The following is a 72089-nucleotide window of genomic DNA, read 5'->3' on the forward strand; positions in this document are numbered from 1 at the left end:
TCTAAATGTTTGAATTTAATCGGCATTCAATTTTGCAAGCTGTGCAGAAAATGAATTGCAGACTTTCGTTGACGCACCTGCCTGTAGGACAGAAGGACCCTTACCATTGCTACTCACAGAGAGGCAATTCAGATTATTCTCCCAAGACTCTCTGGCATTGCCTGGGGACCTTGAGGTCTGGATTGGGTCACTGGGTCTCTGCTGTACTCCCTGGTATCAGCACACAGCAATGACGCACATCTTGTTCCTCGCATGTGTTGAATATATTCCCCTTTTTTCTCTACCTCTCTGGATTGTTGTAAAACTTAAAGGAAGTAACAGAATAATAACTAGCATATAGAGCTTTATAGAATTGAAGGTGTTTTCATATATAAATGGGAGGGAGCCTAGAAATTTTAAATCTGTTGTTAACAGTAATAATAGTAAATAAATGTTTTATTCAGTTTTTCTTTTGTTTCTGGGTGGTCAGCTCTTCTGAAATACTGGCACACCCCAGATGTTGATGAGTCCCCCATTAGTCCTTTAAGCTCAAAAGATTTCAATTTCCTGACCATGACCCAGCCGTCTACATAGAACCTCTTTTCATCATTTGGATTGACTTGCACTCATTGATACTCCACTGCAACCACAGATCATCTCCAAGTTTCCTATTCTGCTTAATAGCTACATTGCCATTCTTTTGAGTTGGCAGAGAGCTCAAGTTACCCTCGTACAGCAAATGGCTTATGAAGTAATATTGGTCCTGATGTCTGATCTTAAACCCAAAGTCAGTGCTATTTAGTTTTATCCTTTATGGATTCGGTCCACAAGGAGAATTACAGCAGACCAAGCAGGTCTCGCTGAAACAGTCACCGCTTTAGGAGCATAGCCTTTAATTTGAAGGTACTTTCCCCAGTTGAAAGCTGTAATAGTGCTTCATTCCATTTGGCAGCAAAACAAAGAACTAGAGGATTTATAAACTGACAGATCCTCTAATAATTGTGAGTGAGAGATCAAATTTTCGCATTCTTTTATGCGACTGGGTGACACATTTCATCACCTATTCTGACTTTGGGCCTTATTAATAGCCAATTTGCACACAAGCAATTGGCATGATGACCCAAATCAATCAGAACCATGATGGAAAATGCTTCATGAGACAATGACAAAATCCAGTGGCATCCAGGTTGTACAGACACGGCAAGCTGTGAAGGTAAGCTACCTGAACATGCCACCTCCTGATTTCTGAAGGTTGATTCAGCTCCTCTGACAAACCAGAGGTTGTGCCCTTCCTCACTGCTCTACAAACATCCTTAAATGGTCAATGAAGGGAATGACATTCCCAAATGGAGATTGACAGGAGACAAGAGCCAGGGGGGTTTCTGGATTGTTTGAAAGTATTCATGGAAAGGCCACAATGGTAAAATAAGTTTCAAAAGGAATGTGTTTTGTGCCCATTAGAACATGTGGCTTATAGACATGGACTGTTTGTGGTCTGTAGACATGGACTTAATCCTTGTGTTGACATGTAGAGAGACATCCACTAGAATAATCCTCCTGGTCTCATGGGCTACCCCTTACTCACAAACAGTCCATAGATGGAAGGTGAAAACTACTGGTCCACACTTCTAAGTTATGAGAAAACCATGAGCCTTGAGAATTTGGTCTATTTTACTCTCCTCTCTCTTGGACCAGAGTAATGCTTCAATCCTAGATAAGTAAATCTGCTTTAAAAATACCAATTTTGCTTTAAGTGGGCAATCCTAGGCTCTAGACTGGAGGTGGGAGATGAGGAGAGCAGAGCACACTAGCAGGCCCATTTGGTTGCATATCTAGGTAATGGCTAATGTTAAGCATTTTGTTTCCATCAGACCGGCTCTTGTGATGATCTTTCATTTGGCTCTGAATTCAGGCAAAGAAGAGAGGGGTTTTATTAATGGGCTCCCTCAAATTCCAACATCTTCATTGGGTAGCCGTAAGACTTAAGGTAATATTAGCTGATATAATATACTAACCCCAACATTTTGCTGTCTTGAAACAGGAAAATCATGTAGCAGTTCAATTTAGCATTCCTGCTTGAGTAGAGATCCTCCAAGGAGTGAATCAAGGGCCAGGCTCCTTGCATGTTTAGTTCTGCTATCTTCAACATGTGGCTTCCAAAGGTACCATAAAAGTCAATGTCACTCTAGGCAGCCAGAGGAGAAGGGAGTTTGGAAGATGCACGTCGGAGGATTTTTACGGGCCAGGGCTGGAAGTGGTGCATGCCACTTATCCTCACATTCCTCTCGCTGGAACACAGTTACATGGCCACAAAAGGGAGGCTGGGTAATTTATTTGAGCTGTATGCTTAGGAAGAAGAGGAAATGGGTTTGGTGAGCATCCAGTAGTTTCTGCTACAGTGGCATTCTAGAAAAAACAAAAGCCAATTGATTAGGTTTCAGATCATTATCAGCACAGTTACATTAGGATAGAGATGCCTCAAAAATGATGGGCTTGAGAATTTCCCAAATAATCTCCTCTTTATAGCAAACACTGTTGTTAGACAACCCATCAAATGGTATAAAGATTTGTTATAGATAAACCTTGGGATTTCCATTGTTTACTGCAATCATGTACTTTAAGCCTGCTAACCTCTTCTGTGCTATGCCACCAGCACTGAGTGTGCACAAGATCCTGGCACCCTGCCTTCTTCTGGACCCTGAGCATTTTCTCACCTTGCATTTCACTTCCCACCTCAATCTTGACTGCCCAGCTCTCGACCTCTTACTTCGTCCCTGTCTGTGGGATGGACACCTCTGAGTCTCCCCTTGACCCTGGCCCTCATATTGTCGTTTCCGTCCGTTGTCTTACCCTGATGATTGATACTAACTTCTCTAGCCACTGAAGCTGACAACTCAGTCAATTTCTGGTCTGAATCACAGGACCTAGCCTCAGCACCAGCCCTCAGACCTACAGAGGTTTTCCCACTCTCTGGTAACAAGGAATAGGAGATGCATGCTTTAGGAAAACGTGTTATACCTGACCTACAAAATTCCCCACCCAGCCAGATTTTTAATTTTAGTTGCCAAAAAGCATTCTACATACATTATCTGATTTTCATCTGACCTAAACCATCCAAAGATGTTGGTACCATTATCGTCCCATTTTAAAGATGAGGGAAATGAGACTCAGTGAAGCACAGCATCTTGGGAACATCACACTGAAGGGCTTCTACTTGAAGTCACTTATTCCTGACTCCCAAGTTTAAGCTCTGGAAAAAAGAACCCTGTATAATTAGCAGCGATCAAGGTTTAGATGAGACAGGAGCACACTAAGGTAGTAGCTGGTTTCTAGATGTTGGTCTGGTCCTTGACTGTACAGGTCTCTCCCAAAAAAGACAACTATTAAAGAGCAGTATTATAGGTCAATCCATTCAAGTGGAATCCTAGGCCTCATCACTTTCGAGTAACCACGATCACAGTTCCAGACGGTTCTGATTGGCTTCACTGTCCCTGACCCTTATGGGGATACGGTTGTTACCTCTTTGTGCAAATTCTGTTTGTCAGTCATGACCTGATTTTTCTGACAATGTGAGGAAATCTTCTCAGCCCCAAATGTCTGCCAATGATTTGCGGAAGGCAGGTAAGCATATTAGCAGGCTATATTTAACACAATTTGAAATTTCATTGTCTTTCAGTAAAAGGCAGCTGTTTCCAGATGTCATGAATCAACCTTTATGTCTGGCTGACGTGGTGTTTGCAGGAAACATCTTGCAATACCGTCGTGGGTTACTGGGAGCTTCTTGGACAAGATTATTTGCAAGTCAGAAGCTGCTGCTTTCCAGTGAATTGTTATTTGGATTGCTTCAGTAACCTCCTGTGCAGATACGAATAGGGTGACAACTCCGTGGTTCATCTGCCCCGTTTGGTTTTCTCACTCACAACCACAATGCCACAGCCCTTCGGTATTAGGAACTTCACAGACATTTGCCAACAATTCCATCACACATCATATTTGAGGAACACATTCAGTGAGAGCTAATTGGTGCTATTGTCAAGCCCAAGAACATTTTATTTGGTTTTCCTGGAATTACTTATCTTAGTTTTTCAAATTCTGAATTTCTTTCTATTTCTGCAATGTTTTGAGTACTGTGTTAATTTTTGTGTGCATTTGTCAATTATTCCCATCAACTTATCTTCACCTAAGTCGTTCAATGTAAGATACTAATTAGCTGAGCAATTTTATTTAGTCTGTCAGATCCTTGGTTATTTTTATACGACATAAGTCTTCCCAGGCTTTCGGTGAGTCTGCCAAATTTCTGTCCTTTTGTTTTACTACTTTTCACCCCATTCACCCAGTTACTGCTATGATATGGATTAATATAAGTCATTTTTCCTACTGCTGTAACAATGCAATAGTAAAGGCTTCATGCATATTATTTTAGACCAGACAGACATGTCATTTGGCTATTGAGATAATGCATAATAGCCTAATTATTGCAGTGTAGGAACTTTGGGAAATTTTGGCCCCTTTTATTAGGTCAGAATACAAAAGAAATTCAAAGTCACAATGAATGTAATTTTGGCAAACAATCATTGAGTGCAAACTAGCTTTCGAAAACTAGCAGAATTCAGTTCAATATTTATACCTTTGCTTCCTTTTTCCAAGCAGTACAATGCCCTCTATCCTTGTTCAAATTTCCATTCATTGCTCCCAGATCTGAGCTCTCACATCTGATGGTGTATCTGTTTCTGATTCAGTAACTAGGCTTCTCTTTACCACTATTAGTTTCAGATTTACCACATTTTACTCACTTAGCCTGGCTGTCAGTTCAAGATATTTGGTAATAAAATGTGGCTACCTCGCAGGTCTGCACACTGTCACCTCAATTCCCAGTAGAGAGGTCTCCAATAACTGTGCGTTTCCTGGGTCTTCCTTTAATGCTCTCTCAGCAATCCGGCTTGAGTGGATGACTGATTCTGTCAGCCAGAACACTTCGGACAGTCACAGCTCACTGGGCTTGGGTGCACCTTAAATCTCTGGTTCCAGACCATCAGGCCCAGCCGGCTACTTGCAACTATTTCCAGTGTGTAAGGCCATTCCTGAGTGAAAAGACCATCAGTCTCCCTATGGACTCACCTCTAATTCTCCTTTCCCTGACAGAGTGACTACTCTGGCCCCATGATGAGCTACTAAAACCTTTATGGGGTATCAGAGCCCTGTGAAGCGACTGTGGCACAGCTTGCCTCTCATGCACAAGGACACTGAGCTGGTTTTTGAGAGGCTTGTAATTAGTATAATTACTTTATTTTGATTGCTCAGGTTAACAACATGGGCAATGCCCAAGTATATTATCATCATCAATTGATGAGTTGGAGTTTTAAAAATCTGATTATATGACATGTGTTCAGCCATATCATCCTCTGCGTTGCTGCCGGGGAATAACTAATGCCTTGTTCTTTAAGATGCTTAAATAATTCTGCCCATGATACTGCGCCAGGTGTGAGTAAACTTAAAGAAATGAGCTCCTCGTATACTTTACTGTGTGGGTGTGTTTGTGCTTGCATGAGTGCCATTTTAAAATGGCATCCAAGAGAGCAATAAGCTCATCATCCAGTTGATCAGGAGAATGCCAGCAGAGTTCCAAATTTCTTTGTGACACAGACAGCTCTTCCCTATGTTAATCTCCAGAGGGAGCAAATGGTCCTCAAGTGAGGTCATATGGCAAGATCAAATTTTGGCAAAATTTTGATAAACATTTTGGTTGTCACAACTGGGGGTTGGAGGGAGTATGCTACCGGTACCTAGTGGATAGAGTCCAGGGATGCTGCTAAACTTCCTACAACACATGGCATAGCCCCCCATAATGAAGAGTTGTTTGGTTCAAGATGGCAATAGTAGCAAGGTTGAGAACCCTTGGGTTAAACCAAAGAAGAAGACTTAAAAAGAGTTAAGAGAAGAGGAAAGGATTTTCCAAAAATAACAAGCTCAAACAGTTCACCCATACAAAATTATTCAACAAAGACTACAAAAATTTTGAAACAGTGAGCTTCATCTGTTGGAGTATCCTAAAAATTGGAAGACCTCAGCTTGCCTTTTCAAAGTTAAACCTTTCAGGCATGTTGAAAACTCCCTGAAAGTAGGACTTGAGATTCACACGAACAATCTGCCTTTCTTCCAGTTCCAAAGGCACCTTCCCATATAAGGAAAGATAGGATGATGGCTCCCCCCGCCCCTCACCCCAGTCATTCCACACTTGTACCAGGATTCCCTCATGAACTCATGCTGTGTGTGAGAGAGCCAACACACAGAATTTTATTTAAAGATGAGCTTTACCCAAGGTTATAAAACACAGTCCCTACTCTGGGTGATCAAAAGTGAAGTGCTAGCCTTGTACCGCAAATAGACATATGGTTTAATGTATGTTAAAACAGGTCATTGTGGCCAAAATTCTGACTCTTCCCAAAATTATTCCCTTGCTTGTGCACTGTGACTCAAATAAATGAAATAAAAATTAAGGTAAATTCTTGACTGTTTAAAATGTAGGCGTGGACTTTCAATCATTCAGATCTTAGCATAAAGTAGTTATAAAAGTTTGCTGAATTTCTTACACCTGCTCCCAGTGACCATGGGGAAGGTAAAGAGATAGAGCTACAGATGGACAGGTCCCATAAATATTTGACCTTCAACAATTAAGGCATTTGGCCAGGGATGCCCAGAACCCCAGAATCCTGATTTCAGCCATCCATACCCCCGGGAGTGGCCCAGAAACTTATATGCACAGAAGACAATGGTGAGAACATTTGTCTTGTATCAACAGCTGAGGCTTTGGCCCCAAACCTCAGGTGGGTCTCGAGCCCTAGTGAGCTCTGCCACCTGCCAGAACTTTTCTTGGCCAGACTAGGAAGGCTGAAGGAACTTTCTTTCCCCTGGATCTTATACTAGTTTCCACTTAACTTTTTAAAGGGAGTGAGGAGGGGGACATCTCTTCCACAGTGAAAGGGGGCATCTCTTACCTCTGGCCTCCCAAAGGGCAGAGCATCTAAAGAAAGAACAGGCAATACAGGGAGAAAGAAACAGACAGGTAGACCTTACCAGGCCTTCCTCCAAGCACCACAAGCCCTCCCTTACCTCTCTAGGTCCTCAGAAGGAGCTGAACCCAGAAAGACTCACAGAGTGGTTGCCATGAAATGGGCTTTATTTACTCTATTCTAAATGCAGCTCTACCTCATAGAAAATGAGACCCAGTGAATGCCCTCAAGTCTGACCAATCCATGCACAGCCAAACTTCCCCTCCTGAGAGGTGAGATCCAAGGAAGGTTGGGGGACTGTGCCTTCCCTTAGGCACAATCTGAAATGATTAACGGACTTTGAAGGAAGTGTGGAGGAACAAGGAATCAAGTGATTCTGGGTTGGTGGGCTTTAAGAGCAAATAAACAAAATGGAGAAGTATCATAACCAGGAGGCAACTCAGGGTAACAGGAAAATGGGATCATGGGGTCAGAAAAGAGTACAGAAAGTGGCTATGAGAGAGCCAAAGGCAAATAAGCTTTTGCACAATCTTTCTTAGACCAGCCTAATGTCTGAAGGTCTTTTCTCGTTGATGGCTCTGTCACCTAGGTAGAGCTGCTCTCCAGGGATGACCCCTCACCCAATCAGATTTCTCACAGAGATGTCCACCCACGCCCAGAACTTCTTAACCAAGCACCAATGGTTCAAGTTGCTGCTCAGCAAAACTTAAATCGTGGCATTTTATATCATAGCTCCAGTCTAAGTTGCCTTATGGAAGATTCTGGGCTGCAAATTAGAGATTTCTGAGATATTAAGATAAACCCAAAAAACAATCACCATTGTGGATTTATGGCCAAACCTTCAGGTAGTAAGACTGGCTGCAGCAAAATGTACGTAGGTTGAACAGGTTGATAGTTTCTGGAATCAGTCAGAACCATTACTTGAGATTAACTGTGTAATCATAGACTCCACTTTAACATGCTGTGCAGGTTAATGGTGGAGAGGGCACCCAGACTTGCTTAGTATTTGCCACAGCGCCATGCTAGGTTGGCTGGTGGAAGAGGACCCCAGCATAGTAAGCTTAGCATCCTCATCTACCAAAAATTTATTCCCGTCTACTCTTGTTTAGTCTCAAAGTTGTGAACAAGACATTGTTGGGCTGATTTGAGATTCATGAAGACTCTACTAAAGAGAAAAGGGACTATGAAATGGCCCCAGGGCAATCGGCGGAATGTGGAAAAAGAGGGGCTGAGAAAAATCTAGCAAGAATGCATCCAGCAAACACTCCATCCCATTTTTATTGCTGAGGAGTTTTGCCTTGCACTAGCTAAAAATTGGGCAAGTGTACCTTCTTGGTATGTCCTTGAAAGAAAGAAGTCACAGAAGGAAAGTGAGCCAAGATTAAACCAGGATGTGCAGAATTATTGCATTGAGGCTGAAAAGAGTTAATTTTAAATGTTTTGGATAAAAGAGTTTGATAAGGACAGATCTGGGGAAGAAGTTTCCAAAGTAAATTTGCCCTTGGAATGAGGACACAAATGCAAGGCTGGCTGCTACTCAACAGGGAAGTAACTTCAGCTCTCATCATCATCCTTTCAAATTGGGGTCATCCCTGGGGATGCATCCACAGCTCTAAAGATACACATTTGTGGCACCAACCGAATGGGGCAGCTGGCTGGCAAGCCGTGAAAGTAACTGCACACTGAGCAGAGCTTGTCTCCAGATTTCAGAACCCACCTTTATCTCTCTGGCCCTCCTCCCCACCACTATAGTTCTCTTCCCTCTTCCTCATTTCTCCTTTTTGTGTCCTACACCCTTCCATGTGGGGCTGATTTGACAATAACAGCCAAGCTTTACCTTCTTAATTTGTTTCACTTGGAGTTTTCCAATGTAAAGCTTTCAGGAGTTTCATCTCACATTATCATTCTGATTAAGTGGCTCCTGCTCTGCCTCCCTCCTAGGCGTGTTATAAGAACAGAGGAATGTTGGGTTCTTCGTGTCTATAATGGGCCCCAAACTCCCTAGAGGAAAGTTTTATATTTAAGGCAACAAAAATAACTCTCGTTACAATTAATAAAAGAAAAATGAGGCTCCCCATGTAGAATGTCAATAAGGCTCCAGTATATTAAACATTCAGGACAGAGATGTGCTGAAGACTCAGCCTGTTATGACCCAGGAGGGCACCATAGTTAACAGGGCTGGGAAGCAGATGACACTAGGTGACGTTCAGGTCTGCCAGTTGCCACAGCAACTTGAAATATCCTCAGCAGCATTCTCACTTCTGTGTTAGAGAACCACATCCTCAAAGCAGGGAGGTGACAGAGGTCTGATCAGCCTCCCTCTGACACCATCCTGTAACTCACTGACCCTCCCCTCCATTAGGTGCAAGGCTTGGGGAGGCACTTCTAACACATTCATTACCTTACTTAACCTTAAGCTTGCTCCAATATGGGGCATTTTTTCCAAACAATAATGTAGTTTCTAAATGAAGTGGACCATGATTTGAATCCAGCCTTCCTCTACTGTGCTATTTCTGTGATTCTGGGCACGCTGCTTAACTTCTTTGAACCTCAATGTCCACTCTTGGAAATGAGGATTGTGTATTCGTCAGTTTTGCTGCATAACAATCTCAAAATCTCAGTGTCTTAAAAACATGGATTCTCTTGCTCACAGGTCTGCCAGTAGTTGTAGGGCTACTGGGATTGACTGGGGTCAGCAGGGCTGGGCTCTAGGCTGTGGGTTGGGTTCACATGTTTCCTTATTCTCCTTGGTCCCGCAGCAACCTAGAGAATGTTCTTCTCATGGCGAGCCACAAGAGCACAAAGGGGCAAGCCAAACTGCCAGCACATCTAAAGTCCCTGGCTGAGTCATGTCTGCTAAGATCCCACTGGCCCAAGCAGTCATATAACCTAACCTAAAGTCAAGTAGGAGGCAAGTGCACTCTACCACCCCCCACCCCCAGGATGTCTTTGTAAAGCCCCAGAGGGAGCGAAGAACTGAGATCCAATCTCCTGTAATCGAACCAACTATCACATAAAGGTGTTGTAAAGATCAAATGAGATCAAAATATGTAAAGCCCAGGACAGAGTAGAAGCTGAATAAGTGATAGCTATTATTACGGGTTAACACATAGTCTTCCTGACATCTATGCCATTCTACACAAGAGTTCCCAAATGAGACAGTTAGACGTTACTTTATCACCCTTTAATGAATTTTATTAACTGTAATTACTAAAACATAGCCCCAGGCGGCTTGTGCTCCCTGTCTCTATGCAACTCTTATGATGCAAATAAGCCAAGGCAAGCTACCAAGAGGCTTACACAAATCCAAAAGCTGGAAATGCATGTCCGTGGAACCCCAGGCTCCCTGCTCTGAGCAGCTTCCTCCAATTGCTCTCACCTTATTTGACACAGCAAAGAATGTCTCCAAACACTCAGGCCATGTCTCCGCCTTAATTAGAAACCATTAGTACCTCTGGAAAAGGATGCCCCCTCTCTCTATATCCACACAGGGCTAAAGTGTGAGCAGGAATGGTGGTATGGTGACTGATTTCTAGTCTCTTCTCAGACAAATATCTCTCTTTTCTCCACTTCCTCCAGGGAAGGGCCTTTCCATGTGAGGGTAGGGGAGAGTGTTTTAATCTCTCATGACGATCTTAGGGCCCCTCCCTCCAGCCCCATTTCACACACATACTCCTCTACCTCCCACGCACAGTGAATTTCCAACGAAATTCCCTAAACTATCTGGACCGTTGAAGTCAGTAGGGACCTGAGCGTCTTCTGAACATCTCACAGCACTCTAGGAGAGCCGAGTCTTTGGACCTGAAATGACATTCCTGGGTTGAAATGTCCACTCCATCACATCTTAGGTGGGCCCAGGGTATGCTATTTGGACTCTTTAGAACTCCTTTTTAGCAATTATAAAATGGGATTAAAAACACCTGCCTTGCGGGGCGAGACCCATGGCCGAGTGGTTAAGTTCATGCACTCTGCTTCAGTGGCCCAGGGTTCGCCAGTTTGGATCCTGGGCATGGACCTACACACCGCTCATCAGACCATGCTGTGGTGGGATCCTACATAAAAGAACTAGAATGACCTACAACTAGCATATATTACTATGTACTGGGGCTCTGGGGAGAAAAAAAAAAGAGGAACATTGGTAACAGATATTAGCTCAGGGCCAATCTTCCTCACCAAAAACAAAACAAACAAAAAACACCTGCCTTGAAATATTGCTGATGGGATGAGATGAGATCATCTACTACTGAGAAAATATTTATTGAGTGCTTCTTTGTGCCGGGTCTAAAAGATGAAGACATGGCCACTTCTCTCCAAAGTTTACAGGCTAGTCCCAGGCACATCTTGGGAGCTCAGTAAACGATCACTACTATCATCATTTACCTTGATCTGGTGGCAATGTGTGAGAGATTTAACAAACGGCATGGTTCCAGAACCCTTATACAGGAATGAACAGCAGTCTTCCAGCTGTAGCAGTGGCTGGAGGCTGCCTACTACACCAGCATCACGGGGTGCAATGGCTGGGCAGCCCCAGGGCAATGAACGACCAGGAGGCTGTAGTAACATGGCCACACAGGAAACTCAAGGCAGCAGCTGTTTACCACCCAGTATAGAAATGTTTCGACATATAGAAATGTTTCGACATTTTAACAACTTGTTAAACACTGGTAACATTCTCGTTACCAGTGATATTATTATATTTTAAATGATAAATATGCATTTATCATTAAAGTCATATCATACATTTTTGATAGTTCTTTTTTCTACTTACGCATTACAATAAAAGAATAATGCTCGCTTCTGTGTGTTGCTTTTCCTGACCAGTGATGTTGGGTGAAGCTGATATTCCAGCTCTGGCTTTGAAATGTACACATGATATGGCCAAGGAGGAGCTGTCCTGCCACAGATGCCGAAGATCCCTCCCCAACCACCACACATGGGCCAAAGCAGAATCAAATGACTGCTAAGTCAAGGTTGAAGGAGGCATCACTGTGTCAGGTGTCAGGGGTTCCCAGCCAGTGTGTTTGGATGCTCCAGCTTCCTGGGGGCCTCCCATCCTATGAGGACTCACTTCCTCAGGGATGTCTGAAGTTTCTCTGAAGTCCTCAAGTTGATAAGTGACAAAGAGGGGGCAAAGGAGGCCAATTGCAAGAGAGAGGGAACAAGCACAAGAGATCTATTAAAGAAGAGACGAAGGAACCTCCATGATGTGCATTCCAACTACAGCAAAACAATGGCGTGAGAAGGTGCCAGCCTTCTGCCAGTATCATGTGTTTACTTGGCAGCCTTCACCCCTCCCCAAAATACTGATGATTAAGGTAGATGAAATAACGTACTTCAGCAAATGAAAAATATTCCAGTCAATGAAAGAGTGAAGAATTGGAAAATTCCCATGCATAATGGAGAAGATTCTTGCAAGAATCACAGCAAGTAATGGCACATTCTTATCTCATTTGGGCTTAAGGTCATGGCAGTTCAGAGCTTATAGAAATCATCTGGTCCATTTAATCTGGAAAACTGAAGGCCAGCGAGGCAGAATGCCCTGTACTAACTGAGGACTCTTGATCCTCAACTCAGGGGCTGGTTACAGCATGCTAACATTTCTTTCTCCCAACTGCAGAAAACAAGCACACACACAAAAGGAAGACACTGCGGAGTAATCAATGCATCATGGGACAGGCATTCTTGCAAAAGATTTGTGATAAAGTATTCTCCAAAGAATATACAAAGACAGACATTTAAGATTATTGTTCTAGTTGCCAGGACAACAAAAGAATAAAATCACAGAAAGAAATAACCAATAAATTTTGCCCCACATTCTACACCCAAACCACATAGAGACTAAAGGTGAGGTACCTCTCATCTTGGGATCATTGGGCCAAGGAAGGCACCCAGGACCGAGACATATGCCTCTGATCACAGAAACCTGGGCTGTCCACAACCATGGAAGTACTACAGAGCAAAAGTATTCAACACCAGTGTGCTGCAGGCCAGAGTGATCGGAGGACTAATTCCATTCACATGTGCCTAGGAGATTTCTTTAGGGGAAGCAATCCAAAGGCCAACTGCAGAGTTCACTTTAGTAGCATGGAGGTTTGTGTGCATGTCTAATCATGGGATCAACAAATTACATGCCTGGTGCACGGACCATATGACCTTTGGGGGATTGTGGAACAATTGAGTGCATTTGGGAGAAATGCTAAGAATGGAAAATTCACCAAGCAGAAGGCCAAGTTGTGAAGCTGTTGCACAGGGCAGATAGCAGCAGTGATGAGCAACATGCTTTTGAGCATCTCCTAAGCCTGAGGCACTGAACTAGGCACTGGAGGAGAATTAATTCCCCTGCAATGTCACTATAGAGGAAACTGCATTAACTCCTGTAATGAATGGGCAGCCCTCAAAGGAAGCTCTAAATGCTCGTCATTAAAGGCAGAGCAGAGATTCTAGAGGGGAAGCAGGTCAGGAAAGAATCTCCTTCCACCTCTATCGGCCTGGCTCTGCCCCCTCCAGGCTCTCAGAACTCATGGAATCAAAAGACCTTGAGGCCCTTGAACATTTAAGGCCCTAAAAATAGACTAATCCAAATTAGTTAAACAGGAAAAGCATTAATGGGGTCACTGATGGTGAGTTAGGAAAGAAAGAGCTAACAGTTACACACCGTCCTGATCTCTCTTTTCCCTGGCCCTGGTTTTCACACCTCTCCCCTCTACATCATCATCTCCACACATGAGCACATACACACACATAAACACACACACAGCAATAACCAATTTGTGGTAGTAAAAAGGCTTGGGCAAGATTAAGTCCTAGAACTTTGGTAATAGGCTACCTTGAGAGATACTGGCAATGTCAGGAAGAGAGGAGACTGTATTGCCTGAGAAGCCTCTGAGCTGAATTATAGAAAAAAAGGTTAAGAAATCCTTTCTTGAAGAGAATCTTCTGGAACTTATAACAGACCCCAACATACAAATGGTATCAGCGATACAGACATCTTTCCTCCTTATTTAATGCTTCCCAATGATACACTCTGTGCTCAAGACTCATTTCAGAGAATCTAAGAAACCAGATCTTTTGAGCTTGCTAGACTCTAAGTTCCTCGATGACACAGACTGTATTTCTGTCATCTTTGACATCAGTACCCAGGATGGAAGAGGTCTTCCTAGATGCCTATCATTGGAATGGCCTGCCCATTCCACATGCCCAGCCTACAAAGAGGTATGCAATCCCCCAGTGCACACTTCTTCCTCTTACCTGAGATTGGGCAGAGTTTAGTAAACCATCCCTGTTATCACTTACATTGAGCTGGTGGCAACACATGAGATATTTAACAAGTGGCACAGTGCAAAGTCTCACTTACAAGAATAGGAACAGCCTTAAAGCTGCAGTCGGGTGCTGGATGTTGCCTACTATGCCAGTGCCATCCACTCATCCATTCAACAGATACATAAATGCCAGGCACAGCTATTGGCACTAGGAATATATCCTATCCACGTTCTTCCTGGAATAGTCATCCAGCCAGTTCAAATTTTGAAACAATCAGCAAATAAACATTGATCCAGAGTACCTGCCATGTGCTAGGGTATGTCCTAAGCGCTTTTAGGGAAATGATGTAATAGATGTTGACTATGCCCTCAGCAACCTAAGCGTTTAGCCTTGAAGTAGCTGAGACCACAGCAAAGGAAGACCAGGCAAACTCAGCAGAATGGAGAGGTCTCCAGGGAGAGGAAAAGTCACTGAATATTTTAGTGTGCAGAGGAAGGAATCTGCCGTTCAGCCTTCTCAGGCCTCTTAGATCTGGGACTTGGTTGGAGCCGGTTCCCTGAAGACAGAGAGACTCACAGCCCTGTGCAGAAATGTGAAGGAGGGAAAGAGAAACTAATGCGAACTGAGCACGATGATGGGCCTTAACAGCCCTTGCTTCATGCAATTCTCTCAGCAGCTCTTTTGCTGTGACCTTTTGTCATCCTGTTAGGCTGCTCAACATCCAATCCTTCTTCCCTTCTGAGAAAATCTTCACTGTCTTGCCCAATAGGATATCCATTCCCAAGCAGGCTTTAAATACGGAGTGAGTGCCACCAAGAGGAAGGGACCTGAGAGCCAGGCAGTATCCGACGGTGGGGGTGTCATGCAGTGGTTCATCCAGGGGTGGCAGCGTCCTAACTGGACTGTTCCTTCAGCTGTACCTTAGCTAAGGTTGTGGCTGCTCAGTTTCGCTTGGTCTCTGCCCATTTTCCAATCCTTGTTCCTCTACTTTCTCCTCAATTCTATGAATTCATCCTTCCAATGAATTACTTTTCTGCTTAAGTTAACTAGAGTCATTTTTGGCTGCTTAATAAGAAGAATGCTAATACACTTGTGATATAGGCGTCATTCACTGCATTTTACAGATAAAGAGACCAAGCCTCTAGGAAGCTAAGTACACAGCCAGTTAGTGACAGAGGTAGGGTTCAAGCTCAGGTCTTCTGACCCCAACGCCAGAGAAGTTTCCTCTAATTGCTATGTTAATCAAGACACCTCCAGTTGCAAGTGGCAGAAAAAATGACAACTGAAACTGGGTTAAGCAAAAAGGACACGTATTGACTGAATAGTTGAGATGTAGAAAGCAAGCCCAGCTTTATTCTGCAAAGGATGCCGAGTCTATCCATCACTATATCTGCACTCACCTACAGGCACTTGGCTCCCAGGGATCTCTTCCATCATGGTGGTCTTCTCCAGGCTTATATTCTCATAACCACAAACTCAGTAGAAAAGGGGGAATTATTTTCCCCAAAATATTGAATGAAAATCTCAGGTTTGACTCTCACAGATTCATCCCAGTGGCTAGGGATGAGATATATTGCTGGCCAAACTTGACTCATATGGCCCACCCTTCGCACCGCCCCCCACAAACTCTGCAGTGGAGTCAACACCACTTAAACTTTATAGGCTGAGGTTGGTGAAGCTATAGTGCCCAAGAGGGGAATCATTGCACGTTACCAGAAGAAAGATAAATGGATATTGAGTGGCAAAAACAACAGATGTCCATTAGTGTCTACTGCCTCTATAGTATGGGTGGCACTCATCTTTCCAGCCCTTGTCCACACTGCAGTAAAGCCTTTCTCCAAAACTGAATCCTGCCATCCACCCACCAGCCATAGCTTTCTCTTCTTCCTTCCAACCAGAAGTTTCTTTCAAATTCTTCTGTACATATTATACATGCTAGAAACTTAAATTACCCCTTCATGGCCTTTGCATTTCAAATCAAAGCAGTCAATATATCTGGGGGCCATTGTGAAAGCTGTTTGTTAACAGAGGAAATTCAGAGAATCCGGAGAACTGATTGGCTCATCATGGCTCTTTCAGGTCCCTGAAACCATATCACAGGGGCCACCAGCCACTCTGGGTCCAACTCAGTAGGACTTGGTCCTGGGATCCTAGAGCAGAGGTTAAGTGCCAAAGTATGTCCAAGGGCAAGTGCCAGGGGCCAAACTGCTAAGGAAAATCATATCCAAGCAGTTTATAGAGAAAGAAAGTCCTCCAAATGCCCTAAATGGGCATTTAGAACTGGAGCTTGGAGCCAAGGGATTAGAGAGCCGTGGAACACAAGAGCAAGGAACAGTGAGAGGGGCTGAGTGTGGGCTCATGTTGGAGATGGCGGGCAGATTGAGAGGCAGTGTTTGTGTTTCCTTCAGTGTACAGTAGGATTGGCTGGCTCTATATAAGCAATCTGATTGAACAGAACCTTGGCCTCCATGGAAGTCCACCCTCAGGGCCCTGCCTAGTTTGTTCCTGGGGTCTAGATTTTTCTTCTCTGCACCAACTCTAAAGTTTTTTCTAGAACTGAGCCCGCATCTAGTTGTTGATCTTTACTTAATTTCAAAATTTCAATATTTACCAAACACCAAGTGTTAGTTAAGCCTTGGGCTAAGGGTTGGTGATACACAGAGGAAGAAGATGTCATTTTCAACTTCGGAAAAACTTGCTAAGGGTGGGAGAAGCAGCTGAGCTTTAAAAAAACTGAGGCTAGAATATTAGTTCTATAATAGAGGTTTATATAAGGTTGCCATAGGAACTCAGAAGAGGAGCAATTAACCCGAGTGCCCTTAAGGTTGTGGGAGGGAACCGTGGGTAATGAAGGTGGAAGGAAAGTTGGGCCTGATCCTCCATGGGATGGCACAGGTTGAGAAAGGAGAAGCAAAAGGACATAAGGATTAGATCACAAAACAGTCCACACCAAGATCTCCAGTTCCTCCCTAGGGCGTGAGCCCCTGGCTTTGCATGCCCACTGCTTGGCATGGGGTCCTCTACCTCGAGGGGGCTCAGGAAATGTTTGTGAATCAAATAATGAAGCCTACTTTTCCTTTGGAACAGAATGTAGACCTGCAAGACCAATGGACACGCTTCCTAAAATATTATCACAGCCTTTAATTTGACTGTCTGAGCAGTTTAATTAATAATTGCTATGGGAAGAAGAGAGCAAAGTGATAATTAACAGCTACTGGCTAGAGCTATTGCTGAATTAAGAGTCCAATTATGAAACAGACAGAGCACACCCAAAAAGAAGCATGGATTCCAGGAGTGAGGAAAGACCACAGGTTTCAGGGACTCTGAGGGATCTTCTTATATGAGCCGCTGTTGGGAGAGGTGCGCTCCAATAGGAAGAGTGGAGAAATGATAAACATGAGGATTTGCGAGAAAATGACTCCTTCAGTATGGTCGGCACTTCCTAGAAGGGCAAACGTTGCCACTGGGCTCCTTTTCCTCCCGACCAACAGCACAGAGTAAAACAAAAACAGAAGAAGGAGAGCAAAGATTAGAGCCATGTCATCCAGGATGTCAAACACCCAGGATGCCTCCAGCAGTCCCAGGGCCCCCCAGCACTTCTGAGGTCAGTAATTCCCTATGACTTGATAGCTCTTTGTTTCCTCCATCAAAAAGCAGCATGGGGGGCTGGGCCCATGGACGAGTGGTTGGGTTCACCTGCTCTGCTTCGGCGGCCCAGGGTTTCGCCAGTTCGAATCCTGGGCCTGGACATGGCACTGCTCATCAAGCCATGCTGAGGCAGCATCCCACATGCCACAACTAGAAGGACTCACAACTAAGAATACACAGCTATGTACCAGGAGGCTTTGGGAGAAAAAGGAAAAATTAAATCTTTAAAAAAAAAAACAAAACAACATGATCATGTTCTCAGAAAGAGGATGACTGCAGAACTATTTGTACACAAAGAACCTCAAAAACACTTGTCTAAATAGTTGGGTAATTGGCCATTCCATTGACCCCTGCAGTTATCCTTATATTTGCCCCCTTTGTCCCCATCAGGGCTCCTCCTGTGCTGTCTTTTCCATGCACACCCACCCTCTCCTATCAGCCGGCTTCTCTCCACAAACCATCTCTCCTCTAAAAGGAAGGTCTTCAATTTTCAGTCTTTGAAAATTCTTTACATCCACATTAATATAGCTAATGTTTATACTTTCTTTTATGAAGAGCTTTCTATGAATAGAGGATATTTCGTGTTAGGTACATAAAAATTTCTAAACTTGAATCATTTAGGCTGCAGATTAAAATCTAAATTACAAAGGTTCAGCTTTTTTAAAGGAAAATGTGTAATTTATAAAACTATATGCTAAATAAGAAATTAAGAAGAGCAGGCAGAAAATTTCCATAAACACTGCAAATAATAATCATAATCTGAAAGAATAGGCAGAGCAGAAGAAGAGATTTTTTAAAATACCAATGATTTCTATGATTCGGGAACTGCTTTACTCAAGCACTGATTGGGATAATTCTGTGCTTTTAAAGTAGCTCCTTTAAGAAAATCTCTCTTTTTCTACCCCCCAGGAAATGCTGCGATCCTGAGAGGTACATGATGTAAAGGCAGCATTCTGTGGCTGAGCCAAGGAATTGCAATGGTTTGATCCAAATGCCCTGGACTTCCTCCTACCCGTCTCCTTCAGAACTTCGTGAACTTGCAGGCTGGAGGGTCAAAGCCAACCTAACAAACTATTCTTTACATTTACAGACTGAACTTTAACTAGTATTTAAGTGTGAGCCTATCTCCTTTTCTTTGCACGTTAAGATCTCACAGTCTACACCAATTGCCGTCAATTTCTCCTTCAGTTTATACAGCAGAAAAAGAGGGAGGAGGGTTAGAATAAGAAAACTAAGTTCAAGTCCCAGCTCTGCTCTCCCTAGCTGTTCTCTTGCCCTCTCTGGGCGTCTCTTTTCTCATTTGTAAATTACAGGTAGTCGCGCCTGCCGTCTCCAGACCACGGGACGGTGTACGTATTTGGGGGAGGGGCGGACATGTTATGCAGTGGAAATGCGATCAAGACAGGCTATTTTCCACTTCTCAATGGAAAAGCACCTTTTTCAGACAGGGAACTCAATCCATTTGCAGTGTCCATACCCACCAGGTGGACTCCAAAGCACCCGCTACTTGTACCTTTCACAGGTTTCTCTAACCTTGCTGCCTCCATTACAGACCTGAGATACTGGAACTGTCTCAGGCACATCATGAAAATACTCTTTTCCTCTGGGGGAAGCATTTTGCAAATTCAATGTCTAGTTCATCTCCCAGGGCATAGGTTTTCAGAAACAGTGTATTAACATGTCAGCAGGTGTCACAGAACGGAGCACTGAACTTGAATCCGGATTCCTGGATTCAGCAGACTGGTTCCCCCCAACTTTATATTCCAAGCTGCAGGGTAACTGTTTACGTCATCCGATCCTTTTCTCTTCAGAGGCCAGGAACTACCAAAGGCCTCCTTGGCTAAGTATTTTCCGGAGTGTGGAGGCTTGCTTAGTCCTCCAGCTAGTTTTCTATTGACAAGCAGAAGTTTCATTTTCCAGATGTTCTGTGGGAGCTTAGGATTTTTCTTTTGTCCCTCTGAAGCAAAAACCAAAACCACTAACAGACGGAAACTGTAAATGGATTCACTCCAACACTGCACGGCTCAACTTCGCCTTTGCATTGCTGTGTCGGTCCTTGCTCCTATTCTCCTTTCCTGCTTTCATTGGATTTCTGCCTTCTCACCCATAAGAGAAGAGGTAGGAAAGGGCAAAATAAGGTGGAGACCTCATACTAAAACCTTACTTTTGGTTTTTTCACTCTTTTGTCAGAAGAAGAGCACAAAGATATATTTGGGAAAGTTTAGAGAACCAGAGCCAGGCATCGGTTATTACCTGCATTGAAATAAAAGTAAAGTGAGGATGAGTATTTCTTGAACACTAAAGACAGAGGCAGATCTAGGGCCTGGGGCGGGGAAGAAATGATAGAAAGGGGAAAATTGGTAAAAACTGTGCTGACTTTGTTCTTACCTGTTTTCCTAAATAAATAATTTTGGAGTTTTCAGTTGTATTGAGACATTTTCTCCCTTTCCTCTTGAAGATGTCCAAAAAATTTGCACTCAAGGGTAAGCAAACACCTGACAACTCAGGAATTCTGCTAATGCACTAACAGAAGTAGTCTCGCAGCCCTGTGTGTGACTGAAGATTTCAGAACTGCTGCCCCCAGCACTGAGATATGTTGTTCTAAGCAAGGAGAGCTGGCCTTGGCTTAAAGGAGAATCAGACACAAGTGGCCAGTTAGAATTGATTTTACAGGAACTAGATATTGGAGAGAAGGCTGGCTGAGGACAGGCCTGCAAAGTCCTGGCTCTGAGAGTGTGCATCCCCTGCACACACAAGCTCTCCAGAGAGGCTGCATCCTTGTGTCTGGTAAAAACCAAGACTAATATTTATGCACACCCTGCTGGACATCCCTCACTGCAACAGTCACGCCTTAAAAGGTTAAAGCATAGAGCTCTGCTGCCTTAAAAAAGCCGAGAGGGAACAACTTGAGTTACCATTAAGTTCAAATGTTTTTGGACAGGTCATTTGGGCTCTGCAAGTCAGATAGTCTCTGTCACAGTTTTTGTTGCAACTATTCAATTCTGCTGTTTTATGGCAAAAGCAGTTATTGGTAATATGTATACAAATGAGCATGGCTATGTTCCAATAAAACTTTATTTACAAAAAAGGGCAGAGGGCCGACCTATTTCTATTTGCCCAGCTTGCCAAGCCCTGCATTGGAGAACATGGGACTTCTCTAGAGGAGAAAAGAGTTTCTACTGAAGTAAGCATTTCTCTGGAGGTCCCTTATTTGGTGCTTCACACATTCTTCACATTCACAGAGCCCCTTTTATCAGTCAGGAATGCCTACAGCTGCAGGTAACAGCAAACCCAACTTGTCTGCCTTATGCACACAGAAGCTGCTGCTTCTCCTGGAACAAGGAGTGCAGGGGTAGGTGGTTGCTGCCACTGTTCTGTTTGCCCTCCCTCACTGCTTTCTTGCATGCAGGCTCTTTCCTCCATCATCCTCAATCTGTTGGCTGGTATCTCACATCCTCCAGATGGCTGATGCTCCACCGAAAGCATCACATTTGAATCTGAGGAAGAGGAAAAGGAGAAAGACAAAAGGATGGGCCAAACATAATATTTCTCTTTTTATCAGAAAAGCAAAAGTGTTCCCAGGAACACCTCTCACTCAGCTGATAAAAGATTTCTACTTAATATCTCATTGGTTAGAATTATGGCATGTGGGTAGCAAACTCTTGTTGAACCAAAAGATGGAGAATCTAGTATTTGCTTTTCCAGCCTCTGGAGTAGCAAAGGAAAAGAGTGTTGGGGATGAGAATGGAGACAGCCAAACTACACTCCTCTCTGGGTGTAGCACACGGTGTTGGTGATAAGAAACACATCCTAAGGCAGTTGTTCAAGCATATGCTCATCACAGAGGGCGCTGTAATAGTGATCCCTGGTGAGAAGGTATTGGAGGTTGCCTCTGTTATGGGAAACCTTGACAACAATTGTACTGGTGGTTTTAATGAGCTTTTTTGGTGTAGGTGTTTTAGTCATATCAATAATGACCAGGTATCTACGAATCAATGTTCCTATGGCCAAAATTTGTGACTTTCTCCCATCCTTAGCCCAAGAAAAGTATAAAAGAGGGATTGTGCTATCTGTGACCGTATATAAAGACAGCTACCATAGGTAATCCTTTCAGCCACCATAAAAAGTACTTTACCATAGAAAGGCAAAGGCTACACAAAATATTATATTGTATACAGTGGAGATTCTGGGGGGACTTTGGTGACTGCAAAGCAGTTATCGCACTATTGACATAATATCAGGGTTAACTTACTGATTACACGTTGTACAAAAGGCAGCCCTGACATTTTAATGGCCACAAGTGCTTAGCTTTGGTTTTCAGTGTTGCTTTGAAAATGCTATGACACATGGCTTCAAACCACAATCTCATAGTTTAACTCATTTTAATTTCCAGGCGTTATTTTTCTGTGAACATTCTAACAGTTCAGGTTCAGAGGCAACCTTCAGAACTGTCGAGTTGTTCACTTTTTTTGGTGGGGGGGGTTTGCTCTGTGGGGAAAAAACAGACCCGTTAAATTAAGAGTAAGGTAATTTTCTGGCAGAGAGATAGGTAAAGAGAGATCCAGCCATACAACCATGACACATGCACATGAAATGTCACCATATCTGAGCTGCATTCTTATTTTCAATGCAATGAAAATACACCATGGTCATGAGAGTTTTTCAATTTGACTATAAAATGTAGATAATCACCATCGTCTAAAGACTTTTGAATAATGTGTTTTACTTTCAAAGTAAGTTCATTACCATCATCTTATTTGATCTTCATGGCAAGTGTTTGGAGTAGGTAGGACCCACCTGTTTATGTTAAAGATGAATCCTACACAGAGAAGGAAAATGATTTGCCTGAGCTCACAGATTTATCCTGTGCCCTTGTGTCTGACGCCAATGGATTCTCTAGTATTTACTTGCAAAATACAGAAAATTGGTTCATCTCCTTTTCAAAATCATGCTGCCTCTCCAAGCCAACTTCTTACCACTTTATGTAGCCTTTTGAAATATTTATTAAGTTTTGAACTTGTACTCTGGCACCTAAGCACCTGTTTTCCTTTCCATTCTGTAGGGAAATGTGAGTTTGAACTGGTTCAACCAGCTCTGAAATACCTCGGTTGGGTCGCCATGACAATAATGTGCTGTCACTTATAAAAAGAAACAAGTTGAGTCATCTCCTAGAGTTTTTCACTCTTCAGGTCTCAGACTCCTCAGATTGGATGAACTCTCTCTTATTTGGGGGGAAGGGAGAGCAGGGGGCGGGGGGTGGGGGGGTTGGCGGGGTTAAGTTTCACGTCTTAGGGCAACACCTCAGTGGAGAAAACAAGAGAGAGGGAGAAATCCCAAGTAGGTAATAATAAGGCGAGGCCAGGTTTCAGAGTCCAAGTCACACCTCAGAGACAAGCTGAGCCGAACCCGCCCATTACTCCTTCCTGAAAAACACGAATGCCTTGGGAGGAGCCGCCCCTCCCGCCGGCAGCCCTGTTCCCCGTCTCTTGCTCCCATGCCTGCCCTTCTAGCTGGGCACCTCCTCTGTGCCTCCCATCTCCTTCCTCTTGTTTTCTTCTTCATCCATTCAGCCCAATAAAGCCAGCTTTTTACACATTAAAACTTAGTTTGTTTAAGAACAAACAGTTGGAGGCCTGCTTCTCAAGGGCCTGAGTGACAGATCTGGTGAGAGGTGCTTTGGCCAAGGGGGCTGCCAATTTGGCAGGTCCCGGGCTCTGAGGAGGAACCAGCCAGAGAGCTGCTCCCTGTAAGTATGCCAAAAGGCATTACCATGAGCTCGAAGGTGAAGCTGTTTACCAATACCATGATCTCTCCCCAGATGCCATTGCTACTGCTGCTAATTAAGAGAACAGTTAAGACTGAGGCAATCAGTCAAGCACACAGACTTCAGTCATCTTCCCAGCTCTCGGACGCTGCGCCGCTCCCAGAGGGCTGAACCGTATTCAGTCATTCAGAAAATGACAGGAAGCAGCTATTAAATATCTGAAAACCATAAAAACGCAATCATACTGTGCTTTAGCTGAGCCATCCACCAGAGACCAATGCCCAGCAACTTTAGAAACTTAGCAGTCCTCTCGAATTCACACTCTCGCAAATAAGAAGATTAATCAAAGGCAGCTCAAATCAAAATTTAATTATAAGGTGGGGATGGGAGAGGCTGTGCTGGCCATTCTCCTGCTTTTTTTGGTTTATGACTGATCAATACCCCTCGCATCAACCAAATGCATGACAAAGTCCATGGGGCATCTTTAGAAAGGAAGTAACAGATTAAATATCGAGCTAAACAATTTAATCTTCTCTTGGAAGAATTTTCAGATATTTGTAAAGGTAAATCCTATTAGAGGGTAACAGTCTCCATGTGCTAGATTATAGAGCCTCATTGGGAGAAGTTCGTAAACACAGATACACAAGCCACAAATACAAAATTTCTCTTAGTAGCAGAGCAAATGAAGACTGGAAAAAAACATTGCCCTTAAAAATAAAAACACACACACATACATATATACACATATATATATTTTTTTTTAATTTAGTAAATTTACTGCAGAACTCTCTAAAATTTCGCTTATTGAGTACTGGCCTTACCTCTGAGTAGGTCGTTATTCTCTTTGAAACCCCTCACAGAAGAAATGGAGTTTTCTGGTGACCTAAGTTAAGAAATGATGCTGAACATCTTAGAAAGAAACATCACAAACAATGTTATCAAAACATTTCTTATTGAATACCTACTGTATCCCTTGTAGGGATACTGAAAGCATTGAGATGCCTGAGCGTGGGATGTGGAGTCAGATCTGAGTTCAAATTCCAACTCCCCACATCCTGGCTGTATGACTTCAGGCACATGATTAAACTACTGTTTCCTCATCTGTTAATAGAGCCAATACTCTTCCTGTCTCGAGGGGTTGTCTGAAGTTTAGAAGAGATAACATGTGCAAAGTTCTTAGAACAGGTTCTGACGCACAGTCAGTACTCAGTAAAGCGATGATGATGGTGAAGATGACGATTTCTCATAGCTACCATTTGTAGACGGCTTCAACAGTCATTGTGATTTCTGTATGTGATCTTATTGAATAGGTATTACAACTTTATACATTAAATAGTATCCTTGTTGTTTTAGTCATTTTAGAGATGAAGAATCAGATATTATGAGACAAGGCGACAAGGCCTCTCATAGAGGAAGTGACTAGAAATACCAAGTGAGCCAGCCTTGCATTCACAAAAGGCTTCAATTTCAGACTTTTGTTTTTATCATCAAATTCGTGATACCAGGACAGACAGAACCAGGACTGTCGAAAGTGAGCAACCTAAACTTTTTCTCTGCTTCAAGTCCAGGAGGACACATTTTTTAGTGTACTACGAATTAAACTTTTTTCCTGAAATTTAAAATTATCTTGTGAATAGCAGAACCATAATACATTCTATTATGTATTAAAAATGTACATTTGTTCCACGTAAATATTTATAATGTACCATGATTTTTTTTTCCCCAAAAGGCTTGGGGAAAAAAAGGAGGGGAATGTCCTGGGTCTCTTCAACTTACCAAATGGATGCCACTGAATGCAGAGTTTGGAAGGGATGCACGGCAGACAACAATATATAGTGCTTCCACCATATAGACACAATAGTCTCAAGTATCCTCAAGAGCATAGATAATAGTAAAATGTTGTAAATTAATTAGAAAGGGATGAGCTTAGAGTATTATTACCTTTGTTTTTTAATATAACTTATTTAATTATAAGTGTATATAATTTAATTTTTTACTAATGTCTGTGTTTAACAACCAGCTTGCAAAATTTCCGAAAATCTAACAATGGGCTGCCACGCGCCAGTAGGAGCCAGCTCTAGCACATTGCTGACTCCACAGAGGATTCTTGATGTGTACAAACACGAGTCTTCCAGCAAGTGCATGTATCAATATAGTGACACTTAGAGCAAGATACTTCTGAATAGCTACAGGTGTTCAGAAACAGGCACTCAGGTGGCTTGCTTTCTATGTATACGAATCTGTATCTCACACCCAATTCAGGTGAGTTCTCCACAGACATTGCTCTCTCAATCTCCCCAATAATACGTTGGTCCATGTGCGCAAACCCTTGTACTGTCTGCTACAGACCTTTGTAGGGATTGGCTGGGAATGAAAAATACTCACATCCATATACTGTTGATGGAATACGCTGGGCTTCACTTTGTTAACTCTTGCCAGACCCAACCTGAAGTCACAAATGAGCTGATGACCTCTGGGTGGTCACTGGAGGGTTACTTTTCCTCCTCATTTGGTGTTACAGATCAGAAGACTCCCCTAACCTTATTACAAAATCTATTCAATGCTCAGAAACTAAATGATCACATCCACTCAGATCAGGGATTTTTTTTCTTTTTTTGCATTACTGTGCACTCACAAGCATGCACACACACTCTAAAGAAAGCTCGTGTCTTAAGCTAACTATGGTACTACTCTTCTGAAAAGTATAATACTTATAGAACGATACGCTATGGTCATTTCCCGGTATAGAATAAAAGCCAAAAAATACACTCTTTCAAGAACCAAATTCTGTACCCAACTATATTTCTACTGTAATATTTTAGTGCATCCATGTTACCATTACAATTTTTTAAACTACCACCTCAAATGTCCTTTCAGCCAAACTACTACCATTAAAAAGAAATTTGTCCAATTCTTATTGCTTCTCCTTTCCTTCAAGATGGGAAACCAAGTGATCAAAAATCAATTGCTCAGATATCCACTGTGGCAAGAAGCAGCAAGCTCAAAGCCTTTCATAGTACTCCAAACTTGAGAAATAAATGTCCACAATGGACAAAAATTGTAGGAATTCAGGAGGAAAAACAGAAGGCAATGGTTTTCAGGCCCTGCATTTTTCCCTGAGTAATTCAAAATGATTTTATAATGAATTTTTCCAGGCCATTAGTCCAAAATGTTGTCTGATACCTATGACTATTTTGAAAAGGAAAAAGAAATTAAGCAGGAAGCAGCCACTGAATTTAGAAAGATAGCTATGCCTTTATGTGGCAGCCTCTTTATCTCTGCCTGCATTGTAAATAGATTTTCTTTTTTATCAGAAGAGCCACTGGTCTCTACTTGTAAGATATAATCTTTCTAGACATGATTTTCATACAAAAAAATGGATCTCTTGATTCAAATAGGATCAGCTGATCACCAAAGTTCTTTGTTGCCAGTCTTCACTATCTACATACAAAGAAATGTTGAATAAAAAGGGAGGAAGAAAAGAACATTCTTTCCAACAAAAGGAAACATTTCATAACAGATAACAACACACTCTCCTCTCCAGAGTGGCAAGGACTTGTTTACTCACACTTTTAAATAGGTTGTTTAGAAACTGGACAAAGAAATGTCAAGCCGGCCACAAGTGGTGAGCCTTTGCAAAGAGGAAAACGTTCCAACCATTCTTGAATAGCAGAAAGAAGGAAAGGAATCTCCCTACACTTTTTTACTTACCCCCTTTCTGCCAAAAATACTCACATGGAAGCTCTCTAGGCAACCTTTCCTCTGAAAACTGAATTCTTAGTCTTCACTTCACATACAAACCAATTTAGGGTAGAAAATATAAGTGCAGACTATATTTAGGTAAGCTATTCCTTATTTCTTTACACACCAATCAGAAATTCAGTTCATCCAGTTGTTTTGAAACAATTTGTTTAATTGAATGCAATTTTTTATACTTCTTTCAACACTTAGAAACCTACAGGATTTGGAAGAATTATCTAAATAATTTTTGCAAAATGACAATTCACTTTGAGGAGTTTCTTGGATATTCCTGAAACAAAAAAATTATCTTGATATGTATCTTCCTTTGACTATCTCAAAGATAAGTCCAAGGAAGTTTCTAGCAAAAGAGAAACTTCTCTGAGGAACACATCATTACAAACTTCTGGTTCAGTGCTTAATGAGATTTGGGCAAAAACTAGGTATAGACATAGCCAATGTGCATATTCTGCCAGTATTTAGTAGGCTAATCCATTCTGCATATTTTCTAAAAATAACAAAATGAAGCGCAGTGAAGGGTACGTGCCTGGTCACGCGGCATGTCGTGTGAATCTCGTTCTATCTCCCAGCTCAAAACTCGCCCAGGTTTCAGGCTTCTGCGGCAGCTATAAGAGTGCTTATGTAAAAAAAATCGACGAGAAAAGGGGAGAGTTAAACAACAATCCAGGGGTTCAAGGATCGACCAAGCACCAACTTGATTTTTGCGTCACACCTAAATTATGATCAAGAGAAACTGTAAGAAATATGCCTATCAAAATCATTGTCTTTCCCCGGAATTGGTTGTCCCTCCCAACTTTCCCGTCTGGGTCAGTGTAACTGTCTCACTTCCAATTTCACAAACTAGAACCTTGAAGTCATCCCTGAAACTGCCCTCTCCTCTGCACTTTGACCTATTCTCAAGTCTTCTCAATTCCTATTCAAGTTATTCCTCAGGTTCAGCCCTTTCTCACAGTTTCCACTGCCGTCTGTTTACTCATAACTGAGCAACCAAGACAACCTCACACCTGGTTTCCAACCTTACTCCAGCTTCTGCCACACTAAGCCAGAGGCTGCACCACTGTTAAACTACCTCCTAAAACCTTGCTGTCCTCAATAGAATCAATAAGGCCCCTGATCTAAATTCTCCTCTCCTATCTTCATGTTACTCCAGCCTTCCCAATTGTGGGAGACAAGACTAGATGTCACCCAACATCCATTGTCTTCTTCGTCCTTCACTAATAGAGCATCCAATTATAGCTGGGCACATCATCACCTAAGTAAAGGCTAATTCTTCTATACACTTTTGCAACCAGGTGTGCCCCTGAAATCAAGTATGGCCAATATGATATGAATAGAAGCATTACATGCAATCACAGGGTCATGACCTCAAAATTCAGTGTGCACTGGTGTTCCTCTTTTGTCCTTCACATTGACTAGGATGCAGATGTGATAGCAGGATCAGGAGCAGCCACTTTAGACACAGAAATGGAAGCCATATACAGGGAATAGTAGAGACACTCTACTAGCCCTACCGGTTCTCTGCTTTCAGATAGTTAAGTAAAAAGAAACAAATTTACATTTCATCTAATCAATTCTTAATTTGTGCTTTTGTGACAGTAAGCTAACCCATACCCTAATTTATACCCAATATATACTATAGCCTCAATTGTTTGATAAAATTCAACAGTACTAATTCTCTAAATTTATTTTTAGGTATATAAAATCAGAGAAAGTGAGAGAATGACCTGGATTTTTCACTTAAAATCAGATTTACTTTTGGCACACAGCCCAGCACACCCCAGCAAAATGGCAATATTCTCATTATTCCAAATCATTTTTTAAACTCTCTGGTTGAAATGAAAATATTTCTTTATACATATTAAACTTTTCTGGTTGCAGCTGTCAGAAACTTAAGAAAAACAGGAAAATTTAAAAGTACGTATACAGTGGCACCTAATGGCTTCGATGGCTCTCAGGAACGTCAGAAACTTCTCTCTCTCCATTTCTCAAGTTCTCTCTATCTGTCTGTTTCATTCTCCTGTCTTACCACAAACCAGCTCCCTATGCTTTTCTGTTGGAAGGCAGGACGCAGCTGCCTACTGCTTCCAACTTTTGCATATTATGATCCAGGCTCCCAAAGAGAGAAAGCCTGATTGTCCCTTATTCAGTTTTATCATGTGTTAACCAGGCGGACCCTGAAAGCAGAGCTATAGAAAATAAAATTGGCTCACCGTTGTTTACGTATTTGCTTTAAAAAAAAAAAAACCTACTGAGCCTTGAGTACATGTAAAAAGAGTCCCTAATAACAATTACATTTTGTCTTGATCGGTGGCTGAGGGATGTCACCTGGACCTGGTGTGGCGCTGAGATGCTCATCAAAGAGTTCCATGAGCACAATTCATTCAGAGGGCAGGTTGTGGTGAGATTCACCCCCTTTTCCACTATCCCCAAGAACCATAACTCAGTGTGGAAATGTAAGGATGCAGACAGCTAGGAGACTTCAAGAAAAGCCGTAATAATGTACTTAGGGTCCTAACATCCCATTTGCTAACATATATACATAGTGTCCTAACATCCCATTTGCTAACATATATACATAGTGTCCTAACATTCTATTTGCTAACATATATATGCTACGTTCTCACAACCTTAAGGAACAAATTTCTTTGCCATCAGAAACCACAGAAAAAGTAGTGTGGGCCAGAGTGGTTCATTTCAATAAATGCATCCATTTTAATCTCACAGTTCAATGAGTTCTGACAAACACATACATCTGTATAAATGTAATCAAAATCAAGATATAAAACATGCTCTCAACATGCCCCCTCCCCAAAGAGTTCCCTTGTACCTATTCAGGTCACGCCCCTGCCCCCATCTCAGACAACCTTGGCCTCAGACAGCCACCCATAACTTTTCTTCACCAGAGATTAGATTTGTCTCTTCTAGTGTTTCTTTTTTTTTTAAAGATTGGCACCTGAGCTAACAACTGTTGCCAATCTTCTTTTTTTTTTTTCTCCCCAAATCCCCCCAGTATGTAGGTGTATATTTTTTCAGTTGTGAGTCCTTCTAGTTGTGGCATGTGGGACGCCACCTCAGCATGGCTTGATGAGCGGTGCCACGTCCGCACCCAGGATCCGAACTGGTGAAACCCTGGGCCGCCGAAAAGGAGCGCACAAACTTAACTACTCGGCCACAGGGCCAGCCCCTCTGGTGTTTCTTATAAATAGTACTCTTGTGTCTGACTTTTGTACTCTTTTATCTGACTTTCCTTCACTCAGCATCGTGTTTTTGCAATTCATCAATGCTGTGTGTATCGGTAGTTCGTTCCTCTTTGTTGCTGAATAGTATTCTGTTGTATGGATGTATCAAAATTTGCTTATCATCTCATCCGTTTGTGGACATTTGAGTTGTTACCAGTTTTAGCCTTTTATGAATAAAATCACTTTGAAGATCTGTTAAGTGTTTGTGTGGACATCTGTTTTCGCTTCTCTTTGGTAAATGCCTATAGGTAGAATTTCTGGGTCATAACATAAGGGTATGCTTAGTTTTTAAAAGATAAGGCCACACCTTTTTTCCAGAATCGTTGTGCTACTTGCTCTACATCCTCAGCAGAACTTAATATTGTCAGTCTTTTTAATTTTAGCCATTCTTATGTGTTTGTACTGGTGTGTCATTGTGGGTTTACATTTTCCTGATGAATAATGATGCTGAGCTTCTTTTCATGTTCCTGTTAGCTATTCATGTATCTTCTTTTGAACGTGTCTGTTCAAATGTTTTGCCCATTTTTTTAAAATCATGTATGCTCTTATTAGTGAGTTGTAAGGGTTTTTATGTATTCCTTATACTTTATCAAACATATGTATTTTGGCTGTTTCCTTCCAGCTGTGGCTTATCTTTTATTTTTTCAATGGTGTCATTCAAAAAGCAGTTTTTAATTTTGATGAAATCCACATTTATCATTTTTCCCCTTATTGTTTGTACTTTTTTCTCCTCTATATAAGAAATCTTTGCCTAATCCAAGATGAAAAAGATTTTTTCCTGCTTTCTTCCAGAGGTTTTATGATTTAGCTGTTTAAAATTTCCATGATCCATATGGGGTTAATTTTTTTTTTTTTTTTTTTTTTTTTTTTTAAAGATTTTATTTTTTCCTTTTTCTCCCCAAAGCCCCCTGGTACATAGTTGTATATTCTTTGTTGTGGGTCCTTCTAGTTGTGGTATGTGGGACGCTGCCTCAGCGTGGTTTGATGAGCAGTGCCATGTCCGTGCCCAGGATTCGAACCAATGAAACACTGGGCCGCCTGCAGCGGAGTGCACGAACTTAACCACTCGCCCACGGGGCCAGCCCCCATATGGGGTTAATTTTTATCTATGATGTGAGGCAATGATCAATATTCATCTTTCCATATGAAAATACATTTATACCATCATAATTTTTTGAATATATTCTCCTTTCCGCCATTAAATTTTCTTGGCACGTTTATCAAGAATCGATTGACCACATATGTGGTGATAGACTTTTAGAATTGCTGCTGTGTTTCATTATCTGAAACATGTCCACATGTCTGTCCTTATGCCAATACCACACTGTCTTGGTTACTGTATCCTTATGGTCAGTCTTGAAATCAGGTAGTTGTTCATATGTTTCAAAATTACTTTGGATTTATTAGATATTTTCCATTTCCATGTAAATTTTAGAATCAGTTTGTCATTTTCTATTTTTTAAAAAAAGTATCCTGAGATTTGACTGAGATTCCATTGAATCTATAGATTAATGTAGGGAAAAGTGAATCTTAACAATATCAAGTTCTTCTGATGCAGGAACAAGGTGATCTCTCCACTTATATAGGTCTTCTTTAATTTCTCTCAGCATTTCTTCTAATTTTTTTGTAGTTTTTAGCATATAGTTCTCATACATATTTTATTAAAATTTTTATTAGTTATTTCATGGATTTTGATGCTATTCCAAATGATATCTTTAAAATGTTAATCTCCAATTGTTTATTACTAATATATAGAAATACGATTGATTTTTGTACATTGACCTTGTATGACACAAGCTTGCTAAGCTCACTTATTAGTTCTAGTAACTTTTTTGTAGATTCCTTTGGATTTTCTATCAATATGATCATTACAGTATTACTTTTTCCTTTCCAATTTATATGTGCTTTATTTTTTCTTCTTGCCTTATTACACTGGTTAGGATATTCAGTACAATGATGAATAGAAGTGGAGAAAGAAGGTATCCTTCCTTGTTTCTAATCTTAGGGAAAAAGTCTTCAGTTTCCCACCATTGAATATAATACTGCTTGTAGGTTTTTCACAGATGCTCTTTATCAGGTGAAGGAAGTTCTGTTTTATTATTAGTGTTCTGAGGAATATCACTGATTTTGAAGTGTTAAACCATTTGCGCATTCCTTGGGATAAATCCTACATAGTCATGGTATATTACCAGTTTTATATACTGCTCAATTCAACTTACTAATATTCTGTAAAGGAATTTTTGTGTCTATGCTCATGAGGGACATTATTGGTAGATAGTTTCCCGTTCTCATAGTGAATTTTTCTGATTTTAGTATCAAGATAATGCTGGCCTCATAAAATGAGTTGGGAAGTATTCCCACATCCTCTGTTTTTTGAAAGACTTTGTGTTAGAATAATGTTATTTTTTCCTAAAATGTTTGATGAATTCTTCAGTGAAGCCGTCTGTGCCTGGAGTTTCCTTTGTAACAGAGTTTTTCATTGGAATTTCTATTTAACTACTAGCTGCGGAGTTATTCAGATAATCTATTTCATCCTGAATCAGTTTGAGTCAATTGTGTCTTTCAGGAAATTTGTCCGTCTCATCCAAGTTGTCAAATTTATTGACATTTAGTTATTCATAATATTTCCTTATTATTCCTAATGTATGTAAGATCTGCAGTTGTTTGTTTCTTTTCAGTCTTGATATTGGTAATTTGCATCTTTTTCCAATCAGTCTAATTAGAGGCTTATCAGTTTTGTTGATCTGTTCAGAGAACCAGCTTTTTGCTTAGTTGATATTTTATATGTTTTTCTGTTATCTATTTCAATTATTTCTGTTCTTATCTTTATTATTTCCTAACTTCTACTTATTTGAGGTTTAATTTTTTTTACTTCTTAAAGGATAAACTTAAATCATTTATTTTGAACCTTCTTTTTTTCTAACATAAACATAATGGTATGAATTTCCTTCTAAACACTGCTGTAACTGCACTCTGTAAATATTGATATGTTGTGTTTTCATTGCCACTTAATTTAAAATATTTTCTAATTTCCTCTGTGATTTTTTTCTCTGACTCACTCACAGACTTTTAGAAGTGTGTTAATTTCCAAATATTTAGGAATATTCCAGATATCTTTCTGTTAATGACTTCCAGTTTAATTCTGTTGTGCTCAGAGATTATACTCTGTATGATTTCAATCCTTTTACATTACTGAGACTTGTTTTATACCCCAACATATCTTGGTTAATGCTCATATATACTTGAAGAGAATGTGTATTCCATTGTTGCATCAATTTTTCTGAGGGTGTTCGAGTTTTCCATATACTTACTGATTTTTCTGTCTACTTTTCTATCAATTAGTAGGCATAGAGCCTTAAAAACTCCAACTATAAGTAAGCAAATGATCATTTCTCCTTGCACTTCTATCAGGTTTTGCTTCACATTTTTGAAGCTTTCTGATGGGGTGTATGACTATCTATGGTTGTGATATATTCTTAATGGATTGATCTCTTTATCATAAAATGCTCTTCTTCGTGTCTGATATTTCTTTTTCTTTTCTTTTTTTTTTTTTTGAGGAAGATTAGCCCTGAGGTAACATCTACCAACAATTCTCCTCTTTTTGCTAGGGAAGACTGGTCCTGAGCTAACATCCGCGCCCATTTTCCTCTACTTTATATGCGGGACACCTGTCACAGCATGGCTTGACAAGCGATGCATAGGTCTACACCCAGGATCTGAACTGGTGAACCCCAGGCTGCCAAAGTAGAACATGTGAACTTAACCACTGTGCTGGCCCCTAATATTTCTTTTCTGATGTCTACTTGCCTGATATTAATTCAACAACTCTTAATTTTCTTGTGATTAGAGATTGCACAGTATATATTGTCCATTATCCTTTTACTTATATTTCTGTCTTTATATTTAGAGGGTTTCTTTTACAAAGCAAATAATTTTCTTAATTTTATGTCCAATCTTACAATCTCTGTATGCTAATGGAATATTTAGACCATTTACATTTAATGTAATTATCAATATGATTGGGTTTAAATCTACCATCTTGCAATTTGCTTTCTACTTCTTCTGATTTTTGTCCCTTTTTTTGTCTTTTATTTCCTATTTTTAGATTAATTCAGTAACTTTTATTGTTTTATCTCTTCTACTAGTTTATTAGCTATACTTTTTGTTTTTGGCTCTTGGGTGTTTTTTTAAAGGTTCTTCTAGGGTTTTCAATAAGCATCTAGAAGCTATACAGTCTACCACCAAATAATATTATACCACTTCACATATAATCTAAGAACTTTGTGACGAATACTTCCATATCCTCCCTCACATTCTTTGTATTGTTTTTGTCATATATTTCACTTCTACATATTTTATAAGCCTTACAATTCAATATTATTTTTTTTGCTTCAAAAAAGTCAAATATTTTGAAGAAATTTAAATACGAGAAATCCGTGTTTTATATTCCCCACATATTTACCATTTTGAGTGCTTTTCATTACTTAGTGTAGATATAAGTTTCCATCTTGCATCATTTTCCTTCCACCTGAAGGAATTCATCTTACATTTCTTATCATGCAAGTCTGCTGGCAAATATTTCTTCAGCTTTTACTCATCTGAAAACATCTTTATTTTGCCTTCAGTTTTGAAGGATATTTTTGCTAGATAAAGAATTCTAGGTGGACAGGTTTTGCTTTTTCTTTCTTTTAGAACTTTAAAGATATTTTTACATTGCTTTGTGTATTGCATAGTTTCTGATGAGATGTTTAGGATCTTTTTTTTTTTCTGTGATCTATTTCTCTGGCTGCTTGTAAGATTTACAGTTTTTCACTGTTTTTTCCTCAGTTTAATTATAATATGCCTTGGTGTGGTTTTCTTTATGTTAATTAGGCTTTGGGTTTAATGGACATCTTTGAAGTGTGGGTTTATGGTTTTCCTCAAATTTGAAAATTTGTGATCATTATTTCTTCATATAATTTCTTCTGTACTCCTGTTGTTCTGGGAATCCAATTATACATATGATAGAATACTTGATATTGTACCATAGGTCACTGAAGTTCTGTTCATTTCTTTTTCATTCTATTTCTCTCTGTGTTTCCTTTTGGGTCACTTCTATTACTATGTCTTCAAATTCACTAATTTTTTGTTTGTTTTTTTGTAAGTATATAATCTGCTATTAATACCACAGAAAATGTCATTTCTGACACTATATTTTTATTTCTTGAAGTTTCATTGGCTTTTTTTAAAGCATCTTCCTTTTCTCGCCTCATCATGTTCATGTTTTCCCTTAAATACTTGAACAAAGTAATAATAATACTTTAGTATTCTCGTCTGCTGACTCCATAATTTCTGTTTCACTGACTGATTTTTATTCTGGTTGTAAGTCACAATTTCCCTTGTTCACATGTCAAGTAATTTTTTATTGGATGCTAGGCATTGTACATTTTACATTTTTGAGTGTCTGAATATGGATGTCTTACTTTAAAGAACTTTGGTATTTATTCTGGAAAGCACCTAAGTTTCTTGCTAAGTTTGATGCTTGTTTTTAAGACTTTATAAACTGTGTCTAGAGAAGCCTTTCTTCTAGAGCTATTTCAACTCCACTACTAAGGTGTGACCCTCCTAGAGTCTATACTATGAAGCAATGGTAGGAAGTGGTGAAACAGAGCCCAGAAGTTGGGGCCATCCAGCAGCAGCTAGAGCCATTAAGGAAAGGATGAGCCAAGGATGTCATAGAAAGCCAAGAGGAGGAGAAATGTCCTGGCTTCTCTCTACTAATGCTCTCTAATATTTTGCTGCTGCCTCTCATTGTTCAAACTGTGAAGGATCAAAATTAGCCACCTCAAAATGTGTCTTTTTGGCTTGATTATTTTTAAGGACAAAGAACGCTGAAAGAAACTTTGACCTTCCCCAAAACTACCTAAAAGAATTCAAGATGGACGGGCCTGTTCCAGGAAGGAGCTAATACCATAAGATAACTACAGTATAATGTAAAACAGGTGTGATTGGCAGAAAAGCACCAGCAAGCCCATTTTTATCAAAGTTCTGTCTCTCGGTCACATTGTCTATAAATGGACAGCAAACACTTGTTTATCAAACATTTGCATTTCCATCTCCATGTAAGTTGACATCCTCCCCTTTGAAGTCCCAAACCACTACCCTCAACATCCTCCTTTGTCTTTAGCTGAAGATGGTATGTAAGGTGGTGGAGTCAGCCATTCAGGAGAGTCACTCCATTTTCTTGGGTTTCTCCCATGTGTACACATTCTTAAACTTTGTTTGATTTTCTCCTGTTATTCTGTCCCATGTCAATTTAATTCTTATATCAGTTAGAAGAACCTAGAGGGAAGAGGAATTGTCTTTCTCCCTTACAAAATCAACCTGGAAGCCAAAGGGTGGAGAAGTCTGAGGAAAAAATGTAGTTTCCTATATTGCAGAACAGAACAAGGAAAGGCAAAGAAAGGATCTGAGAACAGTGAGGCAGTTGATTCCACATTTTATCTCATTCTGTGGAAGAGATAATGGAGACTTGGAGAATTCCACTGACTTACTCAAGGTGACACAGCCAGCAAGTGATGGAGCTAGAATTTTTTTAACTACAACCCAGTTCCACACATTTTTTTCCGTAGACTATGATCGCCTTTTACAATAGAACAGGAGAAGAGGTGGAAAACTGTATCTACTTGCCTGGACTATTTTAACTGCTCCTAACTGATTTTCCCACTTTCTATCTCATCCCCTTCTCTTCTCTATTCTCACCACACATGACTGAAGTTCCTCTAGAGTTTTATTTAAAGTGAGGTTCACTTTGGAAGTTCTAAGCTCTAAAGAGGATTGCCTTTGAGACCAAGACCATTGGTGTCCCTCATTCCTCCAGTCACTCTCCATTCTCCTGTGCTCCCAGGCTTCCTTTTGCTTCCTTCCTTCATGGCATATTATTACTGAGCAGCAATTATTTGTTGCCTGTCTACCGTCTTAGACTGATGGGACCCAATTTTTCATCATCTTGATATCCTAAGAAACTGACATAATGCCTAATACATTATCAGTGCTCTCCGAGTGCTTGAATAAATGAATGAAATATACCTGAAGACAACCTCCCACCAGACAGTTGAAGTATTCAAAATTGAGACTGGTAATCTGTCCTTAAGTCTCTGAAGATTGTCAGATGCACCAGTTCAGGGAGGTTGGAGTTGTCGGGAGGAGGATATTCTTTTCTTTACTCTCAGTGTCTTAGCTTTGGTGCCCCAGTTTTACAATCGTCCAATACAAATGCCTTTTCATTTAGTCACATCATGAGAAGGATGAGCAGAAGCAAGCGGCTGTCTATGGTGAGAATCCATTCAGATGCTGATATAAAAATAATTGGACAGCAAAGCCCTGTTTTAGCACTTTCTCTACAGTGATACACAAGAGGCATTTGTGAGCCCACAACAATTTCGAAAGCATAGTTCTGGGGAATAGTGCTATGTAATCATAAAATTACACTTGAGATAAGATTTAATTATCATTTTCACCTTTCCAACACCTTTCATAAAGTCATGCTTAAAAGCTTTGCAAGAAAGAATATTACCCTTAAAGTGATAACATGCAACAATGAAAGCACAAGAAAGACCAACCAGGAGCCCAGGCTTTTATGGCAGCTTAGGTGCAGGGCATTATTCAAAATTATTACAAGTGACTGCCATCTAAGGGAGTTTATAGATCAGCTTCAAAGGGGAAGCCGCTGGGAAAAATAAATGGATTCTGTTTCCTAAAAGAGATATTTTCACTTCTCCAGAGAGCTAATGAAAGCTGCTAGCTACCACAATAAGCAGTCACTGATCACAAGGTAAGAAGCATGTCCTCAAAAGCATTCTATTTTCCCTGTAAATCAAAACACACTCAACATTAGCACTGATAGAGATATGCGAGGTAGAAGATGGGAGCAGGTGGAGGCCCTAACCTGGCCTCTAAGGGGGGGCCCATCGGATGACAACAGCTGCTTGAAAATAATTCTTACCTGTCCTGGATAGAAAGATAATATCATACTTGGTGTCCTAATTGCATTCATGAATTTCCAGCTAATTTTAAAAGTGATGAGCAAACAGTCAAGCTCGTGAAAAATAAGGAAAATCTGAGAAACTGTCACAGATTGGAGGAGAGTAAGGAGATATAATGACTAAATGCAACAAGCTGTCCTGGATTGGATCCTGCACCAGAAAAAGGATGTTAGTGGGAAAACTAATGAAATCCAAACAAAGTCTAGAGTTTAGTTAATAGGAATATGACAATGTTACTTTCGTAGTTTCAACAATCTGCCATGGTTTTGTAAGATGCTAACATTGGGGAAGCTGGGCGAAGCGTTTGTGGGAGCTTTTGGTACTCTATTTGCAACTTTTCTGTAAATCTAAAATTATTCCAAAGTTAATAGTTTATTGTTTAAATAAGTGATAAAATTCACTGGCTATTCTGGTGGTTTCATCACGTGGATAATGACAAATTGAATACTTCTTTCTAGTTTCCAACTTTCCAAAGAGGAAGGAGTGGATCCATCAGACAACACAGTGTATGGAAGGAGCAGGGCAGACACGAGCTCGTGAAGCGGCCCTACAGGTAGAAACGAAAGTCTGCCACCATTCAATTTTGAGCGACGGTCTCAGCTGCTGAGGCTCCCAGAGGGATAGGACTTTCTTCTTTTGCTAATCAACTCAGAACATAGTCGTTAGGGCTTCACTTAGAAATGAGACCAAAATCTTTTTAATTCATTTGCATATGTGTATCTACAGTTTTTCAATGTAAATCCTTTGCACTACAACTTTGCACACTTTTTCTCAGAATCCTAAAGAGCAAACTGCTAAGATGTATGTCCCCAAGTTGTTTTTTTTTTTTAAAGATTGGCACCTGAGCTAACAACTGCTGCCAATCTTCTTTTTTTTCTTCTGCTTTTTCTCCCCAAGTCCCCTGAGTACATAGTTGTATATTTTAGTTGTGGGTCCTTCTAGTTGTGCCATGTGGGACGCCGCCTCAGCATGGCTTGATGACTGGTACCGTGTCTGCGCCTGGGATCCAAACTGGTGAAACCCTGGGCCACTGAAGTGGAGCTCATGAACTTAATCACTCGGCCACAGGGCCGGCCCCCTGTCCGCAAGTTTTGATAGAGTATTCTACCATTAGGCTTAAAGGGGAAGATTGAGATTGAATGACAGAGACACACGAGTCCTGGCAGGAAAGAGATTGCATCATCAATTTGAGGAGAATTTAATAAAGGGACTCTTCCCCAAGGTATGGACAAAATTTAGAGAAACTAGCAAGGAATAGTGCAGCCCCTCAGGCCAGTGGCTGTGAAGAGCTGTTACGACAGCTCTCGTGAAGCTTTCCCTACACTGAAGGGACAAGGGGAAAGAGAAGTTACTAGAAACTGAGAGATGATATATAGAGAGGACCACAGATAGAGCACCCACTGGATGCAGGACAGAGGAGTTAACACGCCGACCTCACTCTCTTCCCACCCTCTAATTCTCTACTGATGCCTCCCATTGACCAAATCTAAGTAGAAACCAGAACACACAGGAGCCCACTGTACACCCCACACAGGGAAGCCTTCCGAAGGCTCAGAGCAGGATGGAGAAGAGTGGAGAGTAAATCTGGAGGAGAAATCAATCCAGCCTACTCATTCTGTTGCCTGCCTCGTCCTGAAATTTGATTGCTATCTCACTTGCTTAATAATAATGCTAATCTACTCATTGCTCAGTTGCAGAATTTTTCTGAATCCAATTTTGCCAAATAATTTTTCATTTTGTAAACTCTTCCCTGGGGGTCAAGCCACACTCTGACAAGATGCAATCACCTCTGAAAGAAAGGGTATTTGCCAAATAGTTCAGGCTAGCAAAGCAAAGACCACTGTACGCTTTCAGCAATGGAGCAGACTTGGACAGGACTGTCCCCACAGCCCCTAAGAGGCCTCCTCTGGCTTCAGATAGTAATCATTTTCCCTCTTTTAAGTCTGTCCTTTGTATTCCCTCCATTTGTGAAACTCTTTTAAAAAGCCAACAGCAAAGACTTCTCCCTAGAGACAAAAAGGAGAGATGGGGCACTGGAACACAGAAGGAACAAATGCCAATAAGTGCAGATTTCTGGCACTTAGAGATTCACCACGGTTTGGGTTATTTGTCTTTTCTTGATCACCTTTGAATTTCTAGCTATGTGTAAGAAAAACTTTAAAATGGGCAAATACACAAGGCAGTTAGAAGAGAGAAGAATGGGGCTCATGAGCTGAACTTGGCAATTGAACCAAAGGGAAAGATGGCCAAGGAAGAAAACATAGGTAGGCTCAAGAGAGAGAAGACAGAGAGGTGAGGGAAGCCTCATTGGATTTGGGGTAATCAAATTCTCACCTTCGGGGGCAGGGAGGCATGGGAAGATGTGTGCCCACGAGCTGGCCAAGTGGTAGGACTGGCGTTCACAACACACATACGGAAAACACCTGCAACAGGTATGCGGTGCTTCAATAACCCAGAAAGACATTGCGTTGATATTCAAGTTGCAGTGACTCCGAGGCTGACCTGCCCAAGTCAGCAGTGCTTCTCCCTCCCACACAGTCCCAAGAATGAACAGGCTGCTCAGGCCATGATGCCAGTCTTGCTTTTTTCATTTCACAGCAGAATCTGTATTCATTCAATCACTCACTCATTCATTTATTCATCCAATAAATATTTATTGAGCACCTGCTGTGCAGCAGGCACTGCTGTAAATGCTGAGGACGCAGCAGAGAAAAAGAAAAACAAAATCCCGTACACTCATAGTCCAAACATTCTGGTGGGGTGAGGTAGACCAAACAAACAGAAAATGAACAAGTTCCAAGACTAAAACAACCTTAAAGAAAATAAAGTAGGATGGACTCTTAAAGAGGGCCTGCTAGGGAGAAGGAGATTACTCTAGATTGAGTGGTCTGAGAAAGCCTCACCAAGGAGGTGACATTTGGGCTGAGATCCTAGGTGACAAAAAGGAATCAGCCAAACGACAAAGTGGGGCGTGGACATTGGAGGCTCATGCCTGGAATAGCAAGTGCAAAAGTCCTCAGGAGGAATGGACTTGGCTGATCCTATAAGGTGTCAGGGTCAGGAGGTGTTCAGACCTTGGCCATAAGCCATAGGCTGGCCCTTCCTAAGGATAATCTAGGCCCTGGTGTGCTAAGTCTGTGTCAGGGGTCCAGACTCCTGTAGACACCTCCTCCCTCCAAGAGTCTCTGACCTATTGCCATTAGGACACTAATTTTAATGGACTCATGTAGCCTTGACGAAGGCCTCCTCAGAAGAAGCGATCATGGAGTCTCCGAAAAGAGGGTTCCACCTCCTCCAAGCACAGTGCAGGAGCGGGGCTTTGCTTTTTTTTGGAGTCACTACTTCATTTTGAAAATGTTTTTCCAAAACAAAGAAAGCTGACCACAAAGTTAGTTGACGACCTCCATCACTAGAAACCAGGCTGCTCACAAAGCCTCAAACGGCCATATTTCTTAAAATAAAGAACTTAGGTTGAAGTTTAGCCCAAATAGATTTCCTACAAGGTGTGTCTGGTGTTCTTCTCCTCGGGCAAGGAAGGAGAGGGCTCAGGGGCATAGGCGTCATGGCGCCATCCTCAGTACTAGTGGAAGTTGATGAGATCTTCAGTACAAACAACAAATAAACATTTCGATGTAGAGCAGACCATGGTCAGCAATGGGGTGGCTTTAAGATATGTCGACCAATTCTTTGATACTCCTACCTTCACAAGATGGAGCCTAATTCCCGTTCCCTTGAATGTAAACCATACTTAGTGCCCTGATAAACAGAATGTGCTAGAAGTCATGTAGTGGGACTCCTAGGATGAGGGTATAAAAGGCATCGTGGCTTCCTCCTTGCCCTCTCTTGGATCACCTGCTCCGGGGAAATCCAGTTGCCATGTCAAGAGGACACTCCATCCGGTAGCATATGGAGAGGCCCATGAGGCAAGAAAGTGGGGCCTCCTGCCAATAGCCAGGCGGGTGAATCATTTTGGAAGTTGACCTCTAGCCCCAGTCAAGCTCTCAGATGACTGCAACCCAGACTGATATTTGATTATGATCTCATGAGATACCCCAAGCCAGCCAGGTAAGCCACTCCCAAATTCCTAACCCACAGCAACTGCACTTTCTGAGGTAATAAATGTTTGTTGTTTTTAGCCACTAAGCTGTTAGGTAATTTATTCTGCAGGCACACAAGCAGTGAGGCCTGGAAGCATTTATATGGGGCTCTACAGGAAGACACCAAGCCTTGGAATAAATGCTGTGCTGGGGTTTAGTACCCAGATTCTAGCTCCAGGCTGGCATGGCCCTTGGACATATCCATTACGTATGAAAGCAAGGGGAAACTTATCTTGAGTTATCAAATACGTCTCAAATATAGGAAACATCGTTTGTTCCTATGTAGAATTGTTAATAACCATACTGTTCTTATATCGTGATCGTGTTTTGTATTTTCATACAGTACTGAGAGGACTTATTAGTCTGCTGACAAGCACAACAAAATACTCTACTATCAAATCTGTCTCAAGACTGAAAGAAGTCATGTACAAAATTCAACCCACAGTAAAAGATGTCAACCTCTGTGACAGAGAATTTCAGTACCTTTAATTCAAGCTTATTTGTCTGGTGGCAAATAGATCCTGCCATCCTGAACCATCTAGTTTACTAAGCCCCAGATTCACAACATCCCTCCCAGTGCCAGTGTCTCTCTATAGGTGAAAAAGTTAAGAGAAAGCAAACAAGCAATATTATTTTGGAACCAAGAGATGTTATTCTCCAGCTTAAACTTCTTTACCTTCATCACATCTGCTTCCCAAAATATCAAAAATATCGAAAATCAGGAACTGTCAAAGGCAAATCAACTCAGATGTGCCTATTCCGAGACTAGCATGTCAATAGTGTTTATATCGCTTCTTACACCACATAGTCTAATTACCTCTGATTATATATTTAAGGAAACTTCCATGCCCTGTAAACACTGCAAAAATATATCCCTTCAGGTTTGTATCTCCTCCATCTGGCAGAGACTGAGTCCCCTAGTAAGCCAGAGTCCTTGACTGGGATCCGTCACCCATGGCTGAAGGGAGAGAGAATAAATAAGAACCGCCACTCGTGAGCAATGTCCTATTTCTCTCTTATTGCCAGTTGCACCATCCTCTAAAAACCTCAAGCCTGGGAGAGGGTGCTCTCATGGCAAATTGAAAATCCAGATGGCGCCTGCACTACCAAACATGGCCTCCCCACAAACTGACTTGGGGACCAATAGTAGGATGATTCTTTGCCAGATTCAGGGACAAGCGCTAAGGGTGGACAAACTACAGCCAAAGAAACAAGCGAGCAGGGCACTGACTTCAATATGGCCCTTTGTAGAGAATTGTTTGGTTGCTCTTTTTTTTCCTCCTTCTTTAGGTAGTTTTCCAGTGAAGCCTGGGGAATTCTTGGAATTCAGATTCTCATCTATTTTCCCCTGTGTTCCTGTCACCATAGTCTTAGAGTCAAGTGGTTTAAATTCCCAATTGGCGAACTCCAACCATTACAGCTTGGATTTTTATTCCCAGCATAGACGAGGCTTTAAAATCACCCAGTAAACAAAGACAACATTCCTGGAGGGCTTCTCTCGTGGGAGAGTTCGCGATTGAAGACTGGAGCCGCTGGAGAGAGCTGGGGATCTCGGAGAGTGCAAAAAAAAAAAAAAGGCGAAGTGTCTTCAGAAGGATGTTATATTTTTATACAGAGAGAGACTGTCCTTAGAGTCCTCTCAAACGGAACAGTCAGAGAAAAATGATTGTCATTTTTCTAATATTTAAATGATGCCTATGATAAGCCCAGCAGTGAATTCAGTATTCAAAGAACACTATAAAAAACAGACAACTGACACTGGTTCCCAAGACGTCTTTAACTTCCACTCAGTAAGAATAATTATCCAATCGTATACCCATGTGTTCGTACATTTATTCACTTATTGAGCGTCTTTTACATACCAGGCTCCTAGGTACTAGGGTGTTGAGTTAGCAAAGAAAAAATACATGACTCCTGTATTCATAAAGTTTATAGTCTAGACGGGGAGACATAAATTAAATGGATTTTGAGGGGTGGGGGAAAAAGAGAGAGAGAAATAAAAAGGTAGAACTAAATAACTGATCGCTAGAAACATTTATATTAAAATGGTGCAATTGACCCAGTCAGGGAGGCCAAAGAAAGTTTCCACGAAGGAACGCTGATTGAACTGAATTCTGGAGAAAGAATGTGTGGGTTATCCAGGGCTTGGGGACTGGGAATAACATACTAGATAAAGGGAAAGCATATACAAAGGACCTGTGGCAGAAAAGGAGAACAGAACTTTGAAGAAACTGAAATAAGAGCATTATAGCTGCATTGCAAAGATCAAGAAGAAGCCTAGCATAAGAGAAAGCTATAAAGATGAATAAGGGGCAGATCACACAGGGCCTTCTAAACCATGTGTGCAGAGGCGTGGGTTCATACCCTAATGCATACAAGAATCTATTGGAAGATTTTAAACAATGGAGTGACACAATTAGCTCTTTGTTTTACAGGTACCCTTCCAGTTGTAGCATAGAGAACAGATAAGAGGAAGACCAGAAAGGATTTAAGGAGACAGTTGGAGCTATTACAGTTGTTCTTCAGAGCTATTACAGTTATACCAGCATGGTCTGTGGGCCCAGATGCCCATTATTGACCAGTTGTCTCTCAGCCCCGCACCTGCCTTTATGTACTCTGCTCTATCCTGCTAGGCTGGCAGTCTGTGAAGCACATTTCCCAGCTTCCCTTGTTTACCACCTTTCTGTTAAGTTCTGCCCGTAGAAGGCACTGGCAGGAGGCCAAAAGGTGGAAGAATGAAGAAGATTCCCACTTCCGGCTCTGACGGCATGGCCATTGCCATTGGTTACTGGTGGTTGGTGGTTAATGTTGCATAGCAAGGATGGGTGATTCTGAACTGCAGCGGCCTGGGCGGAGCAGCCCCCTTTCAGGAGCTGCAGGCCTGGTTAAGGCAGCTCCTCTTCGACCCATCCAGACTGAACTGCAAAATGTCCCTGAGGGAGCAGCAGAAGATGCAGCTTTATGGGCTTCACCCCAGGACAACGGCAGCTTCATCTGTCTGGGTGTTACCCCTCTTCCTTTGTGTCTTGCAGCCTTCTCTATAAACTTATAACCAATTCCCTACATCTAATTCCTGTTTGAAATACTTAGAATACTTTCCTTTTCCCTGACTAACCTTAGACTAAAACAGCTCAGAAATTAAAAGTTGGAACAAATTCACTAAATTCAACCACTTGTCATGAAATCATCCTTCCTAACACAAGGCTACCTATTGATCCTATTTGGAGACTTCAGTGACAGAGAGCACACTACTTAGCAGGGAAGTCCAGCCCATTGATGGTAATCTCTATGATTAAAGCCTTGCTGAGAACGACCCCACATCTGCCCTTCCATTACTGTGGGTCCATCACTGGCAGCTATTCAGCAGGAGTCCTCAGTGTCCCTGACACCCTTTCAGCTAACGGAAGTTAGGGATCTTGCCTTCTTGTGTGTAATGGCTTCTCAGACATGCCTGAATGTCCCCAGCACCTCCAAAAGTTCCTTATGATTTCTGAATTCCTCACTTTCTTTGCCGTGCTCCTTTCAACTTTGTTTTATCCGCTGAACTTTATTCAAACGAAACTGTACATAGTAGCCCTCTGACAACGTAGAATTGCTCTTGAAGAGCTGAGAATCTGGTCCCATCCTCTCCTCACTTGCCGTTCTCCTCTCCACTACTGGGGAGGCCCTGGTGTCACCTCCTCCAAGCCCCTATTGCTTAGTACATTAATCTCCTCATAATATGTCATCCCCTCGGAATAGTGCACAATGCTCACGACGTAGTTTGAATGGTCCAGAGAGTTCAGTGGAATTGCTCTGGACCCAAACATTCTACAAGCATAATGCAGCCTAATATTAAATTAGATTTTGTGTTTGTTTTTCTCTTTGAGAGTGGTTGTTGTTTTGTTCTTGGCTCATAATAATCAACAAAGAGATTTTGAACTTACACTGTATACATAGGTCCTAAGGAGAATTAAAGAATGAGAAGGAGAAGCAAGAGGAGAATACTAGTTGGAGAAATTATATATAAGCTCATGGGAAGATGACAAATCATTGCCACAGGTAAATATTGAGAGCTATGTAAGTAGCGTAAGCAATGCATTATATGGCACTCAATGTAGGAGTGGATTGCTCAATTTTAGAATAAATGCAGAATGCTTCAGCAAGCAATAACACTTAAATTTAGTCTTTTAGGATGAATAGAACTTGAATATGTGGAAAAGTGTAAGAAAGCTTTGTCTACCTAGGAGAATGATATCATTCATTTATTCTTCAAATATTTATTAAGCATCTTTATAATCTTAGCACTGTGTTAAGTCTTGAGAAAATATAATTGAAAGAACTATTCAGGGATCTTACAAGCTAATAGGCAAAGATGTGCAGGAAGGAAAATATGACTTTTTTTGTGGTGACAAAATAAGGTAGCCGGATTTCCTGCAGTAAGTTCATAAATGAATAGTGGAAGAAGAGAACGGAAGGGGAGTTTGGGACCACAGAGGGAAATTTAATGCCAAATTAATAATCTGGAGTTTTATCCTTTTGTTCCAATTACTATGGCTATGTTATAAATTACTTCAAAATGTACTGCTGTAAGTTACAACAACCATGTATAAAGCACACAGTTTCTGGGGCCAAGAATTCAGAAAAAGCACAGGAGGGACAGGAACATTGAAAGACTCGCCTGGAAGACTCAAAAGGGAGACCTGGAATCATCTGACGTCTCATTCACTCACATCCTGGAAGGCGATGCTGACTGCTGGCTGCAGGTCTCAGTTCCTCTCCACAAGGGCCTCTCCAGGTGAAATAATTCAGACTTCCTCACAGCAAAGTGGCTGGGTTCCGAGGGAAAGTGTTGAAAGAGAGAGAGAGAGAGGCACAAGCTGTATCTTTTTCACGACCTATAGCATTGGAAGTCGCAAGTATCACTTTGGTCAAACTCTTTTGGTTGAAGGACTTACAAGCCCCCTCCTATTTTCAAGGAGAAACCTTGCTCCTTAGTTGGAAGAGTGTTGTCACATTGTAAGAAGAGTGTATGGAAGGAGTTATCAGTCACTTCTAAGAAGAGAATAGACAGATGATAAATGATTGATTGATAGGAAAATAATCTTTGGAAAGTACCATCTCCCACACCTTTGGATAACACAGTCATTTGAATAAAAGAGAAATCTGACAAAAGTTATATTTTAGTAAGATTAATATGATAGTAAGAATGGCACGTAGATAGAGTATAGAAACAAAACAATCACCAAAATAGAACTAAAGGAGAATTTGGCATATTGCCCCCTTGTGTATGAAGTCCATTATTCTGAGTTTCACTCTCTTCTGCCCCTACTGTTCTCTACTGGAAATCTTAATGCAGTATGTTCCAAAGCGTGTTCTGTGAAATATCAGTCCCCGAAGATTCTCCAACAAGAGGACTCTGTATTCAAAAGGAGGTAAACAACCGCACGCTTCGTCTCCTTGGAAATTCTCTATGCTTCTTAGCATATAAAAACCTCTCAGAAAGTCAGCAGTAAAAAAATCTGTTTAACACTGTTTTATCCAGAGTGTCTCCAAACTTTTGACCACTGAACCTTTTTTTTGCTTTTCACTAATCAATAGCCTATGGAACTAGCTGAAAGGCCACTGTCCCAGCCGCCCCTTGGCTGAATGGAGACAGGGCAAGCAACTAATCAATCAACAAATATTTATCAAATACCTAGTTAGAAATAAGACTCTGAAGAGAAAGGGAATATGTACCATATCAATAATAATTTTCAGTCCAATAAAGTAAAATATTAATAAAAGCAATGGAAATGTTGAGTTATTTCAAGGGAGTCTAAAAATGATCTCAATGAAAAACACAAGCTTTCCTTGAGAATTTAGGTTTAGCCAAATGAGGTTGATTCTTGAATGTTTTCACACTACTCAAACCTCAGGCAAGGCTAAATTATTGGGAAAGTCTTTATTTTTAAATGAAAGATGAAAAAGTGCTTATCTTCCAAAGGATGCTTTGTATTCAGACGTGACCATTGCTTGCACACAAAGAGAATTTTAAAAGAAAGTGTGCCACCAGCAAAGAACCCCAGGCGCAGTGGAGTAAACTGCCAAGGCGAGCAGGAGAACTTCCTATAAATCACCCTTGGCGTCTCGTGCTGGGGCCTCAGCTGGTAGAAAGGCAATGTTTTGGAAGGGCAGGGCTGTGGCCCCAGCCTCTTTGTTGGGGTGATTGATCACAGACACCTCTGCAACTTTCCTTTGTGAGAGCTGTCTTCCTTCTGACCTGTCTCCTTTCACCTTTTCCTCACTTTTCTCTCCAAGATCCTTCTTTCTGGCCTTCCCAGCAAATATTCCTATCTGACGAAGGTAAATGCACTCAACCGGACCTCCTTAGTTTTGGTGCCAAGCTAACAACTAGAACTCAGGCTGCTGTTGCAGCATGAAAAAATAAATAAAAAATTAAGACTATCGAAATGGATTCCACAACTGCTTTTCGATCTCATTCTTGATCTCTCCATTTGGCCCCAGGCTTTCAAACCCCTCTTAGCTTCTCCCCTAACAGCTTGAAGTTTATGCTTGATCTTCAAACTACTCACCTACCTGCAGTCTCCTTTCTTTTGTATCTTTATCTTTTCTTCCTTTCTAAAGAACACCATCCTCAGATCAATGCAAGTATCGACCTCTTCTGCTGCCACTTAAAGCACATTGGAATGATTAAAGCCACTACAAACTCTTGTCCCAGCTGCAGAGGGGCCAAAGCTCCACCCCCCAATCTTTGCCTTTGGTCTCTCCATTTACCTCAGCGTCTGTTCCAAAATTCCCCACTCTGCTTACCACCCATACAATACCTACCACATATCCTGAGTCTTAAGGGAGATTGATGTCTTCAGCATAGAAATCAAGGTTGTCAAGTGGAACTTCCTGAACCTCCCTCATCTGCAACTCTACATCCATGTGTGACCGCTCTAATTTCCCGCTACTCTCTTCTTCGCACACTATGGTCTGGCCACCCTCGCCTTTCTGTTCCTTGCACAAGACAAGCCAATTCCATCTCAGGGCCTTTGCTCCAGCCATTCACTCTGCTTGGAATGCTCCTCCCTCTGATCTTCACATGCTGGCTTCTTGTTGGCATTCAGATAATTGCTTAAATGTCTCCTCAGTGAGGTTTTCCCAAACCAATCTGTGTAAAGTAGTCAGCCAGGCCCTCCGTCAATTCACCCAAAATTCCCTGCATCGCTCTTAGTAAATATTATCGGAAGGTAATTGTGTAGCACCTGTTTGCTACCTTAAATGGAAACTCCAGGAGAGGAGGAATCTTTCAGTTGTGTTCATTGCTCTGTCCCCAGAGCCTCTAATGGAGCCACACATAAAGTTAATGCTCACCAAATGGATCTTAAATGAACTAATGAAATAATCGTTTGGAGAGTGTGATCATGCACATGCTGCTAGGGGAGTGTGGCAGATGGTGGGGCAGTGTTGAGTACCCATTTGAGACGTGTCCTCTTGAATCCAAGGCGTGGCCGTGTGTCGTTCCCCTACTGTTCAGTTGCTTGGGTGCAGGCGTGGAGCAGATAGATAGATGGTATTAAGCATGGTTGGGTTTCATGAGATGAGTATCACAGAGTGAGGGAGACCAGGGAAGAAGATCTTTACAAAGGAGGGTTTTTAATGTTGGATTGTGGAATCTGTGCTGGGAAAGGAAGTAGTTAGGACAAGGTGAGGGGTGGAAAGTGAAAAAGTGGTAGAGGAACAAATAAATTATGGGTCTATATGAAGATGAAAAGCTGACAGGTTAGGAAGTACTGCTCACAGAACGGCAGGTTTGACATACAGTTTTCAGAGGAGCCATAATTATTGGGTGGAGGAAGAAAGAAAGACGAGGCAATCGTGTTCTAGCTTGAGAGTGGAACATCTACAAACCAATAGCTCCTCACCTGGCCACACTGACCACCTCTTGGGACACCTCCTGTGCATTTTTATGCCCACAGAATCTTTGCCCCTTGTTTTGCTTTGAGTTGCCTCACCAAAGACTCCTTCTGTTTGTCTAACTTTGGAACATACCAGGCTCCACCTAGAAAGGGAGGTAATAGGAAGAAAAGAAAATGGTATCCTATGAGGTATCCACTAAGATGCAGGTTATCTGTCACCTTCTCCAGGATGCTTCCCCTCAACGTCTCTCTCTACTCTCTAATCAGGATTAGAGAACCTTGCTTATTTATCGGAAAGTTCAGGACATTCCTCTATCATTTCTCCCTGCATTATTGCTTCAAAATATCTATGTTTGGGTCAGTTTTCCCCACTAGACTTTGCATCATATGAGGGCAGGGCAATATTTTACTCATCTTTGTCTCCCAGCACAAAGCCTAGGGCTCAGCATATAGTAGGCAGTGATTCACTTTTGTTGAATAATTGAATGGATTGACAAATGCATAAAGTATTCCAGGAAACAGAAGACTGGCATGAATGCTAAAATAACTCGTGCCAGGCAGGCACCCAGGGTATTAAGTCTCCTGTAAGGACCAGGAGTCCTAATGCTTTCTACTCACCCCTGTCCCATAGCACCTACCCTGCTCACCACTGAGTGTTAGACAGAGATGAAAGGCCCCTCTGAGACAATCTGGACAAACATGGACACAGGGACCACCTCTAAAATCCTTTGAGTCCTTTGGCATAGACCATCTATAAACACAGGTATTACTGAGGAACTGATATTTTCTTAGTTCCCAAAGGTCCTCGGGGAAAATAAACTCTAGGAAAGTTCAAAGTAAGAGTTAGCTCAATGGGAGGTAGCCCTATTTGTTTCTCTAGAAACAGGTCTCCCGCTCCTACTTGAAGTTTGGCTTATAATTGCCAAATCATTACTTCCAGTTATGAGCATTTATTGTTAAAACTAATGAGGTGCCTCCAAAAAAATATTTTCACAGCGTGCTTTTGAACATTCTGAGAAGGTCTTTCTCGGAAACTACAAATGAGGTCTTTGTGAGAGAAGTCGCTCCTGCCCTGACCAGGTGTGCTCTTCCAGCTCAGCGCTGACAGGAGCACCAGCCCTCCCACCCAGGGAGACTATCTTCTTTCCAGGCCTGAAATGAGTCCTCAGAAGGGCAAAGCCAGCAGGCAACCCCTTTGCTTGGATGGGCGGAGACTTGCCTCACTGTTGGGAAACACAGCCACTGGTATAGTTCCCTAGGATGAAGTCATGTCAAGTAGGGTTGGACCTCTTAGAGCTTCTCGACAACTGAAGATGATTTCCAAATCTCTCTTCCCCACGTTCGCCTAGAGGTGCTCACCCCACTGTGAGGGCAGGAGAAAGCCTGGGCCGGAAACTGGAAATGCGTGTTCTAATATTCCTCAATGCAGAGGTGAATATGTGAACAAAACCTAAGGAACTTTCAAAAGACGTATGTATCCAGACTCCCTAAATGTCTAGACTCTCTCCCAAAGATTCCAATACACCCTCTTCTCATGCTGAAAACCATAGATATTCTGTTATGTTACCGTTATATTTGTCATGCTAATACTAAGAGTAAATTAAAAGCGTTTTAAATTATTTTAAAGTTTATGGTGGATACAGTAAAGGCAGCCATCAGCAGGGAGTTATTCTGATTAGTTGGAGATGGCAAGGAAGTTGTATCCAGGGGTCAACTCTGGCTGCCATGAAATTAAAAGGGCCCTGTGGTTGTGTCTGTACGTAACAAGAAAAAATACCGGGTCTGATTATTGATGTCTGCCATGAGTTAGGGAAGGGACAGTGATGGCACATGTGCCACATATTGCTTCCACAGCCTAGATCCTCTCCAAAGCCAGAAACAAAGCTCAGGTCTCCAGCCCCTTTGCATTCCAAGTAAAATCCCTTCCATGAAGCCAGAAATAAGTTCAGGTGATGCACCTGCTGAACGGTGCTTACTTAAAGAGGCAATGCATAGGGCTGCGATGAAAGTTAAAAAGGAAGTCAAACCACGTGCTTCCTGGAAACAGACCCCAAAGCAGACAAAGCAGAAAACATCTTTATAGCGAGGAAAAGGGAGGTTTCCTAGGAGAAGCACAGCTACGATGTACAAGAGAGTGTTAGCAAAATGACGTCCGCCAGTTCACAGTATTTTCTTTGCATTGCTCAAGGGTAAAGTGAAAGATAACAACAGTGTTTTGAACATGTTTAGATGTTTTGTTACCAGAGGGAGCTACAGAAAACCTGAATTCTCTGAAATGGAAAGGAAAGAACGAAAAGGCACATTGTGCATTTTGCTTACCGTCAGCTACTTCACAGCATTTCTTAAACACCTGAGGCGTGACTTGGTGGGAGTAGTCGACGGATATCATTTTAAATTAAGGCAGTTTTCAGATTTTTGAAAAATGCCTTCAGATAAAGTTTGTTGGGAACACCCTAAGGTCAGCATGAGACATCGGTCCCCTGAGGTCTTGGCTCATTCTGCGTTGGCTGGACCAGAGGAGGCAACGACGGCCCAACTGCACGCACCTTTTCCCCAGGTGGACACCTCTGAGGACCCATCCTTTCTGGCATTGCCTCTCAGCATTTAGCAGCTTTGCTGTGTGAATTTACACCCACGCTGGCATCTCTCGGGTGTGCGCTAGTGTGTATTTGCTGGCAGCTCTGATCTGCTGTGTGGGAGTGAGACACTCTGCTTGGACTGAGGCGGTCTCAGTCAAGACCCAGCTCTGTGCACTCCACCTAGTCATTTAACCACCTCCACTCAGTTTCTTCATCTGAAAGTGGGGATATCAACATCTTCTTCACACGGCTGATGTGTGAAAATTGAATGACATGTTAAAGCACTTTGTGCATTGAAAAGGAAATGCAAAGCATCCCATGCCAACTTTCCCCAGCCTTCTATCAACTGCAATCGCAGCTCAAATGTCAGCTCCCCAGAGAGATCTCCCCTGACCACGCTGCAAAAATGATCCCTCCTACCCCTCCCTGCCACCTTTCCCTGCTTTCCTTTATACTGCCTGCTACTCCCTGACATTACAGCATCATTTATATAGTTAGTTGGTTATTTATTCTCTGTCTTCCCCAGAAATCCATGGGTAAGGACTGCCACCTGTCTTGTTGCCTACTATGATTCTAGGCCCCAGAACCACACCTGACGCATAGCAGGCACTCAATAAACATTTTTTTGAAGAGATGAATGGCTGTTTGCATCCTATACCATCTAGCTGATGAGCAAATATCTCTTCTTGGTGAACCATCTCCCAGCTAACCACCCAGAAAGAGTAGACACCTACTCAAAGACAGGAACGATGTTTCTATTGAACTCTAATGTATCCGGAACATTTTCACATAAAAAGGAAACGTGATCAAAATTCACCTAAATAAGTCCTTAAATGAATGGATTTTAGTGTGCCAAGAAGTTCTAAGTTCAACAACCATAAAAAAATCAAAGGAATTTCTCCCTAGGAAGAAATGGGGAAAAATTTTTAAGTACAAGTTTGTTGCATAAGGGAAAATTCACTAAGAACCAAAGAGGCCTAACTCGGATCCAGCTCAGTCTGAATAATAGCTGAACTCTTTTTTATGATATTTGGCTGAAGCTGGCCTCAACTGGTCCCTATAGATGTCAGCCTCATAGAAACAGCCCTCCAGAAACTGGAAAACGTGGCATGAAGGAGCCTGCTAATCACTCGCTGATGTCAACTGCTTCTTATTCGTGTCCAGGAAATACAGTAGTCCCCTTATCCACAGTTTCACTTTCTGTAGTTTCAGTTACCTGCAGTCAACCATGGTCCAAAAGTATTAAATAGAAAATTCCAGAAACAAACCATAACTTTTAAATTGCACATCGTTCTCAACAGCGTGATGAAATCTTGCTCCATCACACTTCATCCCACCCAGGACATGAATTGTCCCTTTGTCCAGCAGATACACACTGTATATGCCACCTGCCCATTAGTCACTTAGTAGCCATCTCAGTTATCAGATCGGCTGTCACAGTACAGCAGTTTGTGTTCAAGTAACTCTTATTTTACTTAATAACAGCCCAAAGCATAAGAGTAGTGATGCTAGCAATTCAAATATGCCAAGAGAAGCCATAAAGTGCTTCCTTTACCTGAAAAGGTAAAAGTCCTCAACTTAATAAGGAAAGAAAAAAATCATATGTTGAATTTGCTAAGATCTACGGTAACTTTTACTACAGTATATTGTTATAATTGTTCTATTTTATTATTAGTTATTGTTTATCTTTTACTGTGCCTAATTTATAAGTTAAACTTTATCTTAGGTATGTATATATGTATTGGAAAAAACATAGTACGTATAGGGTTTGGTACTATCCACAGTTTCAGGCATCTACCAGGGGTCTCGGAACATATCCCTCGTGGATAACGGGGAACTACTGTAACTCCATTCATAGTGTCAAGGCCCATTAAAAGTGTTCATAATGTCCCCTCAGCCATTTTAAGAGTTCATAATTAAATATTCTCAGCTTAGAGAGCAAATCGATTTTAGTCGAGGAAACTGGAAAGCAAAATACTACACATAATAATGAAGGACACATCTTCAGAAACCACTGTGCCAACTATTACCTTCTAATTGGCCAACTACTACAAGTGAAACAGAGGATGAAGAATTTAGTCAATTTCCTACAAAACTCAAAACCTATTCCCTCCATTGAGAGGAGTAATAGCTGTGTCTTCACATTTCCTATTTTGAATAAATGTTTTAAAATTTGAAAGAATCCATTTGATTTGCTCCTGAAATATTCACCAAGTTTGATCACAACTCTTAGAGAAGGGCCAATCCTCAAGTATTGACCCAGGCAGACACGAGAACAGAAATGGAGAAGAAGAAAACAAATGTCATGTTTGTACTGGCTCGAAGCCAATGAGAAGGCAACGCTCCTCTCAAGATGATAAACCTAAGCTATTCCAACATATCCACTGTCCTCTAATTGGGTCTTCATTTCCCCTGACAATCCCTCAAAGCCCACCCCCTCTCAAACCCCCAACACCGCCATGTAAGATGTCAATACACCACTGGCTCAGCAATTCCATTTCCAGACTTCTTTCCCAATGCACCTGCTAAACAATATCTTCTCTGGAAGTCCACATTTCCTGTTTATATCCAATTATCATTGTCTACTGACCTCAGGAGACCCTGCTTTGATGACCTCAACTTTTGGCTTATGGTCTGTCTCACACAGGAGCACAAGCTTTAGGATAAGACTTGCATTCACACCCTGTCTCCAGGACATCCTCCCTAGGAGACCTTGGGCCACCATGAAAGACTTTGGCTTCTCATCTGCAAAATGGGTGCAATATCACCTCCCATTACAAGACTGTTGTGAGGATTAGATGCTAAAACAGATGTGAAAAACTTCTGCATACTCTCTGGCACTTAGTAGGCCCTCAATAAACAGTAGTTTCTTACCTTCCTTTTCTGCCCCTGCCTTTAACTCTGGTGAATCCAGACTTGATATTGATGGTCCTTTCAGCACTGACTTAACGCCTCCCAAACCTGTGGAACTCCAAAGACCTCATCCCCATTCTTCTCAACACCCTCTCAGCCATACCCTGGGATAGCGCAACACTGGAAACCATCCCAGCTAAAAAGTTCAAAACCTTGAAATTCCCTTCTCCAAATCATCCTTGCTTCCCCACGTGTACTAAATGTTTTCTGTGCCTTTATCATGACAGCCAGCCACTCACCCTCTCCCTGCTCTCCTAGACCAGGGCCTCATGTCCTTTCTAGCTCCATTCATCCTGCCACCCAGGCCAGGTCCCATGCGAGGCATTTCAGCCTCCTCCTTTGCCAGCACCCCTAGAGTCCCTTAACCTTGGGATAGCCTGCTGGAACTGCCGCCACTCTCCAACGCCTGGGAACACTCACCATCTACTTTCATCTAACAAAATTTTCAAGCCCTGCTGATTGGACTCGCTTTCAGTGCTGTTTCACTTTAGTTGGCTCCTCACTACTGATGAATCTTCCCCTTGGCTCTTCTGAACTTCCACTTACAGCCCCATTCTCATCGGCAACCCTCTAACTCCCAACAGTGACATTGCCTTCTGTGTTGTAGAGACATTCAAGTTAATATGACAGGAGCTATCACAGTCTCTCTCTAAATGGACCCGCTCACTTAAGAGTCTCTGGTAACCTCTAATAGCCACATCCTCAACCGCTTCCCAGCACTTGATCCTATTGCTCACCACTTCCTAACTGAAGCTCGCTCTTTCTTTGTCATGCTTTACACTGTCCTTAAATATCCTGTCTCTCTGCTCATTGGTTCAACTTCCTTTTATAAACCTTAAAAGCATAAATTTCCACAATTCTGAATCACAGGCCTTGACCCTCTGTCCTCAATACTCTCATTGGAAATCTCATTCATCCTCATTTCTTTTGCCACTACCTTTAAGAAATTACTTCCAAATTCTATGCCTTCAACTCTACCAAACACTCCAGCAGATTCCATCAGGATATTCTATGGGCACCTCAAACCCAGTGTTTTTAAAATTTATCTTGTTCCTTTCTCTCATTGTCTTTCTCCTAACTATTTCTATTATAACACTGCCAATCTTCCATTCCTTCAATCATCTTCACTCCTTCCTTTCTCTCATCCTTGACAATCCAATCATGCCAAATCACACCTATTCTAACTCTTGAACCCGTCATTGCATCCTGTTCCGTGTGCACCTTCCTGCTTTGGGCCCTCATAACTGCTACCTGAAATATGACAAGAGCTTTACAATGCTTTTCCTTCCTGTTAAGTCCCAGGGTCCCTACCACCAAATTAAGCGGCTAACAAATTAAATCTAAATCACAGTTTAGCTTGGAATTCCAGAACCTCCTTGATCTGGCCACAACCTAGCCTTCCAGCTTAACCATTCTTTACTCTTCTCAATGAACCTTAAACCAAGCTATAAGTGTCCTGCAGTTTACTGTTCCTCAAACACATGTTTACATGTCCGGCCTCTGCACTTTCGTTCTCACCATTCATCCCACCCCATTTTGTTCTCATCATATCATTTCCCCAAATTCTGGCTGGAAAAAATCTTATGCATTCTTCTAGGCTCAGCTGAAGCCATCACTGATCCACCATCAAATGTGATGTCATCTCCTCCTGAGCAGGCAGAGTGCTTTGTCCTTCTAGTGTTCATGAGATTGAAAACATTCCAAATGACTTTCTAATGTCCCCTGCTTATAGAAGTGTCCCCCTCAGCAGGAGACTCACCTTCCCCTTCCTGCCAACTTCTCACACCCTGTAGGACTGTCCCCTCTAAGCTACTGCTTCTGTCTGAGACCTCTCCTTTCTCACTTCCTCTGGGCTTGCTCTGCATCTTCTCTGCAGCCAAAGCCTTCGGACATCACTTGTCACCATCTACTCCTTTCAATTAAAGAGTTAAGTCCCTTCTACCTCATGAAGTCCTAATGTCCCCTAATTCCACCCATACTGACACTGAAATACGTCTGAAAGTCAAAGGTAGGCAAGTAAACCATAAACCTTCTTGCAAGTTCTGTTCCCAGAGATGAAAAATAATCTTACAGAATTCCTAACTATACTTTGTCTTTCATGAACAATCTTTATTAATCTATTTCTATCATATTCTATTTTATCATTTTCTTCTTTCCTTCATAATTAAGCAGTCATTTGTGTGAATTAATAGGCTGAAAGAGGCTAGGGTTCCCACTTACAATACACAAAAAATGATTCAGCCCATCTCATTTATATTCACTTGATAAAACCTACACTTTGAGTCACTACATTGACATTTTCATTCTCCCATTTTGAATTAGTTTTTTTAATAATCAGAGGAAAATTAGATGAAATATTTAAATAATTGCATAGATAAACATATTGTACAAGTAAAGATTGAAACACCAAACAAATTATTAGAAGCTGGTAGGCAACATCGAAATTTGGAAATATCCTATTGGCTGTTTTAAGAAACTCTAAATTTGGTCCACAAAAGATAGTTTAGGAGTATCAACAACAATGTGCAAAAGTGGGGGGTGTCCAAAAGTTGAGACCCACTGGTGTTCCTCACCCAACACTCAGAATCATGTCCTGACACCTTGGTTATCCCGTTTCAGAGTGAAGTGGACAAAGGAAAAGCTCAGGATCCCTATGGTGGGAGCTCCGGGTCTTAACAGAACTGAGACAGAATGCTTGAAATGGTTTCCAATTGCATTGTTCCAACTACATAGGGAGTTAAAGAGGCTTTTGCTGTCTTGCCTAGGATTATGATAGTATTTTGTAAACGATAAAGTGTTATATAATTGCAACGTGTTAGAACCTTGTTTATATGGAGGATTCATTCCCAATTCCAAATGACTTCAAAATGCCTTTTAAAATGTGTCTCATTGTCATAAGCTCCTAGAAAGCAGGGCCCATTTCTTACTTATCTTTGTATCTTTTGTCTCGTATTTTTAATATAAAGGCTCAAAAGTTCTTATGATAAGCATGGCTAGATGAATTGATATAAAAGAAGAAATGCCAGGATTAACTAAGCAGAGGGCTTTAAAAATGGAATCACTTGGCATTGCGTAAGCCCCTATAAGTTACTTCAAATGGGCATATTTACATCAGACTCTTTCCAAATAAGAAACAGAAAGCTTACAGATAAGAAAACAATTGTGTACATTTACATCTTCATCAGATTATATCTCCTCTCATGCAAATCAGCAGAATCAACTTGCATGCAATTTGACAGCAAGTCTTTCAGCAAAGGCGAAGGAAAATTAGTCAGCTTCCTTGGCTCAAAAGCAAACTTGAGCTGTGGGTAGAATGGAGAGGAAATAAAAGCAAGAGGAGGCATTCATAGAATGGGGGACCCTTTCATTTGGGGTTTTCATCCACTCCCTCACACTGGCCAATATGAGAGCAGGAAAATGTTTAACTTATGCATCAAATGGTGTTGCCTGTGCTTGCTATTGAGGCAATCACCTAGCTTGAGACCTGTGTATCCTCACTGCATGGCGATTGTTAACACACACACACACACACACACACACACGCTCCATTTAAACTGCCGCTGCTTCCTCTGAATCCAGAGTTGGCTCCTCTACTGAGAATCTCTTTCCTGGGAGAGACATCAATGGAGCAAGGAAATTGTCTGCACCTCTGGGAGTGTTACCAGGGTTCCCTCTTTTCAAGGCTCGCCACAGCCATGCTCTGAGAAACATTGATCTGTGCTCCCCTCATTGTCCCGCTGCACCAGAAACAAGCAGCAGCAAAAGAACAGTCATTATTTGTATTTGTCAAGAAAGGCGGCAGGAAAAACTGAGAGGCGGTGGGCATGGAAATGTCGGAGTGAGGATCTGAATGAGGCAGGGACAGCACGCACCGAGAAGCAGTCTCAGGAGAGGGGAGCCTCCGTTACAGACAGATAGTCGATGGAGAAGGAAAAAGGGAGAGAGAGGAAGGGAGAGAGGGTAAGTCCACGAAACCTAAGAGCAAACAAACTCAAGTCCAAAGGCTGCTTCCACCTCCCCTGGTATACAGCATAATGGCTGAGGAGCATCCAGACTCCGGGGCTGAAGGACCACAGTTCAAATCCTGGCTCTGCCTCTTGCCAATTACGTGAATTCCTTAACCTCTTTGTGCCTCAGTTTCCTCATCTGTAAAACAGCGGTGATGATAATAACTACCTAAGAGAACCGTCATGAAGCTCAAATGAGCTAATGTTTAGAATACTTAGTGTTAGAACAGTGTCTGGCACATCATATGTGTGAGCTGCTGTTCTGATGATTTTGACCTGGTAAGTCACTCCGACACTCCTGACTTCCTTTCCTTACTTATAAAAAGAAAAGAAGCTAAACCAGTTACTTTAATCTCTAATATTCTATCATTCTACTCATCAAATACGTATTCTTTGCCACATGCGCCAGGAAAACAACTGCCTAACCCTGTGGAGGTAACCCTGCAGGTGAGCATCCTGTAAATCGGGACTCCTGGGGTTTTTTAACACAAAATAAAGCTCCTTCTGTAGCCAGCACTGTCCTGACACAGCAGGCATCACTTCAGGTGTCTCCACTGAACCAGATTCCTGCCTGGGGCAGAGAAGTTTCTAGGAGGAGGCATCACTCCCAAAATAGCACTCCCTTCAATAAGTGAAAATGCTACTGCACAAAACTATCAGCCAGAATAAAATAAGCATTGGGTGTTCTATTTTTCCTTCGATTTGGCTTCACGCTGGGTCTTTAGATAAATCAAGTTGGGAAAATCTGTCTTTGACGAGCCTACTTTAGTACTCTACCCTAAGCCGGTTCTAAGCAAACTGCAGGATGGGGAGAGTGGGAAATTCCACAAGGACCAGTTTCTAAGGGTTATTAAAACACCCCAGGACTCAAAATGTTAGTAAAAATGCCAGGAAATGGCAAAAGATGCACTTTTCAAAATTCTTTTCAGAGAGTATTAAATGTGATTGGAAGACAGTCATTCAGTGGTTCTTATCTGGGGTTGTACTGTTCTCTAGGGGTGTCTGGAAACGGGTGGAGAGGGGAATTTTGGTAGTCACAACCATTGGGAGAGCACTAGTGGCATTTAGCATTTAGTAGATGGAGCCAGGAACAGTATTCCACAAAATAGTACTTTTCTGTCTAAAATGCCATTGGCTACCATGTTGAGAAAAAGCATCAAGTGCTCTCAGAGCATGCACCTTCTAAGGACAGTAGTCCAGCTAGCCCCTGGCTTCCTGTTCACACCCCCACAGCCCAGTAAAGCGAGCATGCCCCTGGGGGCCAAGTCTGGATTGTAGGGTAATAGACAAGATAAAGCTACCACGAGCAAGCACTGATGACTTGCTACCCCACCCCTGTGCCTGGAATTCAAGGCCAAGCCCCTGTTTGTGGAATGGAGGAGTGAATATTCACCAGTGTGCTCTGTCTCCCTATGGTTTCACATTTAATTCCCACAGCAACTTCTTGCTGATGGGATATTAATTTACACAGTCTCTCAGAGAACTAGAGGAGACTGGGAGGCTACGTGCCTAGAACAGCACCCCTGATCTTGCTGTAGTCCTGATCCTCATGGACCCCGCCCTGGGCTTTGGATCCCACCAGAGGACCTCCATCCCCGCATGCCTGGAAAATGGAGGCGGCTCAGTGGAGACCCTGCTTCTGTGCATCACTAGCCACCCAAGCCAAAGTCCCTTGCGGGTGTGTCTGGTGAGCAAATCAGGGTCACATGTACGTGGCTTAGTGCAAAGGGGTCTGAGAAAACACAAAGAGTGAGAGAGGGTCCCTGACTCTAACAAGACAGAGGAGCCAAACTCAATACGAAAGGGAGGCTCACAGGCCAGGTGGTAGGAAGGCAAGGCAAACACGAGACTCTCAGAGGAGACTTCACCTTCAGGGACTTGATTGCAATCCTCCCCTAAGACTAAGGTGTCCTGTTAGCCAGCGACAGTCTCATGTATGCCCGATGTCCCGGCTTCATTATGAATAACATCCTTTACACTCTCAGCAGTGGTGCAGTTTGGACAATAAATTATATTGTCACCCTCCCTAAGACTCATGCCCTGCACTGAGCCTCAAACGAAGGGTGCAGGGATTTGCATGTGTGCATGTGTGTGCGTGCGTATACACGTGCATGTGGGTGCGTGTTCCCACACAGATGTGAATGGTGCTGCAGAGACCAGGCTCTGATGAGATGGACGCTACCTCCACTTCCAGGAACTGCTCAGTATAATTTGAGACTCCAACTTAAGAATGATTCATAGGAACCCCTTCCCTAATAACAGAATTGCCTCGACTTGGTATATGATTTGTTGCTGAGCAGTTGGAAAACTGGGAAGTGATAATTCCTGGAAAAGATTCTTTCCACTGTGTCTGTTCTGTTAAGTGCATTTCTCAGTCTCCGCTATTTTATCTCACTTCCCTCAGGACTCTGCCCTTAGCTGCCTTCCAAGTAGCAATAAAATTCACCTTTTTGCTTCAACTTTAAAATGCCAGCATATTTTCAGTATTTTAGCCCCTTGGGGATAAAAGTGGCTGGGGAAGGAATAAGAAAAGAAAAAGAAACCCTAAAAGGACAGTTTAAGAACAAAGTAAAGAAAGGATGGGGACTAGAGAGGCAAGAGAAAATCAGAAGAGAAAGGAAGTAAAAGGAAGAAAATTAAATGAGAGGAAAGAGAAGAGAATCATCTTAGACGATCCATTATCCAAATGTTTATTTCCCTTGGACTGGAACATGTGTTGCTAAAAGCTAGCAATTCAGCAAGCTTGGTGGTCTCAGCCTGATTCCAACTGGTTTCTCCAGCTAAACTCGCTCCCAGTGTCCGAGCCAGCAAGTGCTTCTGCCACACGTCACAGGACCACAGAGTCCTCCAGAAGGGCAAGAATCCATCCAGCGGACCGCGCTGTACAGTGGGAGGGATGTCTGTCTGGGTCTATCCAAGCCAACGTTCCAATAAACCATGAACACAATCCCCTGTGATGAGAGTCCCAAGGGGAAACATGCCCAAATATTAGCCAACCCCGATTTTTAGTCCCACTAAAGCAAAATTGAGACACCCATCCCCCTGCTACAGATCAGCTTGACCCGGACATATTAACTTCTTGAGAAAATCCTTCCTCATCTTGAAAAATCTTTAAATCAATTCCACTTAAGTCTTCCGTTATTCCCAGTGATGTTTTAAAACAATGGTACCCAAATACATTTTCCTAAACTGATAGAGGGGAAATCACACTTCGCAAATCAAGACAATGTCACTTCTCAAAATAAAACATACCTATAACCTGACTATGTTACCGCGTGGCAGGGCCAGCATTTTTCTCCCTGTTTACAGGTAATATACACCTTCCAGGCATGTTATGATCACTAAATATTGAAACATTTTTAAAGCTTCTGTTTTAACCCACAACCTCATTCTGATTTGTATATGTCTACAAGGAGAGAGATGGGGAAAATATCACTTCTGAATGATCCAACCTCACAATTAATAATTGAGAATCTCTCTTTCTCCCCCTCCCTTGCCTTTTTTCTCTCCGAACTAGAGTGCACTCTTCAGCTTGTTAAGCTCAGCTCACTCCCACTGATAATTCACTAGAGATCATAATTTATGGACAATTGAAGCTGCAGAAACATCTCTTAGAAGGAATAGAGCAGATCCATAGCAACAATTCTTCAGGGGAATATTAATCCCCGGCTTTATGTAGTGCTAAGTGTACAATAGTAATCAGAACTTGAGTAGAAGCTGCTAATCATTGAGGGAAAAGGCTGTATAAAGAATTCATAATGGAATTAGCCTGCGGCAAACAAAGAGAGACAAAATTAAATCAGCCATCAAATTGCACCAAGGAATTTTAATTTACAGGTTAATGTAGGATTATGTAACTAATCACAGCTAACATTTTCAATGAGCAACCAATAAAATTCTGCTCTTTTTTTCCTCTCTAATCTTACTAATGGTATTCCAATAACATGCTTTTATTACCCTATAATATGTTAGAAATGATTCTCAAAAATCCTAAAAGTCTTTCGAATTGTCAGGATCAATGTAAAATGGTAGCTTTGAAATAGTCAAAAGTGTGGATCCGGGGAGATCCACTCCTCAGTTCAATCCAGACCCAATAATATCTGGGTGAGTCTGCATAAAATAGATTTACACAACCATATAGCTTTAAAGTATATGCGTGTTTTTCCTACAGTGCAGGGAGCTAAAATGGGACAAAAGAGACTAAATTAAATACGTGAAACTAATTTGGAGCACAAAGTATATCAGCTAATTCTAAATAAAACCACTGCCATAGATTTATATGTCAATATTGCAGACATATCCAATGACATACACACCAAGGACCAGTCTAACGGAGTTTTCATGGTTTATAAATGTGAACATCATAAAAAGAAATAAGGTTTCTAGGATAAAAAGTTGATTAGCATTTCTCATGGGAGGGGGTGGAATCTTGTATCCTCCCCAGTTATATTTTGATAGCAACCAATGCATGACAAAGACAGAAAAAGAAAAAAAAACCCACACACAATTTGAAAAATTATATGAAACCCACTGCTTCATAAATATAAATATATAAAAAATACAGCATAACTCTTTGCACATTGGCAAGGGGAAACTCCAAAATTATACTGTATGCTTAAAAAGACATCAGTTTAATCAAAAAGATCTTTTTCCAACATATGGCAGAAGGAAAATTATTATAAATGGAGTAAAAAGTATGTTCATAAGCTTTACTTCACGATAGAAGAATGCTGGGAAGAAAGGCGACAGCATTCTTCTTGCATATGTTTTTCTTGTCGAGAACAATGTGGGAAAGTCTCATTTTCCTTTAATCTAAATGTTCATTTTATGGAAGCAGCAACATTCAGCCCAGTTATTAGCAAAGGAGTTTTGTTGCTTTATAAAGTCTAATTTTAAGATGCTCACTTCCAAAAAAACATTATGGTGTCAATTGCACTACCCTTCAGCAATCCTGTAATAACTTTATTCAACCATTTCTAATTATAATTATATTTTCAATTCCTTTTAGCTATAGAAACTCTTTATCAATCAGAGCACAAGACAGAAAATTACTTTATTACAGCTACAGCTCGTTAGGCTGAGTGCTCTTAATGAAGCAGCCTCATAATCAGATGAAAATCATGCTGGAGAAAACTTGCATCATTAGTCTGGGCCTTAATTACCAAGAAATATAGTCACTAACAATGATATTCCATTTCATGATATGGTGCATGCACCTTCTACACTAGGTACAATTAATAATTCCACCGACTGCTACAGAATCTTTTCTATTTATTCATAACAATGGAGGGGGGAAATTCTAAATTTAATTGAGCGCTTCAGATTGCGCTCTCTTTCTCCCTCTCTCTCCCGTTAAGATTAAAATGTCACAAGGCTAATATTCTATCTTACAATAATTCATCATTTTAATTACATATTTTATGTATGTGAAATGTCTTTTTCAGCTTTATAGTTGAGGTTGACATTTTTGGGGACGCATCTAGGAAAATGTGTGGCCTCTTGTGAAGGTGGTTCCTACCACCCGGGACCACATCAAGGTAATTTGAAAAAAGAAAATCACTGTCATCGGTTCGTCAACCCCATCCATGTTGGGAAAAGCCGCCAACAAGAACAGGGACATTCATTGAAATTAATGTCGGCGTCTTCTGATGGGCTTTGGGTGGCAGAATGGCGATGTTCTGGGAGGAACAAGGCCCTGTGTCGCGGGCCTCTTTGTTAAGCGTGATTGATCACAGACAAAATCAGCAACTTTCCTTTGTGAAAGGCTCCTTTCTTCTGCCCCGTCTCCTTTCACCCTTTCCTTGCCTCCCTCTCTCACCAAGATCCTTGCTTCTGACCTCCCAGGAAATGCCTTCAGCCAGGGTAGGAGATGTGGCCCCTGGCCCTCCTGCTGGGTTCTGCACTCTGCTGGGTCCCTGCAAAGCTCCCCCTGATTTCTCCATCCTCTCTGCAGGCTGCCTTAACTCTGGAACTCAAGGTGCTCTTGCAACTGCTGCTCTTTTTCAAACGCAAATTAGGTTACTGGATGAGGGCAAAGAGCACTTGGAGGAGGGCAGAGGGCAACGGGGTTGGCAAAGATAAATGAGATCCCCATTTGACCCCAAAACCCAAGTATGCCTAGAGCTGAACTTCCTGCCTGACATTGCCTTTCAGAGGAATTGTTGCCCAACAGCTGATTTGATTAATCTGGGCTGCACTTTCCCCAATCATCTGCCTTGTGAGCTCCAAGCAGTTTGATAAATGAACTTGATAGAAGAAGAGAATGACTTGGAAAAATCTACAAGCCACAGATGAAGAATTGGCTATGATGAAAGAGAACACTAATTTTTTTAAGACCTTAGCATCCAATTTCTATACCATGAATGTAAAGATCCTCGACTTAAAGATCATGGGCTTCACACCAGTTAGCGGTGAGGAGGCAGTGGCACAGCTCCTGAGGCCGGATAAAGAGGCAGACATTCTCCCCACCCAAGTTCAGACCCCGAATAACCAAATGACTGAATAAATTAATAAATGAAAAACCACCGCCAAAAAAGACACCAGAGGACAATTAGCTTGAAGATGGTAAGGAGCTGACCGTCTCGTTAGCGAGTCTGTTGCTTCTGGCATTGTCAAGGTTTGGAGGGCGATGGCAGCAAGCACTAACGTATTTCACAAAGACTTTACAGGAAAAGTGGGCTCAGAGGAGGCATTTGGAAGATGAGAGCCAGTAGGACAGGGAGAGTCATGAGGCAGATCAGGAAGAGCTGCCTGGAGAAGAGCGCAAGGTGGACAAGAGGAGGTGGACCCGGACCGAAGGAAAAAACTATGAGAAGCGGCAGGAAATGGAAGCTGTCCCAGAAGACAGCAGGACGAGAGGGACATTAATCAGAACCACATGGAGCACATTTCCACAGAAAAAATGCTTGGCATTTGGGACAGCCCAGTGGTCTGCAAAACAGCTTGAGATGTGCAGGGGTCCCCAGAGACAACTGGTTTGCAAGGTCTAGCCTGCTACCCTTAGAAGCAGCCTCAGGAGAGCTAAGTGAGAGTTAAAGGGAGCCAGCTGCATTTCCACGATCTCCTGTTAATACCCTGTCAGGAAAAGATCTCAGCATCACTGTCCTCACTTTCAATCACTCCTCAATGCTTCCCCCTAACAGCACTTCACTGAAGTACAGAAGTCACTGCAAATACTTCCATCTGGCAGTGGCTACCCACATGGACACAAGAGAGGCCCCTGTGGATATTTAGACCTTTGCAAAGGGCTGTGTCCTACATTCCAATGTTCCTACTCTCTATGCCTGACAACGTCCACATCCAGTTCTACAAGGAGATGACAGGACAACAGCCATATCTGAGGAATCTAAGGGCTCTTCCACCATGGAGGGTCTTCAGAGGGAGGCACCCAGCCTAACAGCCCAATCACCCTTCATCAGTACAGTGACGACACCTTGCACTCTTCTCCTCAGGCCTTGAGAAGTTCCTGGGCTTGGCCATGTAGTAGCTGGGTGATCTTAGGGGGGTGACTTAACTCCTCTGTGCCTCAGCTTCCACATCCCCGAATAAGGGCAATAATAGCATCTGCTTCATAGGGGTGCTTCAAAGGTAATCTGAGACGGGCCATGTGAAAGTGCTCAAAACACAATCTGGCACACAGTAAGTTTCAATAAATGTTAGCTCTGATCAACGTCATCATTATAATCATCACCACAGACAAGACGCAGGCATGGCTTGCTCTGAAAACAGGTTCAAGGATTTCAAACAGTGGTTTTCAAACCTGGTTGTACATGAGAATCACCTGCCGTGAATCCCGCCCCAGACCAGTCAGCTTAGAATCTCCCAGGTGGTACTCTTTAAAGCTCTTTGCATGATTCCAGTGTGTAACCAGGATTGAAACCCACTGAAATTGAGTCTCTAGGCCTACGCATGATATTTAAAACATGATATTGCCAGCTGAAAGACCTGCATCTTGGCCAAGTGGCAAAGCCTTTATCTGGGTCTCCCAGACAGCAATGGGGATCTTGTAGCTCCTCTTGGAGACTTGATGGTTTGCAGCATTTATGGCCCATAAAGGAGCAACCACAGCCTTGGCTGAAGGAATGTGCCTGTTGGCTTTTCCAGCTGGCAAAGTGGTCCATTTCCAATATACAGAGCACAATGCATGCAGCCAAATGTTCCCACAGGATGGCCACCTGTGACTTGCAAACTCTTCTTTCTGGGGCCAGGGCACGCACGTGCCACAAGGCAGAAGGTTGCCCGTGAGCACCAAGGAAAGGACTGTCTTCCCCTGGGGTTCAGTAAGAGCAGCCCACGCAAAACCTGTTCCAAGAAATCATATGAGGGCCCCGGGAGAGGAAATGACTACCATTCAGGCCTCTGAGAGTGAAGATTAACCTGTCAGAATGTACAAAGTTAGGTTCAGGCTAACCCTGAACGAATGTGACAAATCAAACCAGTTAAGTCCTTAGATATCTTGATGACTTTGGCAGCTGTCTGACACTTGCATTTACAGGATTTAGGGAAACTAAAAATTTCAACTACTTAGACTCCTCAAACCTAAATAAATCTGCCAGGCGCTCAAAAGACAATCCTCCATTTATTTATTTGCTTTTAATATTTAAGACACTTCCGCCACAGAAAAACCTCAAGACCATATATGAAATGATACAAAAACCACAATTTAAAAAAAAAGAAATTAAGAACACTAAGCAGCCCCTAAACTCATCATTCATTTCCGTTCCTATTTTTCTTCCGGCAGGAAGGGATTTACTTAGACGGTGGTGGTTACTGGAAACCTGAAAGGGGATCCGTTCACCTGAGGAGTGCAGGTTAGCACAGCCCCCCTGTCCTCGCAGGGAGCCGGAAAGTTAGGAGGGTTCTATTCCCCTCCAAACAGAGACATCAAACCCCCTCCTTGGCTGACCTCTGGCTGCTTTTGCACCCTACAAAAGGATCATGGGAGAGAGACAGGCATACCAAAGAAGAGAAAATAATCCACAGCGGGTGAGAAATACCAGAAGGCTCATTTACAACCATGAGGTTTAGGATGAAACCTTAAAACAGAAATGGCACATCAAAGAACTTAAAATCAAACACAAAAAATGACAAATAGTGTATGATTCCGCTTATATGGGGTACCTAGAATAGCCAAAACCATGGAGACAGAAAGTGGGGCAGTAATCAGGAGGGCCCAGCGGGAGAGGGACTGGGGAGCTGTCTAATGGGTCCAGAGTTTCGGTATGGGGAGATGAAAAAGTTCTGGAGACGGATAACGGCAATGGCTGCCCCACAATGTGAATGTACTTAATGCCACTAAAGTGTACACGTGAAAATGGTTAAAATGGCAAATTTTATACTATGTATATTTTACCACAATAAAAAAATCAAACACGAAAGAACATTTATCTTGAGGTCATAAGGAAATTATTTAATATTTCATGGGTTTTTTGTTTCAGTGATTGAAAAAAGTAAAACCAAAAAAAAAAAAAAATCAGGAGCCTAAACCCTTCCTTGAAATACTGGAGGCAGAACGGAAAAAAAGGAAGATTTGAGGCATGGGAGCTAGACTGACTGAATCAGAAGTCCTGGGTTGAAGACTTCTCTCTGACCCTAACGAGCTGGGCGACCCTGGGCAAGTAATTGAACTTCTCAGGGTCTTGGTTCCCATCATTGAAACCAGGGAGTTAAAGCAGATCACCGAGTCCGTGGCAACCGTAAAGTCCACCATTCTATACTTTCTTTCCTTTGCCTCATCTTTCAATTCTACCTTGGTATTCATGGAAACGTTTTTATAGGAAAACCACAGCAGTCACTACAGGTAAATATCAGTATTCTCCTCCCTCCTGGTTATGCACAGAAAAGAGGAAAGAGTTGGGGACAATAAAATAAAAATAACTTCATTATCAAACCTGTAAGTAAAGAACCCACAAAAATATGCAAACCCAAAGAGTGAATATTATTTTTTAATGTTTAATCCTTTATCAGGAGATATTTTTATCTGACAAAAGTGGTCTTTTTTTTCCATGATTGTAGATCATCTAGTTAGAAGTTGTTGGGTCTATGCCTGCCCTTGAAGGAGTGGCTGAGCCTGTCCTCAAGACTCAGGAGACCAGCGGTGTTCAGAGTTCACGAACAGACAGGCCATCACCACAGCAGAACTTGAAGTGTCTGTCCTATCCTTGGGCTCTTTCCAAACTCTCACTCCTCCCTCTACCCAGCAATCTTAGCAACCAATGCATGGTTTCAAGGGCCAATATCCCAACCATAATTTGCATTGTTAAGTATCTTTTGATCTGACTTTGTCCCTTCTTTCTACTTTGACTCTAAAATGTCTAGAAGGCAGGAACTCTACTGTGCATCTCCTTGCAAGCTCCACAGCTTCTAAGGGAAGGTAGGAGTTAGCATCAATCAGCCTCTTTCTAAGTGCCATGAACCACGTAATCTGTATTCCATTCTTTTTTTTTTTTTTTGAGGAAGATTAGCCCTGAACTAACATCTCCTGCCAATCCTCCTCTTTTTGCTCAGGAAGACTGGCCCTGAGCTAACATCCCTGCCCATCTTCCTCTACTTTATATGTGGGACACCTGCCGCAGCATGGCTTGCCAAGTGGTGCCATGTCCACACCTGGGATCCAAACCTGCAAACCCCTGGCCACCAAAGCAGAACATGTACACTTAACCACTGTGCCACCGGGCTGGCCCCTGTATTCCATTCTTGAAGCCAGTGATTCTCAATAAGAGACACTTTATCCCCTTCCCTACTCAGGGGACATTTGACAATATGTGGATACATTTTTGATTTTCACAGCAGAGGACAGGGACCTACTGGTATCCAATGGGTAGAGGCCAGGGATGCTGCTAAACATGCTACAATGCATAGGAAAGTCCCCACAACAAAGAATTATTCCACCCAAAAATGTCAATACACTGAGAAACCCTGCTTTATACCATTGAAAATTTCACAGAAATTATGAAATAGGTTTTGTCATCCTCATTTTCCAGATAAAGCCCAAAGCAGTTGAGTAACTTCTCCAAAGTCACCTAGCAAGGGAGTGGAAAGGCAAGGAATGGATCTCAAGCCTCTGAGTCTAAGGCCCCACTGCCTCTCTCTGAATAAATGAATGAATTAATGAATGAGCAGAGAATGAATAAAGTCAGACTGCTGCTCTGTGACGGTGAAGCTGAAAAAGGGTAGACCACACTAGAAGTAGATGTAGACTGACCTGAGACCACCACTGGCATCACTGCTGATGCCCCAAGCTAGATGCTCAGGTAAGACATGCTCATGGCCTCTCCATCACTGCTCATTGGAGCTGCCCATCCCAACGGAGTGGAGACAGTGAGGTCAACCAACAGGACCTCATGCCTCTAGGACACTGCCCAGCTCCAGAGGGCTTCTGGGGAGGGAACAGCTATTACTCCCCAGAGTGGCTCAGGAGAGAACTGAGAATTGGGGCTGCAGAGCCGCACATGCAGAAACTGTAGGCCAAGACTGGCTGCCCCAGGAGGTGGCCTCTACCAGCTGAGTGGCCAGCTTAGGTCCTTTCTTTCAGGAAATGGAGATGGATGGCAGGACGTTGATTGGGAATGGTCCCTGAGTTCGCCCTTGTGGGAAGGCCAACCTCTCTATCAGCTAATTCCTTTCAGTTCCTTTGAAAAGTAAGCCATTCAATCAGCAGAACCACACACAAGATGGTGGTGGTTTTAAAAGATAACAACTCCCCCCCTCCCCATTCCCAGAAAAAGCCTGCTTCACACTACTAACTGGAGTTTCCAAAGATCAATGACAAGTGCCAGCTTTCATGATGAAGTGGGGTGGGGAAAGTCTGTTTCTAAAACCTCGTCACTGGGGTTCAAGCTCAGGGGAGCCCCTCTCCTTCCAGTGCCTCCTGCCCCCTCGTATCTTCAAGAAACAAGGGCCCACTATTTGAGGCTCTACAGACT

This window comes from Equus przewalskii, chromosome 14 (assembly GCF_037783145.1).
Source record: "Equus przewalskii isolate Varuska chromosome 14, EquPr2, whole genome shotgun sequence".
In the NCBI taxonomy this organism is placed as follows: Eukaryota; Metazoa; Chordata; class Mammalia; order Perissodactyla; family Equidae; genus Equus; species Equus przewalskii.